Source organism: Porites lutea, chromosome 6, assembly GCF_958299795.1.
Source record: "Porites lutea chromosome 6, jaPorLute2.1, whole genome shotgun sequence".
Lineage (NCBI taxonomy): Eukaryota > Metazoa > Cnidaria > Anthozoa > Scleractinia > Poritidae > Porites > Porites lutea.
In genome coordinates, this window is record NC_133206.1 from 27,936,768 (window position 1) to 28,005,851 (window position 69,084).

Below are 69,084 nucleotides of genomic sequence, written 5' to 3' on the forward strand. Positions count from 1 at the left end.
TGACATTGCCACATTCTCTTCTTGTTGTATCATGGTTCCATTATCGATGTCATGTTGAATTTCTGTTTCTTCATAAATCCTTTTTTGTTTTCACAGTCTTGCTTTGATAGTTGTAAATATTATTAAATTTCCAATCAAATACAAGTCAAGATGGGATATGTACGGATTTTGTAACCCATTTCCCTAATAAGCTTGGTCCAGTCAATGTCATCATATATTTCGGTCTTCTCAGACTTTCTGACACTTGCATTCATTTTTCTCGAGATGAAGGCCTTTTCTTTTGCATCTCTCTTAAGGAAAAAGTCAGTGAGAGCATGCAAGGACTGAATTAATTTTAAGAGCAAACATTGCTGATTTTGATAGATAGGGAGGATAGATAGTTTATTAAGAAATAATTACATAGCAGGCAAAAGCTAAATTGTGCAATTAATGCAACATAAATATACAATAAGAAAATGTAGATACTACACGATCTCTTTTTTTAAAAAAAAATCAACTAACATATTATATAGCTATACAGATTTGGTTCATTAAAAATTTCTCCTATAAAGTAGAAAAGACTGCCTAAAACAATTGGAACATTAAACTGAAAGGTACGTGGTTGCCTGTGGTAATACTTGGGTTGGTGTCTCTGGGTGACAAGGTGGTGAAGCATGAAATTACCCTACAATATTTCCTCAGGAAAGAAATGTCATTTTGAAGGGCAAAAATAAGTAGTCTTTGACAAGTGGCTGGAGTCTAGTTACATGAATTCCGATCCACCCCTCACAGAGGCAAGACATCCATGTTCGTAGCATACGTTTGAGTCACCCTTTTCTCCTGACAGCCATTCCTTATACCTTCAAATCCATTGTCAAGATGTAGTGGCCTTCAATCGAATTTTAAGTAAACTTGTAATTTTCCTTTTGTGCACATTGCTAAAGAACTGACTTAGAACTGGCGCTTACACATTTTTCCATGTACCATTCGTCGAAGAATTCACTCTGATACTCCTCATACCAAAGGTGTGTTGGCAAGGGTGGATATTTCCATGCATGATTTGTCATTATATCTCTTCATAACCCATTTTGCAGTCCTTTGAAATTCCCACTTGATCCTCTGTGTGTCCTCTGAATTTCTGTATTGGTCAAAGAAGCCTTTTCAAACTTTCTGTGATCGCTGTCAAGAACTGTTGTAGAAGGAACTGTTATCGCTCTTCCATTACCAAGACACACATTAAGTAATAGGACATCTTAACACTTGTCAGGTATCTTGCAAACCTTCGCAGGTCTGGTCTCCAACTCATTGCTCTGTGTTTCAGGCAATAGATTTGGACGACCAAACTGCAGCAATTTGGAGCCAATATCGGTAGTTTTAAAAATGTCTGCTTCTATGTAGCCTGTTTCCCACTGTCTTGTTAAAGACTCATTTGATAAGACCAAGTATCCTCTCAAATTTGCCTTCCCTTTAGGGTGTTCTAAACAACTTAAACTTCCACTTTGGTGGGACTATCAATTTCTCTCCCAGAAACATAAGGCCATGTACTTCGTACATCAGATCTGTTCTCTTTCTTGAAAACTGGGATAATATTTGCAGTTTTCCTGTCTTCAGAAACTACACCAGAGTCATATGATATCTTAAATGTGACAGTCAACATTGGAGCAATCGCATTTGCCATTTAACCTCAGGTACTCAGAACTGGAACCTAACAGGGGTTAAACTTAACATTGCTCGCACGAGCACGGTCTTACACTAGCTTTAGAATACTATCATGCTCAGCGTCATCCTTTCCACCAATAATCAGGTAATCAAACACCACATGGACTCCCTCAATATCTCCAAACAACTGGTGAAACCTATAGAAACCTATATTGTCCAAAATAGGTGTTGAAGGTACAAAGGAATGAACTCTCTTCATCCAAGGGGATCTGCCAAAACTCATCCTTCTCATCCAATATAGAGAAGATACTTTTACCAGCCAACTTCACAAGACTATTCACCCAGTCAGTGGGTCTGTCTACACGGGCAATGATACCATTTTTCTCCATACGATTCAGAGTTTCCATTAGTTTACCATGAAGACTGGATAGAACCCTACGGGGAGGGTGCACAAATGGAACTGCATCTTGTGGTATCTCAATTTGATATTCTTGTGGCATACATTCAAGGCCCTCAAACACATCCTTGTACCCATGTAGTACAATTTCCTTTGAACACACAGGCTCCAACATGCTGTCAATTTTCTCAACTAGACCAAACTGAGTGCTTGCTTGCAATCCAAGTACAGGAATAGACGGTATATCAACAACAAAGAAACTCAAACTGCGAGTTTGTGTCTTTATGGTAGAGTTGAATGTCACCTTGCCAACAGGGATAACTTTGTGGTTTCCATATGATATCAGTGCTTAGTAGGTTTTCTTTCTGCAGGCTGCCTCACGGTTTTAAATGGTCAAGAATGTGAAGGGCATTAAATAAACTTCCACTCCGGTGGAAGACGTTTCCTACCATGGTGCCAGAGGAATCAAGTAACTTCTGCTGCCTTTAATTATAGATGCTATACTACTTATAACAATTTAGTTTGCCAGCCACATGAGACCACCTCTGTCCAGCCTCTTTACTGTCGAATGGTTCAGCAGTGAAAACCTCATACCTTGGTTACTTCGGTCCATTGATTGGCCCACTTATTGTAAAAAAGAGGCAGAATCGCTTTCCTTCCTATTTTGCTTCATTGTCAGGTTAGCGACTTGATAGAAGTATCATTACGGTTTACCTTGTTGGATTATCGGTGTACCATTCATGTGGGATTAAATCAGTTGCTAGATCTCCTCCCTTGACAAATTCCAATATTATAAAATGGCAAGGGCACTTTAACATGACCCGTTTCACCTTTGTGCAAGGCTGTTCAAAGCAGCTTGAACATCTCCATCAACACATTTCATTAAGATAAGATGACCTGGGTACATGTTCACCTTTTGCTGTCTCTTTGTAGGCCACCTCAATGACCTTTAAAAAAAGAGCAGGAAGCAACTACCTTATGCCGCCTTAAAAAGTTGTTTTGGTCAATTGTAACTCTGGAGAAAGGTCAAAGTAAGCAGTTACAGTCAATGCCAAAGACTGCATCAACTACTTTACAGTACATCTTTGAAAACAAAATGCTTGTCTATTTTCAGTGGTAAATACAACAGTACAGTGAAGCCCCATTAATACGGTTACCAATGAGCCAAAAAAAATTGGCTGTACTAACGGGTGACCATATTAACGAGGGTTTTTTTTTACTAGAAAGTGTATGATTGTTTTGCCAGGCGGCCAAAAAAAGTGGCCATAATAACGAGATGACCCTATTACCAAGGTGGCTGCAAGGCAGGGTTTCACAGTATTTAATAACCTAATGATTGGCACTTAGAGGAATACCGTCTTAAGACTTTTGCTGAACACACTGTTACATTTCATTGTTACTGTCTGCTTAATGTTACTTTTTGAGACCGGTGTTGGTGGCTTTTCCACCTCTCCTTCTTTAAACTTCCTTGGGTTTGATTCTTTCATAATCTTAGCAATCATTCAAAAATCTGAAAGTGAAATGTGACATTTAATTTAAAGCAGAAAAAAGCTTATCATCACTCGTTGATTCTAATCAAACCACAAGGAAGTACATTTGCTACTTAGATCGCCAGAGAATCAATATGATCACGAAGGAAGAGTTAATCTTATTTCTTGAGTGTCTCCCTCCGATGATTTCCCAAGGCGAAGCCAAGGAAACATTGCAACACAAATGAAACTAGTTCTCACTGATAGCACTTTAGTAGACATTCCTCTTATTGCTTGAGTGAATAATGTCCTGGTCTAGCTCATGAAGTCTTCTTCCACCAAGCTCCTCTTCAGGATGGAAAAGTCCAAATGGAGCTAGGGCTAGTCCAATTCTTATGGATGAATTTTTGACATCTGCCCTATCTTTAACTGGACAGCACCAGACACTATTTGAAATCTCTTCCCGCGATATTAAAATATCGCGGGAATCAAGGTTGTGATCTGGATTCCAGCTCTAAAATCTTGTGAAGGACTAGTCCAATTGTTGCTGATGAGTTTTTGACATCTGCCTTATCTTTAACTGGACAGCACCAGACACTGTTTGAAATCTCTTCCCACTATATTAAAGTAAAGGGAGTGGGAATCATGGTTGTGATCTGGATCCCAGCTCTCTAAACCTGTGAAGGGCTTGTCCAATTCTTGTGGATGAGTTTTTGATATCTGCCTTAACTTTAACTGGACAGCATCAGACACTATTTGAAATCTCTTGCCACTATATTAAAATGAAGTGTATAGAAATCAAGGTTGTGATCTGGATCCCAGCTCTAAAATCTTGTGAGTGGCCTGTCCAATTGATGTTGATGAGTTTTTGACATCTGTCTTATCTTTAACGGGACAGCACCAGGCACTGTTTGAAATCTCTTCGCCCTATATTAAAATAAAGGGAATGGGAATGGAGGTTGTGATCTAGATCCCTGCTCTCTAAACCTGTGAAGGCCTAATCCAATTCATGTGTCTGAGTTTTTGACATCTGCCTTAACTTCGACTGGACAGCACCAGACACTATTTGAAATATCTTCCCACTATATTAGAATAAAGGGAATGGGAATCAAGGTTGTGATCTGGATCCCAGCTCTCTAAACCTGTGAAGGCCTAGTCCGATTGTTGTGGATGAGTTTTTGACAGCTCCCATAACTTTAACTGGACAGCACCAGACACTATTTTAAATCCCCCCTCATTAAATTGTGAAAAAGGGAATGGGAATCAAGGTTGTGATCTGGATCCCAGCTCTCTAAACCTGTGAATTCCGGATGTCCAGCATATAATTTGTTTGATTGTTGTTTATTTTCTTTACAATGGAAGCTAGCCCCTGTGTATTTAAAGAGTTTACAATAATTATACAAACAAAAATAATCCTTGCAAGATTATACCCCTCAATTCAAACGGTTCTTTAATTTGGATAACATGTAACATGTGGTGACGTAATGCTAATTCTGCATTTGAGTCTGTCTACATACATACATACATGTCTACATACCTTTGCAAGCATGTTTTCTTGGACCTGTTCATTTTCGTTGGCGGAGGATCAGGGTTAATGCCACTGCCTTTTCCTTCCTTGTTCTTATTTCGCTTGTACTCTGCTAACAACTTGTTAAAGTGCTCTCTTACACTGCGCTGATACCATGGCATGGCTTTAAAGATATATTCTCTACGGACCACATCAGTATCTCTTTTTTTTGGCCATTTGTATTTTCCTCTTTTGTTTTTCGCCTAAAATCAATTGCAATGTTATCTTCACTATTGAGGGCAGTGATGTTTCTGATAAAAAAATCCTTCATGGTACGATATGGCCACCCACATGCAATCTTTCTCCATTGTGGCCCTGCAATTCACTATACCAGTCTTAACAATCTCAATCTTAAGAGGTGCTCCAAACGTCGATAGAGGTATCATTATCTTGTTCTGGACTCGCTGTACCACTGTCCATGGCAGTTCAAATCAGTTTGGACATCTTCTCCATTAACATACTTGATAAATTGATCAAATGACCAGCGACTGTTTTCTTACCTGGGTCTGAGCTCACTTGCTCCTCACCGATATTATTCCCAAGGTAACATAAGTTAGACTTGCAGACTTAACAAATCTCCTTATTCATCTTCAGTTCAGACCTTGCAATTGTCTCAAGGAATCCCTGACGTCTTGCATCATGGTCTGCTACAGTTCTCCCATGTCATCTTTCTTGGCTGCCACACCTTCCTGATCCTTTAGAGGATTAACCAGTCTTTTTTAGAAGAACTGCTAATTAGAGGTAATTCTAAATCAATATTTGAGGAAACAGAAACGGCATCTCAGAGTGATACATGTTGTCAGCCTTGAACTTTTCAGGTGCAAAAATATCTGCCAATAACCTCTACTTGCATCCAGTTGTGAAAATACTTTGGATCCTGCTAATTTCGGAGCAACAGCTATGGCAGGAAGAGTGCTGCCACCCGTTTAGCTCAGATGGAAGAGTGCTAGTCCACTGGGCAGGAGGCCGTGAGTTGAAACTCTGACCGAACCTCCAACCAAGGTCTTGAGATCATGCTAGCTGTGATTAAAACCTATTCTCAGTTCTGATGATGATTGCATCATTGAACAGAGAGGTTAAACCATTAACCTTTTCTCCTGTCCTCTATACATTAGTTGGAAGAGCACATAAAATTCCTACAACATGAAAAACCACATTTACGTGAGCTTAGTGTCAGCGTAAAGTTGACGTTACACAACTTTACGCCTTTACAGTATCTATACGCATACATATAAGGCTGGCATTGCATTTCCTACAAATTCAGGGAAAAGCTTGAAATCTCAAGAAAACTTGAAATATTTCATTTCACCGTGAGTTATAAACGTGATAAAAATATGTGTAAAATTTAATTCTCAAACTAAACTATTTGACTGCCTCAAAAGTTAAGAAAGAGACATTTTGTGAAATCTATATAGTTATTCAAAAAGAAAATGTTTTGCTGCGACCAGTCTCAAAAATTCTGATGAAGTGGTCCTTCGAAATGCCTTCTTTTTGGTCACAGTGAACAAAGAGAAGCGGCTGTCCTTTAAAAACCTCGGCCATCGCGTTTGGATTCGCTTTCACCGCCATCTTGATCTTTCCCTCACGAGAGCTGGAATGAACTGCTGACGTCACGAACGAACGTGATAATATACTTGGTATTACAATGCATTGTGGGAAGGCAGTCGTTCCTCCTCTGATCCGTTTCAAGAAGAAGAAGAAGAACCTTTATTAATTTATACCGCTCAGGGTAGCCCCTTCAGACGCAAAAAGCTGTCTGTTATCAATGGGAGCCCTGAGCAACAACAAACAAAAACACACTAAACATATAAACATTACACTAATACAGGTAATAATATAATATAATTATCATTAAGATAATTCGTTAAAAAGAGTGCAACCATAATAATAGAAGGATCTTTTTTGCAATTTCAGTTCTCTCAGCAGGCGGATGTAAGAGGTTGCTTTGTCTAGTAGCGCGCGCATGGATTGTATTATTACGTTTAAAATATTGTTTAAAATACTGGGGACATTGACCTTGCAGGCATTTCTTAACGAGTTTAAAAACAGATTGACGTCGGCGCTCCTCCAAGGTGGGCCATTTCAGAACGTCCAATGCCTGCTGGCTGCGCACAGTACAAGCCACTATCCTAGCAGCCCGGTTTTGGAGGGCTTCAAGGTCTTGTTTACGACCTTCCCCGCAACAGCCCCACACACTTACACAGTATTCTAAAATTGGCCTAATTAGACTACAGTACACTACATTTGCACTCTCTCTAGTGAGGCTTCTACGAAGCCTGCCGAGCATTCCTACGCGTTTTCCCGCCTTCGAAATTAGGTACTCTATTTGCTCGTTCCAGCTAAGGCGGTCATCAAAAACTATACCTAGATAAGTGAAGTGAAAAACCCGCTAAATTACATTGTTATTTAAAGTAATAGAAAAAGAGTTAACAGCAGATAATCTAGGGGCGGTTCCGAAAAGCATAGCTTCGGTTTTTGTTACATTAACAAACAGATTATTAAAAGAAAGCCAGTGATCAATCTTAGACAGTTCGGCATTCAGCTTGTCTTGAATGACAGAGGCTTGAGAGGATGAACAGTATAAAACAGTGTCATCAGCGTACATCAGAATATTGCAATCGGACACTACTTCAGGTAAATCATTAATGTGTAGAATAAACAATAATGGTCCGAGGATAGAGCCCTGAGGCACAACAGTAGAGACGGCTTCCGAAGCAGAAGTCACCCCTTGAAACTCTACAACTTGGGTGCGGTTCGACAGGTAATCCGTAAACCAGCCATGCTCTTTATCCAAAATCCCCGAATTGGAAATCTTGTCCAGAAGTACCGCATGATCCACAGTGTCGAAAGCTTTGCGAAGGTCAATAAACACAGCACCAGTTAATTGACCTTTTAGCAACTTTCTTGCCAAAAGAGTCACAAACGTTCTTAGTGTGCTCTTGCCATGAAAGCCGATGATCGATAGTCAGACCAGGGCATTTACAGAGAGGCAGGTGGAGGCCTGCTTGCCCAGTTAAGACTGTCGATTGGCCGTTGCCTGTCTGACTGATGAGTATGCCCTCTCCTTGGCAAAAAAGTTTGCCCTTGCCCTAGGAGTGAGCCTTGCAAGAGCAATATCATCAAGGCTTCTTTTCACTCTTGTAAGTGCTGATCTCTCTCAGGGGATTTTTTTTTCAACAAGGGACCCTGAGAGATGCTGAACTTTATTTTCATCTTCTGACAAGTCTCACTCATCAGAGCTGGTCTACTCGAGTCTTCCAATGGCGCACTCTATTGTTACTTTTCTTTTCTGTGACTATGGCATGTACGTAAGAGTCTTCAGTCTTCTTTCGATTTTCTAAGTGAAAGATGTAAAAAATATTAGACTTTTGAGAACAACACTGTAAAAGGATACATAAAACTTTTTTTGCCACACTTCAATTATTGTCTTAAGCTGTTAAACAGTTGCACGACTAGTCTAGTTCAATTTAACAACGGAAGAACTGGGAAAATTGCAGAAAATCTGTAATGCCTAAAACTTATGCCCAGAAAAACGTGGGGCATTCTTGAAGTACAATACAATACAATAATATTTATTAACTCTCCCAAAGGGCTATTCTGAAGTTAATTTACAAATGCTAAAAAGAAGGGGATAAGAAGAAAAAGCTTAAATTGAGTACAATCTTTGTACAAAACTAAGAGCCTAAACTATGTGCGTACAATTACGTTATCTCTTTGGAGATCTAAACTAAATCAAATATTAACTATTTAACGCATGGGGTCTGCCCCGCAATTCGCGTTTGATGCTCCTCTTAAAGGTACATAGTGACGGGCTATTTGTAGTGTCTGCGGTCAGAGAGTTCCAGGAAATTACATCGCGATAGTAAAATGACCGTTGCGCGGTAACTGTTCTGCATAGAGGGAGATTTAGATTGTCCCTTTTCCTCGTGTTGTAGTGGTGTGTATCTGATCGCTTACTGAGTTTACTACTCAAGTACAACGGAGCGAGGCCATTAACAATTTTGTATACTTGGATAGTATCACGGACTAATAGTTGATCTTTGATGGAGGGCCACCCTAATTCCCGAAGAACAGGCCAGATGTGATCAAAATTTTTAGTATCTGTTAATACATGGGCGGCGAAGTTTTGCACTAATTGTAACTTCTGTAGATTTTGCTTTGAGGTGCCTGTCCAGACAGTGGAACAGTAAAAAAGTTTACTAAAAATAAGAGAATTCAAAATGGTTGACAAGACAGGTTTAGTAAACAGGTGTCTCACCCTACTAATCTGACATAACATGGACAGGAGAGACGATGTTAACGTGTTTACATGATGATTTAAGTTGAGGTATGAGTCCAGTGTAATGCCTAAATCTTTAACTGAGGATACCGGAGTGAGTTCTTGGTCGAGGAAAGGTACTCTGATGTCTAATACCTTGCTTAGGAGCTGCCTTGTCCCGAAAAAAATGAGCTTGGTTTTGCTTGGATTTATCAGTAATTGGTGTGAGCAACACCACCCAGCAATGAGACGTAGGTCTTCCGTCATTTTTACAAGGCAAGAATTCATGTTTTTAGCCGAAAAGGAGCGGTAGATATTAGTATCGTCAACGTAGGAGTCGGTACAGCTGGACTTAACTGCGGAGGGTAGATCATTTATATATAATTTGAACAACATGGGACCTAAGATGGAGCCTTGAGGCATGCCATGTGTTATCGTAAGCTCATCAGATATAGAGGTGCCCAATTGAGTAGACTGCTTGCAGTCCGTGAGGTAACTCTCGAACCATTTAAGAGCCTGACTTGATGTGCCTAGGCTGCGTAGTTTGAGAAGAAGTGTACTGTGGCAAATACTGTTGAAGGCCTTGCTGAGGTCTATAAGGACCATGGCCGTCAATTGCTCTTGGTCTATAGTCCTGAAGATATGATCAGTAACCAAAAGGCTCAGAGTTTCCGTAGAATGGTTCTTGCAGTTCCCGCTCTGATGTTGAGTGAGTTTGTCTTGCTTAGTCTGAAAATCATTAAATTGAATTAAGGCAATCTTCTCGGCCACTTTAGAAAGGACAGGAAGCAACAAGATCGGCTAGTTGTTATTGGGGACCTCATGATCACCGTCTTTTAGGTGGTGTACAATCACAGACTTTTTCCAAGCCCTAGGGAATTCAGAACAGGCAAACGAGGGGAAGTGCCCAGGTTTCAGAAATATCTTGGAAACCAATGAAATGCTACTGCACGGTGCACATGCAGGCCTTGTTTGAAAAGAGTTGGGCTTGTAAGTTGCAGTGTCATGGTCTATTTGACGGAGATCAAATGGGAACTGAATCGGCTGCACGGTGCGTCTTTACATAATGATGTCCAATCTCGCCACTCTGCTCCCTGCAATTTAGCCACTAGCTGCAAGAGAGTGAGAAATGACACTGTTTAATACATTTCTTCTGTGTACAGTCAACTCCCTTCATAGCGGAAACTGTAGGGACCTCGAGTTAATGTCCTCTTTAACGAGAGTCCGTAATAGCGGGAGTTTATTTCAGTCAAGTAATTGATTTTTGCCCGGGATTTAGCGTCTGTCCGTATTATCGGGGTGTCCGCAAGGCGATAGTTGACTTTATATGGCAATGTCGGTTCTGTGATGTCCTCTATGATACCTTCTTCCAAGATGCACGGGAGCCCTGCTTTCACTTCGCAAATTAAAGAAAATGGAGTATTTCTGGTGGTTCTGACACCGTATGGCTCTGCATTTTCAGTAAGCGTAATCGTGAGTGGCCTACAGTTCATTTGACCGATGTCACAAAACGTGACTGGGGTAGTTTCTTGCATCATTTGGCATGCGTCCTGACAGCCGATTAACGGGTTGTCTACACACGTCTGAATGAAGAAAACGTTGAAATGGTACAGATCATGATATTAACTGCCTTTTGATGTACTAAAATTCAACTTCCTAGTAAGGCTTAGAGGACACAACCAAAGATAACTGTAAACGTATTTCTCCGGTTCCTTTTATCAAAGCCTCCCTACAAACTATATGAATTTTCGTTACTAAGAGCGTATTCCTGAATAAAAAATAGTTTAATTCAAATCAATTTTATCCTGGGGACTTTTTGTCGCTAGAGTCCTGGCTGAACTGATAAGGCAATCCTTTGTTCCTCTAATACTGCTAATCAGCCAAATTGGTAATCAAACTCAGTCATTTTCGGAATAGACCTCTTTTGTATTTACCAAATCAGTGAGTAGCAATTTTCGCCCGTTTTGGTTGGCTACCGTAACTCGGAATATCCTGGCAGGCTATTCACTGATTTGCGACCGAAGCCAAGATGGCAGCTCGTTTTGAGAAGTTTTCAGAAGATGGAAATTGAGCAATAAATGAAGCAGTCATACAAACAAATACCAAGAAAACGATGAACTTCTGCTTTTTGGTGTTTACTGGTAGGTAGAAAGTTATTTCCTTGCTGAATTTGCAACAAAATTGCAATAACATACTTGACAAAATCCCCGAAATGTTTGTAAATTGCTACTAAGTGACGTTTTTAATTTACAAAAAAGTTACTTTTTTTCATTTTTATCCAACTGATTTGATAAATACTAAAATAACTATCCCCCTCAGGGTTGGTGAACAGTGCTAGATATATACTTCGACACTTCATGTCTCGGTATACATAAACCACTATTCACCTCCCCTTCGGGGGATAGTTGTGTAGTATCATTTCATATAATAATCGGAGTACTATTTTTGACAGTGTGAAGAAACTGCCATTTATGCAAATGGTAATCGAATCACGGGGCTGCCCCCGATCAAATTGATACCTCAAGACATCCTTAGCCTTAAAAGAATAATCATGAAAGCCAGCTGGCTTCATGCAAAAACCCAGGACTATGTTACCAACAAACAGTTAAAAGCAGATGGGAAGACTTTTCGAATGTAACTAAATTTTGCGAGACTGTTATTTTTGGACCAAATTTCCATTCCTCTGCAAGTTCATAGCTGGATGGGTGACGAGGGTACAGTTCCCTCTCCTTTATTGTTATAATGTTGAATATATAGAAAATTATGAAAGTGACTAGACTTTAATTATCTTTTTTTTTCCTCAGAGCCAGGAGAGAACAGTAATCGACAACAACGCCATTGATATGATAATGGTGAAACAGTGGTATGGTGTCATGGTACAACATGTATGGTTTGCTATGGATCCTGGAAAAATTTGTTGTTGTGAAGATGTCATTGTAGCATTGATATAAAGGCTGAATCTACATGTGGTTCCTGGACATGTACAGGTGTTTGCTTCCATCCTGGTATGTTGATGTATTTGATTAACTGAACATGAATTTATTGGAGAGTTTGGACTTAGGGACAACAGCTTTTGCTGAGGATTCATCGTCAAGCACCCCATGTGATAGGATGTTAACTGTAAACACGTACAGCTCCTGGTGTGGTATGGCATGGTACCCACTATAGAAACTGCAGGGATGCTGGACTAGAGGTCTGTAATGTTACCAAGAATGTGTTTTAACAACAAGCTCCAGGCATATTTAACTAAGCATGGAGAGGCTGGACAAGGGGGCTACTCAAAACCAAAACAGCTAGGTGCTGGATGGCATTGATCATAAGCTGTTGGAATGGTAAAGTTTGGTGTGTATCCTGGCAGTAGCAATAACAAAGATTCCCTGGAGAAGTTGGCTAGGATTGCGTTCAAACCAGCACCAAAAATCAACAAGATGATTGGTTGGATATTGGTCAGGTAGGTCAGATGATGATGAGTTGCATGTGTAACCGAACGGTGACGAGTGACATTAAGGAATAATTTCATTTGTCTTTTGCCCAAATTCTAATAGACTATACCATTTATTTACCTGTTGTAATAGCATTTGCCAGTAGCAGTCCCTAAAGGCATGCATTATGATTTGTTTTGACTTTCTTAAGGTGCAATACATGTAATTAATATATTAAGGGATACCATTTTGAAAATTGGTGATTATTGATCCCTGGCTGCTACTCATATTGGCTTGCCATTTCCTAGTAATTGACACCAGACAGAAGGTGACCCAAAAAACCAACAAAAAGTTGATTCAATTTCCCCCAAAATGACCCAAAACGGAGCTTGATGTTGACTTCGTGTCCTAATTGTAACTGCGAATGAACTTTGAACATAAGGCTTGGCATCCATGGGCCATTTCCGACTCTACTGACGTATGATAGCAGAGACCCGACAAACATGCACTCCCCCGAACTTCACAAGCTTCTGTGATATGCATTTTCTAGTGAAGAAAATTCAATTCCATTTCCCTAAAAATATTGATCCAAAAGGCACTTAGTGCCGACTTTGATCCTAACTGTGCCCCCCCCCCCAAAAAAAATGCCGACATTGTAGAATTCTTCGGAAAATCGCAAAGAAGAACGGTGATTCCATTATCACATCTGGCAAATCATGGTCGTCTTTTGTTTAACCGTGTTGCAAATATGCTCACCTACCCATACCGGCAAGCAGAAACAGTGTATCTTATGGTCCCTATTTGTTCACTTCAAGGGACCCAACAACACCCTGAAAAAGAAAAGAAATAAAACTCAATCTCTTATTATTACATATTGATGGAGTTGCTTAATGTCGTAATATTTATGCTGTTATACCATAATTTCTCAAAAGGAAAGCAAGTTCTCAGAGTATGGCGTTTGCAAGTTGGTGGTCAAGTCAAGAGCATAGTTCCCTTACAGCAGTAAAGGTGAATTTTAAACCCTAAGTTTATCATGTTACTAAATAATCTGGGAAAGGTAGCAGCTACAGGCTCAACCAAATATTCTTAAGTTAACTCCCAGTCAGACAGTGAGTCAATTAGTCAATCAATTAAACAGTCAATCAGTCAATGAATCCTTCAATCAGTCAATCTATCAACCAGGCAGACTTAATTAGTCAGTAAGCTAATGAAATAGTCAATCATTCAAACAGTATCAAAGATCATGCAGTTAGTTTCTTATCAATCATATTAGTTAGTCAGTAAGCACACCAGGTATTCTTGTAAACAGCCATGAGTTAGCCAACCAATCAAACAGACAGTCAGTTAATGAAACTTTCACACTTATTGTCATTTACTCAGTCAAACATAAATCAGTCTGTCAATAAACCTCTCAGTTCCAAGGACGTGCAGTCATGCAGTTAGTCAGTCAGTCAGTCAGTCAGTCAGTCAGTCTGTCTGTCTGTCTGTCTGTTAGTCAGTCAGTCAGTCAATCAATCAAACAATTAGACAGTTTTTGGTTTTGAATCAATTGAGTTGATATACAGTGTAGCTAGCTGATAGTGATGGCTACGACAAGGCAAAGCATGGGATTTAGAGCTATCTTAAGTTAGGTGAAACGTGGTAACAAAAAATATAAAAAGAAGTTTGTTGATGAATGAGAATAGAAAAAAGAAAAGAAATAAAACTCAATCTCTTATTATTACATATTGATGGAGTTGCTTAATGTCGTAATATTTGTGCTGTTATACCATAATTTCTCAAAAGGAAAACAAGTTCTCAGAGTTTGTCGTTTGCAAGTTGGGGTTATGAAACATGGGATCTTTACCACGGAGATCATGACAAGATAACAACAACCGTTTGGTGGTCAAGTCAAGAGCAAAGTTCCCCTACAGCAGTAAAGGTGAATTTTAAACCCTAAGTTTATCATGTTACTAAGTACTCTAAGAAGAATAGCAGCTCCAAGCTCAACTGAATATCCTTATGTTAACTCCCATTCAGCGGTGAGTCAGTTAGTGAATCAATTAAACAATCAATCTGTCAATCAATCCTTCAATCGGTCAATCTATCAACCAGACAGAGTGAATTAGTCAGTAAGCTAATGAAATAGGCAATCATTCAAACAGTATCAAAGATCGTCATACAGTTAGTTTCTTATCAATCATATTAGTCAGTCAGTACAACAGGTATTCTTGTAAACAGTCATGAGTTAGCCAACCAATCAAACAGACAGTCAGTTAATGAAACTTTCACACTTTCATTCACTCAGTCAAACAAAAATCAGTCTGTCAATAAACCTCTCAGATCCAAGGACGTGCAGTCATGCAGTTAGTCAGTCAGTCATTCAGTCTGTCTGTCTGTCTGTTAGTCAGTCAGTCAGTCAGTCAGTCAATCAAACAATCAGACAGTTTTTGGTTTTGAATCAATTGAGTTGATACACAGTGTAGCTAGCTGATAGTTGTGGCGTCAACAAGGTAAAGCATGGGATTTAGAGCTATCTTGAGTTAGGTGAAACATGGTAACAAAAAAGATAAAAAGAAGTTTGTTGATAAATGAGAATACCTTGTTGTTGTTGTTTTTTTTTGTTGGGGGGGGGGGGGAGGGGGTAGATTTAGAGTGCAGATTTGAAAGATAATTGTTTTGGTCCTTGCGGTTTTCTGTCTTCTAGAGTGATCTGTAAGGTTAAAGTGTTTTACAAATGTTTAGCCAATCAATCAATGAAACAGTCAGTCAATCATGATGTTCATTTCATCAATAAAACTGTCAGGGAGATACTCAGCAACGAGAGCAATATTGAATCGGTCAGACTTACAGTTAATCAATTACTCAATCAATCAAACATTCAGCCAGTCAGGAAATCAATCAGTCAATCAAACAGTCAGTCAGTCCATCTATCAATCCATTAATCCAAGAATCAGTTAGTTTATGAGCTATTATAGTGAAAAAGAAACAATTATTTTTGAACACCATGCCTTTAATAAGCACATTGCTAATAATTGTAAGAATTAAGGACGAAAATGATGTAAGCATTACACTATTGAGCCTCTCTATGGGTCTACCTTTCTCCTTTTCCATCAAATCATCAGTTTTTCAATGAAATCAAAACATATCAAGAATAATTATTATTGTTTTGTGAGGTAACTACTAGCAAGCTAGAACTACCACGATATAGATGAGGGAAACGAGAAACTAAGTTGTAAAAATTATGCAACAGCTTTAATAAGCAAACAAAAGCTCCGAATTGATTTTGCCCTTCACAATTAACTTGTGGATTAGCTTAAGTGTTTCCTTGTTACTTAACATTCCATCTTTTGGTACTTTGTAGATCAAAAGCAGTTACCCTGTCGTAAAAATAATGTAAAATGAACTTTTTTCTTGCCAACAGGACGAATCTACAAGACTGAGAGACTCACTTAAGGGTAACATCAATCATCAGGCTGGAGGACATCACGATTTGCCATCGCCGTGCTCAGGTCAGCTCAAGTTGCGAGCCCCTTCTGGCAATCACTTCAGGATAATAACTTACAGTGAATAATGGACAGAATGGCGTGAGGGTAAGCAGGACAAGTGGTTGGAATTCATCTGATTTCCCCCTGGTGCAAGAGTTGGGTCGTGGATAGTGAAGAGGCTTGCATTGCCCGGGTTTGTATTGCATGATATTTTAAATTTTGTAAATTACTGACTAGCATTGATATTTTTATCTTAGTTTTATTACATTGTCTGAATCTTAAAATAATGGTAGTATTCGGTTTTCCTACTCTTTTTTTGACTATAAATTCAGTGATACAAAATTTCTGACCCAGCCCGGGAGGTCTGAATGCGGGGTACAGCTGGCCCGGGGTTTTCCTCCTAGGAGCAAGTGGACGTACGGGGAGGTTTTTCACCCAGCTGTTGTTCCACAACCCCCATTCACTCAACATTTTCCAAATACACAAAATAAACATTGCATGACAAGGAATCATTAAATTACTCAATTGTTGTGTGACTGAAAAACAAACCTTTATCTTATTTTAGGGGTTTCAATGTCTACAAAATCTTTAGGGTGTTTTTCGCAGCTTTTTGGCAGATTCTAAAAGGTCTATGAGATCTTTAGGTGTCTTGGGTGATTTTCTGGGAAACAATGGAAATTGTCAGAAATTAAATCATTTTCCATTTACAATTTTAAGGGTACCTAGAAAAGAGACTAAGATATCCAGAAATTTTGGCTTTGTTAAACGAAAATTTTAGGAGCCTTCATTGAGGGTAGGCAAAAAAAATCTTTTATTAAGTCTATAGTTTTACGTCTAGACACTTTTTCAGTCATATGACAAATTGAAAGTAATGCACTGATTGCCTCAGAGTAATAATAAATATAATTATTCGAGTGTGTGCCACCATTGTACAAACAGAAGTCTTTGGAGAAAAATCAGTTATCAGCTTTTTTACATAGGGCCAAGAGGGCTATTTCAATGGCTGGATCTCTACAATATAAAATTATATGACGGAATGAAGGTTTGGTCTTAAATTGGCAATGCAAACTATTCCAAGCAACTTGTTTGTACAACCAAGGAGTATTTATTTAAGATTTTAAATCTTTTACTACAAGATTTGGACAGTCAGCTTACAGATTTTTTGACAACTGGCCATTAATTTCATCAAATTTGCTTTAAATGTTGGTGATAGAAGTTTAACAGGTCTATCTTATAAGCAGGATTTCGTAAATTTTCTGTTAGGCGTAATGAATTGCTGAAAATATTGATAGGTATATTAGAATAAAGTGAAACAAGCTAAAAAGTCGTGAACTTTCATATCACTTTTTTGAAGGCACAGTGCAAACATTGTCGCCTTAATATTATAGAATTCGATAGTTTCCTCTTTTTTCCACGTGATTGACGAGTTTAGCTGCTAAAGAGTACAAAATTAACCACCATTTGGTACTAGGGTCAACCTAGGAGACGAGACAGCACTCCAGCTATATTACAATTTTAAAGCACATGCTGAAAATTTTATGTGTGAAGTTCCCATCACAAATAGGAAGAGAACTAAGGAAAAGAATTGTGGGGCAATTTTCGATAGGGGTAAATAATCCGCAATTAGCTAATTGGCACCAAGAAGCACAAAACATTGACCATCAAATTATTTTATAAGTTCATTTTATTTGTAACAGTTAATCAAAGTGATAGGTTGGTGGGGGCTACTTTCAGGGTTCCTGCGCTCAGGTTGCTATGGTTACCTCCTTGTCACTTCCTCGTCAGCCAAAGGCCCTCTATCCCCTGTTTCCTAGGTACTAGTTTAATAATTGGTAAGCTGATGGCTGTCAAAAGCACCAGTAACTTTTACTTAAGTTATTCTAATAGTTATGTTTAATATTTGGGATATCTTTCTTTTCCCTGAAAACGTCCAGTAGGACAGGGTTGTAGCTCCTCCATGTAGGAGGGTTTGGGGTTCTGAAATGAAGCAGAAATTTTTGCCAAAGGGTAGGTTTCTTTCCCACATAAATTGAGGGTACCATGTTTTTCAGTGTAAAGTTCGTTTTTTTCAAAGAAAATTTCTGAATGTATCTTTTTATTAGCAAATTTAAAGGATTTTTACACCTCAGTTAGCCTGACAAAACAGCCAACATTTTGTGTCATCGCCACTGGTTTCCCTGTGAAATGACACCTGAGGAACCAGCACAGAAATTCCATACTGATGACGTGTCACTGTCGATGGAAGGAAACTTTCAACCAATCAGAAGCACTAACCAGATCAGAATTTTGACACTTCATTAGTATAGGATTTCTGCACTGGTTTCTCAGAGTCATTTTGCGGGGAACCAATAGTTGTGTTGTAAAATGTCGGATGTTTTCTCAGGCGACACCCTAGTCTGCATCCATTTGAATTAAATTAGAGCATATATTTTTTTAATTAACTTGTTGCTGAAAACTGGTAACCTCATTTTAACTGCTCATTGGAATCTTGTCAAACATAACTCTGGCCGTAACTAGGTGGCAAAAAATGGGATGGTCATTTATTTATATTTTTTATTAGAAAATATTATTACCGATAGATTAATATTATTATATATGGAAATCAACACTTTACTGCCCACATTTCACAGAGCGACAGAGGACCGGCATTGTCTGTCTTGCGTAACGATCTCCTTTTTTTTTCGCTTTAGAGAAGTAACCTGGCTAAAATTCATTTCATTTTTTTTTTTTTTTCACATTTAGGCAGCTTGATGTTGGGTAGCTCATTGTTGTTCCTGTTTTACGTATAAGCAAAGGAGGCCGTTAAAAACTGGCGTGTAACGAAATCTATCCAAAATCTTGTTCAGGGAAAAATCAATTTCAAAATCTAGCACTAAATAAGCAAATCAGCAAATTAATAGTTGCAATTCTTATTTATAAGTTTTAGATTTGAGCCTGAGATGGTGGGAAGAATTCAGGAAATCATATTTTAATTTTGAATTTTTTTGCCTTCAAAAAGGTAATTGGGTGACAGCATAATTGCTAATAATGCTTCCTTTGCTTGTTTTGTCAATTGGCCATTTCCATAATTGCATCATTTGACGGCAAACAACCAGAATCCTGAAGTTTTTCTTGGGTTATTATGGCTTTTTTTCATTTTAAAATATCTGGGATTATTGAAGTATCAGGAAACGTAAGGGGAAAAAACAGGAATTCTGGTGTTATTGTCGTCAAACAAAGCTGTTGTGAAAATGATCCCATTGCAGTTTTACATTATTTACACAAACACCGAACAGCAAGCTCATTAGCACACTTAAGACCTTTAATAAGCACCAACTAGCATAATTAAGCCTTAACTGGGTAAAATCATTCATAATTAGAGACTAATTATTCGTGATTGACATTGATTCACTCCAATGCCAAAAAAAAGGTATTATGTTCATCCCAAAGGAGGAAGGAAGGGGGGGGGGGGGGGGGGTAACAAGGTCTGTTATGGGAGATGTGCACAAACACATTTTTCCATCAACATTGTTCACAGATGAAGGCAGTGAAGGTTTAAGCTCATTTGAACCTCAAATTTATTTGTTTTGGCACCAGTGGGTTTTGCTGACTAAACGCCCAGCATCCAAAAGTGAAAAGGTGTAGCGTTCATTAAGTTTTTCCATAGTATTCAGGCTAGATTTATCACAGACTTAATAATAGTTATTATGGTGATCAATGGTCTGTTTGTTATTTCAAAGTTTTATTCAAATCCAAATGTAGAGACAAAATTTATTAGGGCTCTTTTCAAGTCTTGCTTACTTGTGCAGCAGTGCAGTGGTTCTACCACTAGAAAGACACAAGGAAATTTTAGATGTCATTTAGCTTTCAACAAACACAAGTTTTCACAGACTGTTGATTACCATCACATTCTGTAAATTCTCTTTAGGTTTAATGTGCATGTCTTTATTTCTTGGTGTTACAAAGTCCTTGCTTAAACAATTTAGGGATTTACAGCAAAGAGTTTTTTGACTTTTTTCCCGCTCCATAGGATCTGGTTAGGTTGGCATGTTACAGGAAGTGACATGCCTTTACAACTGGTAACATAAATTAGAATTATCGCTAAGTCTGTAGTTTGTTTTTCTTCTAGGACTTGTTTTGTAACACCAGGAAATTCAGGGCTATTATGTTTTGTTAAGTGCTAATGGGCTTGCAATTACTACTTAAAATGTTAGGTTCTTATTTAATTTCAGATCTTAGGTGGCACACACACATGCAAGATTAGGAGCCCATCACTTGGGAAAAGTCATGTTTAAATCTAGCCAACCTCGTCCCTGCTGGGCTGTGGAAGCTCTGCCTCTGAAAAGGTGTGAATTCGGATGTCCTCTGAGATAATTCAACTGAGAAATCCTGGCAAACTTTATCTGATCCTGTAATTCATGCTGGGAGCTGTTGGACACTTGGAGGATTTGGCCGTTTGTTCTCAAGTGGGGAGGACAGCGTGGAGGAAGGTGAGAGTTTGCTTCTCATGTTCTTAGGGTTTCATTCATTTTGTTATAATACCACACCTTTTCCCAAAAAATAATTAATAACCATTTCGATCGAAAAAGTTGCTTGTCTGCAAACAATATGTCTGGGAATGTTTCACTGTTGAGGATGAAAAACGGGGGTGCAAGAACGTGCTCCCCGGCTCACGTAGTAGGTGTGTCGACGGATGATTCGAGGGCAGAGAACCGAGCACTGAATCGCATTGGTCTGGCTTGGGTGGATTTTCACAAATGACATCAAATTGAGCTAATAGTCAATAAGAATCTTTCTAATGGGGGACAACTGGTTAAGGATGTCTCTTCTAAACCTAAAGCTTTTCATTTCCTAACAGTCAATAGCTTTCCAAAATACTGCACAAAAACAAAAATAGCATATAAATCATTTCCATAATTGCCAAATTTTGTACTGATATTTTTTTGAATAGCTGAATATTTAACCAAAACCATAAACCAAAATAACGCTTATAAATAGGTCCAAATTTATTTCATTTCCATCTTTTTCCTACCTGACTAGCTGAAAATTTAACTAAAACCCTAAAAACAGAAACATCGCTCATAAATAGGTCCAAATTTATTTCATTTCAATCTTTTTGCTACCTAACTAGCTGAAAATTTAACTAAAACCTTAAAAACAGAAACATCGCTCATAAATAGGTCCAAATTTATTTCATTTTCATCTTTTTCCTACGTCAGATTATAACAAATTTATCAAAACTAAGTTTAGGTTACATCAACATCTTTTTTTTTTTACCTGTTGTTTTTTGGTCAACTGAAAACAATAGGCAAACAAACATAGCTGTTGATGTTAGACTAATAATATCAGCTTTAGATACTAAACCATTTTCGAAATAAGGAAATACTTGATTTAATCAGACAGCTGTGGTAATCTGTTCTTTTTCCTTATTTTTAAGAAGGACATAGAATAGATTTCCTTGGCCTGTGTGAAAAATCAGGTTAGCTTGACGTAAATTTCGGAGAGCCTTAGGTAAACAACTAGAATAAACATTTTTGCTAAGTCTTAACTTTTCACGCTGTACGACAATTTCTCGGCAGTGACTTCAATTGATGCTTCAGTTAGGGTTTCAGATAAAGGTCGGGAACCATATACCTAAGATCATTTTTTTGTATTAAAAATTATATATTCGGCTAGTTCCAGTCATTTATCCGAATCCCGATTTTACGTATCCATTCCAGTCACTACCGTATTTCCACGCTATTTGGGCTATTGCCACGATCGTCACGCAATGCTGGTAAAGTCGGCTAGCGTGACCATCGTGACTAAAGCTTCAAATCTCCTGGGAACTTAAAGATAGGACAATTTAAATAATTATTATACAGAAAAACATAAAGACTTGCTATTGAATCCAAAATATTTTTAGGAACTGAAACATTAAATTTTACTAGCTTCACATTACTTTCGCGCAATTTTCTGAAGGCAAAAATAAACCTTTATTTCAATGAGAGAATTAATCGAAGTATTTCTACGGGAAGCAAAACAAGGAAAAATTTAAATCATCTGCAAGTTCGCTTTAATCCTTTCTGTTTGGCGAAATTTGACGGCGAACCTACGCGGCACTGATTTAAACGATTCAACATTAGATTATAAGGGCAGCCAATTTTAAGATATAAAACGAAATATTTAAAGCACAAATTACGTGGCACTGTAGCAGTACTGCGTAAATTTTGCTTCTTAATGTTTCGCTTTATTACTTTCAGATAATTTCGAATCTTTAGAATAACAGCAATAATAAACGACGCTTAAACAATCCGAGTAATTTTCACTTCCAAATTTGCTTAAATGTAGGTCTAAACACTAAACAATAACTAGGACGAGAGAAATCCAATATCAGTAGCTTCGCAGAAGAGAGATTGTTATTGACTTGTGCTCTTTGGTGAAGTTTGTGTGATGAAGGTCGGTCAGACCAGCGCTATGCTTTGTCCAGTTTTCTGGGCATCGATGACGGAGACCCACTGAAGACTGAGTTTCACTGTCTTGCGCCCTCTTTTTTCTTGTCCACGACTCTGGATATTTTTCACGATATATTGACTTTGTAGACACGCACTTCAGAACAAAATTATAATTTTCACTGCAAATTATTTTGGCTAATTTTAATTCCAAATTAATCTGGTGTGGTATTGTGACAAACTTGAATGAGACCCTGAGAGCATGAGGAGCAGACTCTCACTTTTCTTCACGCTGCCCTCCCCACTTGGGAACAAACGGCTGAATTTTTCAAGTGTCCAACTGCCCCCAGCTTGAATGAAGGGATCAGATAAAACAGACCAGGGTTTTAAAGTTGGAATATCAAATGAGGACAGAAGAATGAACACCGACTCGGAACAGAGTAGAAGCAGCTCGGCAGGGACGGGGGAGGCTAGATTACTTTTTTTTCATTTTTTTTTTTATTGTAATAAATGGACAACAGAGACAAGCTTTATTACTTCAATAAAATACTGTTATCTTCAGTACCTGTGCTGTTTACTTTGTAATCCAACCACTCGAGTGAACCAGATAAACCGGGCATAGTAAAACACTACGCGCAGTAAAGACTGGTGTTTGCCAGCGACATCAACACAACCACAAGTTTAGTTCGGACATCAACAGCACAAGTAAACACAGGAAAATGTTAACACTTCATTTCTATCCTCACCACGAATTAACGCAACCAAAGTACAAGTTCAAGAAAAACAAACGGTTTCGTTTTATTTTTCTTAAATTTGTCCTCAAATTACGTGAATTAGTGACGTGAACAAAATCAGAATGTGTGTTTCTTGATCCTATGTTTCCGCTTATGCTTATGTTGTTAATGACCTCACTAAACTCACTTGTACCGGTACTGCTTGTGTTTATGTCGCTAGCATAAACCGATCTTTAACATACGCCGTTTTTCTAGCCCTCGTTTGTTACGTACAGTGTTGTAAAAGGAAGATCAAATTTTACATAATCTTTTCTTTACACATCGCACGCAACAATACCAACGCTAGAAACTCGGCGTAATTTTACTGCGCGCAATGTTTCACAATGCCCGAGCCAAAATTGACAAAACCACAAGTACTTAAACATTAAAGCACAAGTTTCGACGCGAACTTGGAAAATAAACACGAATGTCGCAAAACCACGAAATTACAAAAAATTTGAATAGGCAAAAGGACTTCTCCAAAGGACCTGCTAAAAGCGAGAACGAATTATGCACATCTGTAAATTATCCATTTTGTTTCAAGTTGATTTAAAGCAATAACAGCGAGTATTTGTTTCACTCTTTCGTCCTCTTTGTATAAAGAGGACAACGAAAATTGTGCACCAAAAACACGCGCTCAAATCGCCTTGGATCGACTCATTTTCTCTAAAATTTTTCGTATTTTTACCTCTATCAAAAGTCCTTTTGGTCATGCAAATTCTTATAATTACACTCATATGCAACATTTAAATTCATTTTCAAACTCGCACCAGCGCTTGTATTTTTAAGTACTTGCTGGTTTAAATAGAGAGCTAAGTTCTGCTTTTAATAATCTCCTGATAAAGCTTGTGATTTAAGTCAAGACTACTCTTTATCAAACGGCTTTCATTTCGACGCAAAGAACGCCACATACAAAACAAAAAAATAGCCAGAGAAATATTTTCACGTGCCAAAACCTTTTAAAATGTTTGCAGTCTTATTTGAAGTTGCTCTCGGATCGTCTCAAGGACAACTGCAAACGAGACTACGATTTTGCAGCGAATTTTACTTTAAAACTTTCATAACGCACAAATATGTGGCTTATATTGCGTTAAAACGAACCTTTTTAATAAAGTCAGTCTATAATTATTACACAAAGCGATATCAAAGGCCTTTGTCACCCCCTGAAAAGATAGTCTTGGAGTATGGATTCCACGCCGTGGAATTCGGATTCCAAACACTGGATTCCGGATTCTTTGTAAGTGGAAAGCGTTTGAGGGATTCCGGATTCCACCGGCAAAAATTTCCCAGATTCAGGAATCTGGAGTCCCTCAAAACAGGCGACATTTTGGTTGATACTGTGAACTTTTTCAATCCAACAGTGATGGATATGTCAATTCTCCTTGCTATTTCTAACAGTTCTGTTTATAATACCAAACTACTTAATCGTAACTTGGTGTTTCTTATTCCAGCCACCCTTCTAGCTCGAAAGGTTTGTATTGAAATCACAAGGAGAAATAGCAAGTAAAAAGTGCATTTCTCAAATCTCTCCAAAGGCTGAAAATTTCTAAGCGTAAACTGATCGAAAAAAAATTTTGTAAAACCGTCAAGGTTATGTAACACTACAATGGAATTGTTGTCTGTGGCTTTCCAATGGCAGTATAGGTATTTTAGAATCCACTATATCTTTTTGAGAAAGGATTAATGCAAAAAAATCCATAGCCTTTTGTACAAAATAAATCGATTTGCCGGAACTGTTTCCTAAGAATTTTAGGTTATTGTTTTGGAGGAATTTTCCTATAATGTAAGGCGAACGATGATGATTTGACATTTCACCAAGTGCTTTAGTGGGAGTTGGACGGCTTTTTTGTGTTGGTAAACAAATTAAACAAACAAAACCATTTGCGTCGTGAATCAATTCTGAGATAATTTTGAGATAATAAGTCTTTTTTACCTGCATGAAGAAATCAGTCTATGAATATCACAATGTGTGACAAATTAACAGTATAATTTAGTGCACAATTCTTGTCTTCTGTTCTTCAGGAAAAATAACGAGAGAAGTGAAAATCGATCTTGGTGTTACTACGGTGTTCAGTGTGGGTTTTACACGAAGAAAACCAAACGCAAGGGTTTATAACCCAACTCATGGTAGTTGCTGATTGCCTTGGATACCATTGTTAAATAAAAACTAACGCTTGTCCACTAAAACGATCCCAGAAGTCTTTGCGCTGAAAGCTTGTACCCATTCTCCCTGCGGCTTATGGAATTGCACCTAAGAAGGAGAGATTTGAGAACTTCACCGTAAAGTTCACAGCAAATAAAGAAATCAACTAGCAGAAACATGCAATCTAGCCAGACTGTAGAGTCAAGTCAAGTCGTTCATTCAGTAAAGTAAAAACCAAGCCTACGTCAGTAAGCCAGTCAGTTATTTAGTCAATACGTCAATATGCCAATCAAGCAGTAACTGGTCCGTCAGTATTTCACACAGTCAGTAAGCAATAGTAATATACAGTCGATCCTCCAACAAGGGCCACCTCTCTACAACGGCCACCACTCTATGAAGGCCACTTTTTTTGTCCCAGCGGACAGTCCATACATTGCTTCTTGTTTCAACCTCTCTACAACGGCAACGCCCACTAGAGCGTGTCCCTAACTGCCAAAAAAACATTCTGACACCGACCAGTTTTTTCATCAGCGTCTGATCAAAAAGTCAAGAATGGTCATGAAATTTGATGTGTATGGCGCTTAATCGCGGCGTGCAATCGTATTTTCATTGTGTTCCATTCATATTGCTGCAGTAAGCAAAGATCACGATACTTTCATTATTTTCAGTGAGGCTATGCATTGGCCAGTAAGCCTCAGCAACTTTAAGGTCAGAGTTGCATCACTCAATCAGTTTCTTATCCCTCATGTAGTAGAGTCAGTCATATACTATTTCAGTAAGTCTATGCATTACCCAGTAAACCCAAAGTCAATCAGTGAGTCAGTCAACCAGCCATAAATCATTCAGTCAGATGGTCAGTCCTAGGACAAATCAATCAGCCATAAATCTTTCAGTCAGTTGGTCAGTACCCGGAAAGTTAAATTAGCCATAAGTGACTGTGCAATAATTACCTGGAGGCGGGGGGTTTGAAAATTAGGGGGGGCATAGGAGAAAATGACAACAAGAGAGAGGGGGCGATGGAAGTAAGATTTAATACATACAGAGGGGGGCATTATTTTTTCATTCCTTTTGAAAACTGGAAAAGTAGTGGAAGAGTTATCAGAGTTCAAATATAAATACTAACATTGGAGTAAAACTGACAAATTTATCAACTCTAAGGTGTTCAGACCTATGAACTGTTGTTTTCCTATCTATCATGCAGTAGGAAAGGAATGCCTTTGTTATATATGTTAAAACAGTGCTACTTTATTTGCTCTAGGATTTAATAAAACAGGAAACGTTAATTAAAATTTGCAAAAGGAGCATTATAATGTTATTCAATGAAAACGAAAGATGCCAATGTTAGCACACATGGCGTCATAATTTAGCAGAACGAAAAACCCAACTGTTTAAATTTTAATAGCAATACAAATTTAAAGTATGGAAAATAAAACACGGTATGATTAAATTGCGCTTAAAAAAAGCTCAATCAGACAGGAATTCCTGAATAGTAAATTACGTATGAGGGAATTATGTGAGGGGGGGGGTTGAAATTAATTTTTGCTTAATGAGAGAGGGGATATGACTTAGTTTTGGGGCATAATTCACCCATTTCCCAGCCCCCTCTCCAGGTCATTATTGCACAGTCCCTAAATCATTCAGTCAGTTTCCCAGTCCCTCGACAATTCAATTAGCCAAAAATCTTTCAGTTAGTTGGCCAGTCCCAGACAATTCAATTAGCCGTAAATCACTCAGTCAATTAGCAAGTCCCCGGACAGTAGAGTTAGTTAGTCAGTCAATAATTGGCCATGAATCTCTTAGTCAGTTGGTCAGTCCCCGAACAGTAAAGTCAGTTTGTCAGTCAAGTAATCAGCCTTAAATCATTCAGTCACTTGGTCAGTCCGTAGACAGTAGAGTCAGTCATACGGTATTTCAAGGAGTCAATGCATTACCCATAGAAGACCTTAAGTCAATCAATGAGTCAGTCAACCAGCTATAAATCATTCAGTCAGATGGTCAGTTCCTGGACAGTTCAATTAGGCTGAAACCATTCAGTCAGTTGGCCAGTCCCTGGACAATTAAATTAGCCATAAATCATTCAGTCAGTTGGCAAGTAGCCAGACAGTAGAGTTAGTTAGTCAGTCAATCAATCAGCCATAAATCTTTCAGTCAGTTAGTCAGTCCTGGACAATTCAATTAGCAATAAATCATTCAGTTAGTTGGCCAGTCCCTAGACAATTCAATTTGCCATAAATCATTCAGTCAATTGGCCAGTACCCAGACAGTAGAGTTAGTTAGTCAGTCAATAAATCAGCCATAAATCATTCAGTCAGTTGGTTGCTAAATTCATTTTCACATGAACGCACTAACTTTCCCTTGGGAGATTGTAGAGATATTGATTGCCATGTGATTGGCCTTTTATTGCTTCTTAGCCAATAAGAAACTTCTGTAAGCCTGGCTGTGGACTATTCAAAATACCCAAGAACTGCAACAGGCAGGACTTCAAATTGACTTGTATACCCACCCTTCTTGCGGCTCCGCTGCGAAAACAACACACCACTCCCACGCTAATCCCGCCATCTACACAGGCTAAATTTGCCATAAATTATTCAGTCAGTCAATTTTTATTGTTTTGTCGCCATTTCAGCTGTCTTTTTTATGTCACTGTTTCATGGCCATGTTGAATGTCAGAATTTCACCCTAACAGGGGGCAATATATTTTCATGAATTTGCCCCATAGTGAGGCAGCAAGATGTCAGCTGACCTACTCATTACTGTCTAAGAAAAATCACCAGTCATTCTATAATGTCAGTTACTCACTTGCACATAAGCTAGTCAGTCAGTCAGTCATAACTCAGCAAGCTAGATTGCATGCCTGATCTTAACTACAGTCAGTTTCACATCTATTTTCACAGCCATGTTGCAAAGTTGTAACATTTCGAACAATAAGAAATATACGTTTGTATATTTCTTGTTCCAAATGTCTCAAGTTATTTTTTTGAGTGCAGCCAACCTTCCAAGTAAAAATGAGAGCTTTGAACAAAACAATACCTCAACCATAGTGCTAACAAAATTTGTACCTTAAGCCAGAATTAAATTGAATGTTGTTATATTGAACCGCAAAATTATTTTGAATCCAGAGTTTGGTAATCAGCCAAAAATGATAAAAAAGTTAAGTTATTTAGTTGGGTGGAATGTTGCATTCACCTCTTTAAAAACTTAATCTCATATTTTGACAACTAAAACAAAACATTCTTTTGTTTTTGAGGCAGTGGGTGATTTGAGTTGCACTGTACTGTAAAAAGTTCCATATCATGGCACCAACCAACTATGTAAACTAAGGACTCGGTCAAAGAAAGTTCAGATTGACCTTCCTTAACTTCCACATTTTTGAGCTGCTGAGTTAAAGTTTGGAGTTGTTGTTTCAGCACACACCATCTAAAGTCTTCTTAGAATGTACAGCACTACAATCGGTCAAGTACTATAAGTTTTGTTGAAATTTTTCAGTGACTCAATTTGATGACAATTTGAAACTCTGTTATTAATTTTTTATTATCAGTAAGTTGGCAATTCGTTGCAGAAGCCTTGAAAACTTTTCCTCCTCAGTCAAACTTTCAACAAATTTAATTAAAGTTATTGGCACAGTGGTTGGGAACTTCATTTGAAAGTTTACTTTGGTTTGTTGACATTTACGATGTTTTGACTTTGCAATGTAACTGGAAAACAAAAATGATGTAAAACTGCTGTAACTACAGCTTTGCAGACCTTAGCTCAATATCTATCCATAGCAGCATGTGCTGTGATTGAACAAAAGCAAAATAATCCAGAACATCATCCTGGATTAGATTAATTGTCTTTTGAACAAGCCAGCCACATAATTCTTATTGTTTATCTGGTTCACTCGAGAGCTGGATTACAAAGTACTTACAGCACTTACGGTACTGAAGATAAATGCTAAATTCCTTTCCATGTTGACATCTTGATCTGGAGTCTGTCATCTGACCTGAAGACAAAATAATCACATATCACATAAGAAACGGTCCATGTTCAAAGAATTAAAGATTCATTAACATTACTATTGCTATTTTGTTTACCACTTTTAAGAACCATTCTTTTAGCATAGAGTAAAATTAATGTACATCGTAGACTACAACCACCAGTTACCTAAGGGGAAAACTTCTAACAATTCCAGGAATTTCTCCTCCTTTTCAAAGATGTCATTGCATTTTTAATAAACACTTATATCACCGATGTGTCTCAAGCTGACAACTGGTTTATTCAAGTGCATTCATTGTAAATCTCAATTTAACTGGCAGAGGACTGGCCAAATAAAATGACAATCAATTACAAAGGCATGCTGTTCCATGTTGAGATATTATTTCCTATGCTTGTCTATCAAATCACCTCACCAAGTATGTTTGGGCTGTGTTAATTAACTATTAAAAACTGTTTAATTTACAAAATTATTCCCAATAAGGTAGAGAGATCCTAGAAATTATAATGGCTGTGAGGGTGTACATATTGTAGAGAGCTCAACATAAGCTTGTGAGCAGTTTCACTTTAGGCCCTGTTAACACTACATAAAATTTTGTCAACAGGAAGCCATTTCTAGTGCCAACAATTTTTTCCACCTACAAAAATTTTCTCTTTTAAGTGTCAACAAACTTCAAAGATGCCATCAATAAAGTTTGGAAGCCAACAGTTTTTGTCAGGCAACAAAATCCTTTGTTCTTTGTCACAGCTATCTCTTGTCCAGGTCACCTTATTTTGTGAACATGACCAATTATTTTTGGTAACATGAAATCTTTCATGTGCCTCCAGTGTGACCAAGGTTACAAAAATGGAAAGTTGATAACTACAACATTTCCAAATACTTTTCTGCAAACACCAAGCTATATTTTTTGTCGTAGTGTGAACAGGGCCTATCTAATTTCATCAATTTCCTTAATGTCGAATGAATAACTTACTTTGCAAGCATGTCTTCCAGTACTTCTCCTGTTCATCTTTTTCTCTTCTCTTTGATTGACTTGTGGCGTTGCTGAAACATCTGACAGCTGTTACAGAAATTTAAATGACAAAGAAATGTAAAATTCTGTTTAATTAGACCAGGTTTCTATCCTAATTAGATAATTTATTACATTTAGATCTTTTGTGTCTTTCTTTTGTCAACTATAAATGAGCTCCCTGATTCTTGCTTCAAGAATCCTTTTTTTCCACATACATGTAACATTCTGCAGCAACACTCCTCCTTATTGTCAAAATGGAGAATGTTTTTTCTCACATTGAAAATTAATGTTCAATTTACTAAATTACTACTACTGTTATTATTATAATCATAACTATAACAAAATTCTCAAATGTGATCGGCTAACAACTGCCCTGATTTGAGTCTTAATAGGATAATTTAATAGGACAGTACTCGTCATGCCTAAGTAATTTTACTGCTTGCAAAAAAAATTGGAATTTCTTCTGTTTTGATTTTAAAAAAGAGCCTTACATATCACAAATTTTGTTTAAGTTATGATTAATTGGTAACAGAACCTCATGTTGTCCGATTGGTCTGTAATCATACTCGGACTCCTGCTACGAGGCCGTCCGATTTTGTTAATCACTTGTATGATTACAGGCTGAATTGAACTCTAATCAGTCCTGTTAACATTACTTATTTACTTATTATTTAATTATTATTCTCGATTTTTGCTAATAAAAAGCAGTTAGCAGTATTATTAGCATTAATTTTTGCTTTGCATCGAGCAAGTAGTGATTCCTTGGCCACAGATCTTGTTGCTTACACTCCTGCCACCGCCCCCCCCCCCCCCCTCCGCTGACCCCCTATAGCTGCAAGTGTTCCTTTCTCCTCATTCCTTGTGCACGTTTTTCTACACCCAATCCCAAGTTCAAAATGTTTATCTCCTTACTGAACATTGCACAGTTTCTTAAAGATTGCCTGAAGAATCTGATTTGATTTATTCAAGCAGTCATCCTTTACAACTTCTCATGATCAGTCAGTCACCCTACCCCTACCCCCTACCCAGTGTGTGTCGTTTTGTCAGTCAACCAGTCTGTAAGTCAGCTGATAGTGCTCATTAACTTCTCTGTCGATAAATAGGCGAGTGCCACCATCCTTTCCCTACCCACTACCCAGTGTGTGTCCCTCTGTCAGTCAACCAGTCTGTAAGTCAGCTGATGGTGCTCACCAACTTCTCAGTCAGTAACTGAGTGAGTGCTGCCACCCTACCCCTACCCCCTACCCAGTGTGTGTCGTTTTGTCAGTCAACCAGTCAGTAAGACAATTGATAGTGGGCACCAGCTTCTCAGCTGGTAAATGAGTGATGAGTGCTGCCACCCTACCCCCTACCCAGTGTGTCCTTTTGTCAGTCAACCAGTTAGTAAGTCAGCTGATAGTGCTCACCAACTTCTCAGTCAGTGAATGAGTGAGTGCTGCCACCCTACCCCTACCCCCTACCCAGTGTGTGTCCTTCTGTCAGTCAACCAGTCAGTAAGACAATTGATAGTGGGCACCAGCTTCTCAGCTGGTAAATGAGTGATGAGAGCTGCCACCCTACCCCCTACCCAGTGTGTGTCCTTTTGTCAGTCAACCAGTTGGTAAGTCAGCTGATAGTGCTCACCAACTTCTCAGTCAGTAACTGAGTGAGTGCTGCCACCCTACCCCTAGCCCCTACCCAGTGTGTGTCGTTTTGTCAGTCAACCAGTCTGTAAGTCAGCTGATAGTGCTCACCAACTTCTCTGTCAGTAAATGTGTGATGAGTGCTGTCACCCTACCCCCTACCCAGTGTGTGTCCTTTTGTCAGTCAACCGGGCTGTAAGTCAATTGATAGTGCTCACCAACTTTTCTGTCAAAAAATGAGTGAGTGCTGGCACCCTACCCCTACCCCCTGACCAGTGTGTGTCATTTTGTCAGTCGAACAGTCGGTAAGACAACTTATAGTGGGCACCAGCTTCTCAGTCAGTAAATAAGTGAGTGCTACCACCCTACCCCTACCAATGCCCCTACCCATGTGTGTCCTTTTGTTAGTCAACCAGTCTGTAAGTCAATTGATAGTGCTACCAATTTGATTGTCAGTAAATGAGTGAGTGCTGCCACTGTACCCCTAACCCCTACTCTCTGTGTGTCCTTTTGTCCATCAACCAGGTTTTAAGTCAATGGATACAGCTACATTGTGTACAGTTGTTATCATGAATTAACATAAATAAACTTTGAAGAAGTACTAGTCAACATGTCATTTAGTCTACCCAGTTCACTCAAGAGTTTGATGACAAAGTACATTTGTAAAAAATCCACAGCACTTACAGTACTGAAGATAAACTCTAATTCTTGGTTGTTGAAGTCTTGAACCATTCCAGTCGGAATCTGATCTGAAAAGATAATTGATTCTAATTAGTCATGAGTTTGAAATTACTAGAAAACTGTAGTATAAGGCTGACTGCATCTTGTTCTAATAGTACAGATCTTTACTTGTACTGTTGACCAGCAAAGAACAAGTTTGATTACATCTTGCTATAGCTTGGCATTCTAAAGGGGGAACAGGGGGGTCTAACCCTCTTGCCTCTCATACCTTGTATTGCCTGCTCTAGCCCCTTTTTCCTAGTTATTCCCTTTAGTCCTCTTTAGACTGCAAAATATTATGTATCGTTACATAATTTCCACCTATTTCTCCCACTTCTCACCCTTATATAACTCCCACCGCTTGCCCTTTCCTCTCTCGCCTCTCATACCCCTCCCACCTCTTATTCTCATAGAGCAGGCCTGTGGAGAATAGGTCTACTCTTGTACCTGATCATTACAGAGCACTACCTTTGTATCAGCCCTCCAGGGAGAAGTTGGTTAGTCACGCAATCGGGCCTTCCCAACATGGGGAAGTAAAGCACGCCAAAGCCCTAAGATCGTCATCATCGTCGGCTTGGGACGCTACCTTTGAATGGCTTTCCAAGTGGATCGATTAGCAATTACATTCAAACTGAAGGAATTAAATTACTTGCAGTATAATTTACCTTAGTTCTCCACCATTAACTGGTTTCTGTCATTTAGTTCCAAGAAATGTCTGGTTCTGCTGAAGTGTTGCAATTCTTTGTCAGACTTGTTCTCACTGGTTTCTGATTGGGAGTAATCAGTATTTAAATCAATTGGGAAGTTCTCAAGGTTTTTAATATTTTGTGTGTTAATTACTCTCTTGTGGCATTGAAGATACTGGAAATGGATGAAGGAAATTAACCATACCCCATTATGAATGGTCACTAGGAATTCTAAGGGCTAGCCTGTTTAACAGGCGCCAGGAGGTAGTGGGTGAAAGAGAGAACGGGTGCGCGCAAGGGAGACACTCCCCTCGCATGTCTCCGTCTTGCGCACCCTTTTATTTCTTGTGCCCACTACTTCCAAGCACCTGCTACGCAGGCTATCTATGGGTGCATCAACAAACTCTACGTACAAATTAATGTTTCTGCATGCATTGCATTGTTATTTGTAACATCTAAAAATTCCCTTGAAAATAAAGTGAGAAGATGCATGAATTCAAAGCATTCCAGTGGTCAAAAAAACACAAGTTACAAGAGATTTGCTAGAAAATTTCTGCATATTGTTCAATTACATCATAATGTAGCCAGCCTTAATAGTCAGACATTTTCTTGGTCAATCAGAAGTGATCAGTGCAGCATGGTTACTATACTAACTTAGCAGTTCTGTTAGTTCATTAAAATGATGATCAGAGTTTTTTTCGTATTTAATGGGGTAGTTATTTACACACTAAGGAGGTCAGACAGTCAGTACTCAATAGTAGCTTTTCAGTCCATTAATCAGACAGTCAGTCAGGTGGTCAGTAAGACACTCAGTAAGTCAGCCCACCAATTTTTCGGTCAGACAGTCAGGAAGTCACTGAGCCATTCTCATCAGGGTTGCTCAAACTTGTAGTAAGCGGGGTTTACACCAATTAGTCAGTTAATCAAAAGTGCCTCTTGCATGGTTGGGAGCAAATCAGTAGACCAGCAAGTAAGTCAACAAAATTAATGTTGGTTAATCAGTCAGTCAGCCACCCCTTGAATCAGTGGGCCAGTCAGTAAGTATAAACCATTGTTGTTCAGTCAGTCTTCCAGCTCTTGAATCAGCACACCAGTCAGTGATTCAACACAAATTGATCAATCAGACAGTCAGACAGCCCTTGAATCAGTCAGGAGGTCACTTAGACACTGCGACACTCAGTCGGCAGGTACAGTGTAAGCCGCTAAATCAGTCAGTCAGACAGTCACTGTGCCACTTGTACCAGGCCAAGATTCCATCCAACACACAGCCACCAATTAGTCAGCCAATCACAAACGCCCCTTGCAAAATGCCGCTAGTGGTGAGGACCGAAGAGAGACAGATATGCAGGCTATCAGATCATTGCCTTTTGATTCAGAAAGTGTAATATGACTACCTGGGTGAGAGTGTAGGCGAGTAAATGAGTAATCACAGTCATGTTAGTCTATCACTCAACCAGTAACTCAACTGTCATCAGCAGGCCAGTCAATGAGTAATAGCATGTTAGTCAATCAGTCAGCCAGTAACTCAACTGTCATCAGGAGGCCAGTCAATGAGTAATCACATGTTAGTCTATCAGTCAACCAGTAACTCAACTGTCATCAGGAGGCTAGTCAATGAGTAATAGCATGTTAGTCTATCAGTCAGCCAGTAACTCAACTGTCATCAGGAGGCCAGTCAATGAGTAATCACAAGTTAGTTTATCAGTCAGCCAGTAACTCAACTGTCATCAGGCGACCCATCAATGAATAATCACATTTTAGTCTATCGGTCAGCCAGTAACTCAACTGTCATCAGAAGCTAGTCAATGAGTAATAGCATGTTAGTCTATCAGTCAACCAGTAACTCAAATGTCATTAGGAGGCCAGTCAATGAGTAATAGCATGTCAGTCTATCAGTCAACCAGTAACTCAACTGTCATCAGCAGGCCAGTCAATGGGTAATCACATGTTAGTCTATCAGTCAACCAGTAACTCAACTGTCATCAGGAGGCTAGTCAATGAGTAATAGCATGTTAGTCTATCAGTCAACCAGTTACTCAACTGTCATCAGGAGGCCAGTCAATGAGTAATCACATGTTAATCTATCAGTCAACCAGTAACTCAACTGTCATCAGCAGGCCAGTCAATGAGTAATCACATGTTAGTCTATCAGTCAGCCAGTAACTCAACTGTCATCAGGAGGCTAGTCAATGAGTAATAGCATGTTAGTCTATCAGTCAACCAGTAACTCAAATGTCATCAGCAGGCCAGTCAATGAGTAATCACATGTTAGTCTATCAGTCAGCCAGTAACTCAACTGTCATCAGGAGACCCATCAATGAATAATCACATGTTAGTCTATCAGTCAACCAGTAACTCAACTGTCATCAGGAGGCCAGTCAATGAGTAATCACATGTTAGTCTATCACTCAACCAGTAACTCAACTGTCATCAGGAGGCTAGTCAATGAGTAATAGCATGTTAGTCTATCAGTCAACCAGTAACTCAACTGTCATCAGGAGGCCAGTCAATGAGTAATCACATGTTAGTCTATCAGTCAACCAGTAACTCAACTGTCATCAGCAGGCCAGTCAATGAGTAATCACATGTTAGTCTATCAGTCAGCCAGTAACTCAACTGTCATCAGGAGGCTAGTCAATGAGTAATAGCATGTTAGTCTATCAGTCAACCAGTAACTCAACTGTCATCAGCAGGCCAGTCAATGAGTAATCACATGTTAGTCTATCAGTCAGCCAGTAACTCAACTGTCATCAGGAGACCCATCAATGAATAATCACATGTTAGTCTATCAGTCAACCAGTAACTCAACTGTCATCAGGAGGCCAGTCAATGAGTAATCACATGTTAGTCTATCACTCAACCAGTAACTCAACTGTCATCAGGAGGCTAGTTAATGAGTAATAGCATGTTAGTCTATCAGACAACCAGTAACTCAACTGTCATCAGGAGGCTAGTCAATGAGTAATTGCATGTTAGTCTATCAGTCAACCAGTAACTCAACTGTCATCAGGAGGCCAGGCAATGAGTCATTGCATGTTAGTCTATCAGTCAGCTAGTTCTCAGGGTTCTCAAATGAAACTAGAACCCATAACACTTGTCACAGGCGTCACAAAATAAAAAGTTTTATGGTTGTCCAGGTGCTTTAACCGGGAGATCAATAAAAGGAAAAGGTTTGTGAGTAAATCACTATGTAAAGTATTGACTGTTAGTTGCTTTTGCAATGTACATGTACCTATCTTTGGTTTTAGTTGACGAAATGAACAGCCTGTTAGGAGGCCACAGATTGACCGAACAATCACTTAATGCTCTGCAACGTTTCTGATACGTTGAAATATAGCCATCATATTGAATAACTTTGTGCATTCTAACCTTAACCTCTCACAGATGTCATCTTTCTACATGCAAAAACATGACCGCTGCAAAGGCTTCTTTCTGAGCATCTTAAATCAAGGGTAGCATGCAATGTGTTACACCTATAAGGAGCCAAGCAGTGGCTGTACAAAATTCTATAGAGAACCCTGAGCTCTTGAATCAGAAGGTCAGTCAGTGTGTTAAAAAATTGGTCAATCGGTCATCCAGCATTTGAATTAGTATAATATCAGTATACCAGTCAGTGAGTCAGCACAGGTTGGTCAATCAGTCAGTCAGCCAGCCCTTGAATCAGATTAGGCCAGTCATTGACTCACCACTTAGTCAATCAGTCAGTCACTTAGTTAGACAACCCTTGAATCAATAGGCCAGTCAGTGAGTCACCACATGTTAATCAATCAGCCTGTTAGTAAGTTATACAACCCTTAAATCAGTAGGCCAGTCAGTGAGTCACCACATGTTAGTCAATCCGTCAGTCATAAAGTTATACAACCCTTGAATCAGTAGGCCAGTCAGTGAGTCACCACATGTTAGTCAATCTGTCAGTCATAAAATTATACAACCCTTCAATCAGTAGGCCAGTCAGTGAGTGACCACATGTTAGTCAATCAGCCTGTCACTAAGTTATACAACCCTAAAATCAGTAGGTCAGTCAGTGAGTCACCACATGTTAATCAATCTGTCAGGCCACTTAGTGAGTCACCACATGTTAGTCAATCTGTCAGTCATAAACTTATACAACCCTTGAATCACTTGGCCAGTCAGTGAGTCACCACATGTTAGTCAATCAGTTAGTCACTAAGTTATACAACTCTTGAATCAATAGGCCATTCATTGAATGAGTCGCCACATGTTAGTCAATCAGTTAGTCACTAAGTTATACAACCCTTGAATCAGTAGGCCAGTCAGTGAGTCACTGCATGTTAGTCAATCAGTCAGTCACTAAGTTAGACATGCCTTGAATCAGAAAGGCAGTCAGTGAGTCATATAAATTGTTAGTCAATCAGTCAGTCAATCAATCAGACAACCCTTGAATCAGTATGCTAGTCAGTGAGTCACCACATGTTGGTCAGTGACATTCAGTCAGACAACCCTTGAATCAGTAGGGCAGTCAGTGAGTCCACAGTTGTTGTTCAAGCAGTCAGTCAGAAGTCAGACAACCCTTGAATTAGCAGATATAGGCCAGTCAGCAGTCAACAGTGAAAAATTGGACGAGGTTGACAGCTTCAAGTATCTGGGTGAGGTGGTCACAGATCAGGGTTCCAAGCCTGAAGTACTGTCCAGAATTACAGAGACAACAGCAGCACTAGCGAGACTGAAGACCATCTGGAGTGATATGCATATATGTCTCTAAGCTCAAAGATCAGATTAATGCGTGCCCTAGTTATCTCAGTACTATTGTACGCCTGCGAAACCTGGACATTGACAGCAGATATCCTAAAGAGCTGCAGGTCACTGAGATGAGAAGCTTTAAGAGACTACTTGGCATCTCATACAGAGATCACATCACTAATGATGCAGTCAGAGACAGAATCAGGCGAGCCATTGGGCCCCATGATGATATCTTAACCACAGTAAAGGAACTTAAATTAAAGTGGTTTGGGTATGTATCAAGATCATCAGGGTTTGCCAAGACAATTTAACAAGGAATAGTGCAAGGAGGGAGAAGAAGGGGCCGACAGAAGAAGCGTTGGGAGAACAATATCGCTGAATGGACAGGGTTGAAGTTTTGCGATGCTGTAAGAGAAGCTGAAAACAAAATAAACTGGAGGGGGAGGGTTGCAACGTCGTGGCGCCCCAACAGTCGTTGACTACGGAATAGGTGCAGGTGCAGGTGCAGGTGCAGGCCAGTCAGTGAGTCACCACATGACATTGTCAGTCGGTCAGTCAGTCTTTGAATCAGTAGACCAGTCAGTGAATCACCACATGTTAGTCAATCAATAAGACCATCAGTTAAGCCTGGATAGTTTACCAGTCAGTGAGTCATCACAAGTCAGTCAGTCAGTTAACTCAATCAATCAATCAGTCAGTAAGTCAGTCAGTCAACCCTCCAATCAGTGGACCAGTGAGTTTGTCACCTATTTCTAACTCATGATTCAGAATAATCGAGGCCAGGAAACAAGGAAAGTTGAGAATTAACTTGGGTTAAAAGTCATTTTTGTCTTGAATTAATTTTGACCTATAACATAACACTTAATAGTTGATAATTTGTAATTAAATAAACAAAAACTGTTACTTTTATAACTATTATTTTGGTCAAGTTAATCCATTTGCTTCTTAGCAGGGCTAAAATGTAGGTTACAAGCCAAAGAACACAAGTCATAGGTCACAGTCACAACAATTTGGTGACATGTACCGAAATCACTTGAGGCTTATACAAAATCTAGCCAAAGTATTGAAACCGTGCCTAGCCCCCTTAAGGACGGACCATGTGGGGGAGGGGGGGGTGAAGTAAAAATGGGAATTAAATGAAACAAGTAATCCTAAAAAAATTCATGCACTTGCCAAAAAATTTCAAACATAGGAAATGTTTAGGAAAAAAATCAGGCGGCTCGAAAATTCCCACCGCTCTGTAGCACCACACTGAACTTTTCTATTAAATGAACTGTCCCTTACCCTGATGTTGGACCCTTCTCCCTTCCCAGGTTGCAGGGTCATTCAGTAGAAATAAAAGAAACCTAGACCTTCGAATTGTAGTCCTTGAAATTGAAATAGAAACACTTAGAAACTTACCAAGTTTGGAATAAAAACGTCCTGGAAAGTACGTGTATGTTTCCGTTTGGAATCTGTGGAATCATCGATCAGCAATCGGCGATGAGTGATAAAGCACTCTCGTGCCCTAAAAAATAGAATAATGTACCTCTTAAAAAGAAAGTAAGCCTCATTTGGTATCATTTGCTCTTAGAAACAAACCTTGGAAAGACGAAAACCTTAAGTTTCCTTAGCACGCCAAGTCAGCAATCGCCGCCATATTTGAATTTAGTGTTAGTTCCCAATTCCCTCACAACTGCGCGGTCGCCGCATATGTGAAAGCGGAACTCTCACGTTCTAAAGATGATTTACTGAAGTACACGAAATGCAATGAGAGAACAGAAGCAAAAAATTGAAATTTCTCTACTTGATCTAAGAAAATTTGAGGGAGTCGATCGCTTCCTTATCCTAGACACTGTTTTGGCAACAAAAACACTTATAATAGGAAAACCACTGTGTCGTATCCCGGGCTACACTACTTTTCATCCGAGTCTGTTCAAGGCGTTCAGATGGTGGGGAGCATCGTTTTTCCCTCATCAGTTTTTCGCCCGCATACTACTACATGAACCCCTGGAAAAGGCTACTTTTCAGCGTTCCTCTACTATAAGACGACAAGACTTTTGTAGCCTGTGAACAGGCTCTCTGTTTGAGGAAAGAGTGAAACCCTTTGCCTTCCCTCTCCTCGCGATTTTTTCACCCTTTTCCCAAACAGAGAGTCTGTTCAGAAGCTAAGACTTTTGGGCCAAGTAACTCTCAAGCTAACCTCCTTTCCAGTCCCTCCTTTGTTTTTAAAGTGATAAAGGGTGTCTACATACGACAATTTTTTCCTTTATTAAAAATCTGACTCAGTTTTTTATAGTATCGGGTTTAATTTTCTTACTACTTATTTCCGTGCGCAAAATAGAATTAATCAGGGTCACGAAATGAATCTTGTCTTACAAAGGGTAGAGAACTGAAGGGCGTTTGTCCTAAACACAGTTTGAAAGCCTCGGTGGAAGAACCTTCGGCAGTCCTTCCTTAAGCGTCCGCCAGGTTCTTGGCAGCTAACAAGTCAGTTGCAGCTTCGGTCAATAACTATAAGCTACCGTCCCTGATATAAGGAGCACTTCTCATTTCTACTCGAGGCCTCTCAGTACCCCTTACATTCAACCCAGTCGTGAAACTGCGACCCCATCCAGCATCACAGCCCCATTAGCAAGCAAGTCCCTTCCCTAGCTACTCTGATTTACTTATTAGAGTGTCTCTGCCCTTAAATCATCACATTGCTTCTCTGAACTGTCCGAGCACTCCCTATAGAGGCATTAGTGTGGGCATAAAGTTACCCCTTTTGCACAAACTTTTTTACTAATGCCATGCTTCCCGGCAGGCGCGGATCTACACCGGTTTCCACCGTTTTACGGAAATCGGTCAGATTCTTCTTATAATAAATATATTTTTGATTTAAAAAAAAAATTTCAAGATGAAATCTGGAAAATGGTTTGGACAGTCAGTGAATATCTTGTCTGAATTACTCAGAAACCCAGGAAAAGGGACTTTAGGGAGTCAAAATTCCAAAAAATTTCCCAAGGGAAATAGGTCAGTGTTTATCCTAGATCCGCTCCTGGCTTCGCGGTTTGCGTGTAGACATGTCCATTTTAAATAAAACGAATTAGGAAAAAGCACAAAACACAAATATTCTGCCAAGCCACCTAACGTTTATTACTCTTATAGCGAGAAAAATACAAGCCATGCTTATCTAATTTGCTGCTGACTCTTGTCTTTCGATTCCGACTGTAGAGTCGTGATTTAATTTATGGTTATACCATACAATATGTATGTACGTAAACTAACGTAAAATTATTTAAATGCCCCTCGAAATATTTTCCCCTCCCCATTATTCCAAACGCCTGGCTGAAGACCCCCTAACCCCACCCGCCCCTCCCAACAATTCACAATGTATAGGTGCGATAGTCTCAGATCAAAGAGGTGCTCCTAAATGTACGCAAAAGTCGCTGTCGTAACAGGGCCAGAGTTAACGTTGGTCTGAGTGTTGGAGTCAGCGTACTGTGAGTGTTTCGTCTAACAAAGTTTGCGATGTAGTTGCTTCTACTAAAGACGTTGTTTAGAAGTCAGTTTCGTCTTGCATGTACGCTGTCAGGAGAGTCGCAAACTAGTTGCGTCGGGTAGTAAGAAGACTTGTCTAGATATGTCTAGTGATATAACGTCCCTTTTGTAAACTTCCCCTTAAGTAATGCCACGTAATTTGCGCGTGTACTTACTTGTTTTCTTCTACGGTATGGAGATCCCCTAACAAAACGAAAGTCAACCAAACGTTGCACGACTTGTAAGAGCCGTACCACTTGACAGGAACACCTCTTGACAACTTTGCTCACAAATTCTAACTGTCGCTAATGAGATGCTGTTTCACAAGTTGTACGACTCGAGAGAGTCGCACCACTTGACAGGACCCAATCTCGATCCCAGAGCTCTTCTGCGCATGACGGCCAGGGAGGGAAGAGCTCTGGGGAACAGTGTTGAGTATGTGACTGATTCGAGAAATCCTGAAGCCCGGACATCCGCCAGATTCCCAGGGGATACTCAACAAAATTTTATACGGGGAGTCTCCGACCGAGGTCCAACACCTTCCCTTTTATATACCACTCTCTCTACCACCTCTCTCGCATACCTTTAATTAAGAAATGGTTACCAATTCACACACTAGTTTAATGCACTGAATCCCTTTTAGCTGCTCTAAATGCACTTTTTTAAACATGAATATAGCACTAAACCTGCCAGGAAGTTTTCTTGTCTTTTTCACTGCCATAAAATGCGCTTGTTAGACCTTTTAGGTACAGACCACAATGAACAATTTCCCGTTTATGTCCATCGTCAACTGGTGAAATGCTTACCCTTTTGTATTCAGTCAACTCTCGACTTGCGGACATCCCGCTATAACGGACACTCCGATAATACGGACAGCAGCTAAATCCCGGTCAAAAATAAATTACAGACGTTTGACTGAAATAAACTCTTGATATTACCGACTCTCCCTGATGAGGACACTAACTCAAGATCCCTACAGTATCCGCTATTAAGTGCGGAGCTTCCGCTGTATAGGCCATTATAGAAAAATCCCTCCCCCCCCAGCCCCACCCCACCCCCCCTCCCCACCAGAAGAATTAAAAGTGAAAAAATATATTGTATTCGGTCGCAGAAAAAATGTAACGTTTAACCTTAACCGAAGCCCTGATTTAACAAAAGCAAAATAATTACTTATAAAAATAGCATGGACGTGTATAATTTTCTGAGTTCCCAAATGATTCACTTCAATGCAGTGAAGTCAATCTCTTAATAAGGTGCGGGAGCACCGACTACATATTAGATCTTCCGTTTGCGTTTCTTGGTTTGCCTGTTTCCCATTGGCTGATTGCGGCAATAGATTAAAGGCTTTTAGCTCAAGGGATGTCCGCTTCTTCAGAAACTCTTCACTCAGGGTCCACCAGCTCTTGTGTGACACGATTCCATTGATCATGCGTGGTAAGCGCAGGAACCGCTGTCGAACAGATAGTGTGTGACGGACAGAATTCTGTGGAGAGGCAAAAACAGTATTAAACGTCGTCATGCTTGACAATATAGGCTTAGAATCGTGTCACAAATACTCGTGGGTATAGGTAGAATCTTTGTAAAAAAAAATAGGAAATAAGTGTAAAAATAGCTAATTGTATGCATGCATATTCATAGTCTACTTTTGCTGCAGGAACTGAATCACCTTCAGCGATGATAACTTATAACAGCGCCCCTCTCCCACCCCCGCAAAACAGACAAACAAATAAACAAACCAAAACTGACTTTTTCCCGCTTTTCGAAAATTCATCGTTTATATACGCGATCTAAGCTGGAAAATGCTCCGTCGTATTTGCGCAATGAAGGCAAAGAGTTTGATAGTAACTGTTTTGCTGATTGGTCCTTATTAACCTACGGGGGGAGGGGGGTACTCCTCCGAAAGGGGTACCTTTTTCAGGCCTCAGGTATAAACAAGGGTGGGGAAATCGGTCACTTCAGTCATAAAAGGAACAAAAAGGGCTAACAGATGCATTCTATGGCTGTGAAAAAGTCGAGAAAACGTTCTGGTTTTGTGATTTATTCGAAGTTCTGAACTACAATCCTCGTCAAAACGTTTGGGACAGTTTGTGTTTCAGGTGAGGAGAACGTAATTCAAGTTGACTCCCTCCCCTCCTGAACAGTGTTGGGCCGGGTTACAAGTTAAACACCTTTTACATGTCTTGCACACGTTAAGAACCTCAACTTTGTTCAGGGTGGTGGGGCAAAAATCTTGTTAAGGCCGTGTTTACGTTTATGAGCGTGTATCGCAGGCTAGCAGCAAATTCCACACAAAAAAACGTGAAAAAGGGGAAGTATCCCAAAACCTTTTGGCCAGGATTGTAGATATGTGAAACGGGTGGCATTTGTTCAATAGAAGCAGTGCCAGATCCAGACCTTGAGATAAGGGAGGTGGGGGTGGGGGTGGAGGTGGGGGGTGTTGGTGGGGAGCGGTCTCTCAAAATTTTTTCTCAGTTTGGTCCAAAAGTAAGGGGGGGCCGGGCCCCCAGTCTCCTCCCCTGGATCCCCCACTGACTGAAGGTATACGAAAGAGGTCCTTTTTCTGTCAAAAAGGTAAATGAAAGGGCAAAGGATTGGACCTCGGGGCGGTGCCTACCTGGATAAAAATTTTTTGAGTATCCCTCCGAGTTAACCTATCGCTTTCTTAACGTTTTTGTTTTCGTCTGCTTCGTGGTTACTTAAGCTAACGATAACGATACCACTCAAAAACGATTCTTAATCTACAAGCGCAGGGGCGGATCTAGGGGGAGGGTGCAGGGGGTGCGCACCCCCCCTGAGATGACCTGCGGTTTTCTAATACAACTGGTATTCTGCAAAAAAAAAAACTATGTGATTTATTGGTGTTGAAGTAGAGCAAGAGACGAGTGCACCTCCTCCTAAAAAAAATCCTGGATCCGCCCCTGAAGCGACGATTTCGTTGAGAAGTGATTTTGAAAACACGCGACGAAATCGACGTCCGCAGGTACCCATACGGAGGATTAAGAACACACAGTGTCATCTCTAAAAGTATCATTAAAAATGCCTGTCTTGCATAATAAAGGATTAAATGAACTGCAAAGACCGTGGACGAAGATTCTGCTAGTTGTAAACGTTGGATCTCTAGAAAAGGGATCAAATCAGCCAAAATATAAAGAACCAAGAACGAGAAGTCCAAAGACTACTGCAAAGCTGATTTAAAACAACGTGTATTGTTTTTTATAACAATATTTTGGCTTGCCATACCAGCTTTCTTCAGGTTTACAGATGGTTCTGTCTTGCATAATCGGAACAGTGACTTACCTTCCATCCACTTGAAGTCAGCTCGCCTCCTTTTTCTCTGAAATATGGAACATTGTGGGTAATCCAGCGATAAATCTCATCCAGCGTCATTTTCCTTTCTGGGGCCGACGCGAGTGCCATTGTAATGAGATCTGAGTAAGAACCTTTACCCCAGGGCTGGCTTTCTTCCTTGCAGCGTGGCAAGTGGCGGTGTTTCGTCCCTGGTCGGTTATTTCCTTCAAAGGTTGATGAACCATTCTGAAAAAAAATAGAAAAAGTTGAATATGTACTCAGGGGGACCAAAACGACTTTTTTGGGGGAAATAACTGTTCGAACGAACAAATATATATTGCCCAGAAATTTCTATAGCTCGAGAAAAGTTAAAAATGTCTGGGGAGCAGTTCCATTGGGATATTTTTTTTTACTTTTTGTTACCAAGACATTGCGATTACTGAAAAAAAAAAATCTTCTGAAAAGTTCTGTATTAAGACAAACGCCCCCTAGAATCTTCTAATCAAAGGAAAGTACGGCTATTCTATGTTCTCGAACCCGGGACCCATATCGTACCCCGTCATATATCAGGGTAAAAGTTTCGGATGAGTCAAAAAAGCCTCCTAAAAATGTCTAGACGACCATAGTACCCTTAACACATCCGAAAAGGCACTTAAGACGTATTTGGAAACATTCGGACGTTGGGTGCGCGCCCTGATGTAGTTCACTAATCTAGAGTCATTCTGGCTATAAGCCATATTGCCATATAGCTTGAAATTTTTTCCCAGCTCCGTTCGCTCTCATTGGTTACTTCGAGGTCACATGACATCTAACAATAAAACTGTTTCCCGCCAAAATCTCTGTGCGGGCAACATTGCAAAAACGTCAGAGGGTAACAGTGCACTATCACCCGCGAATGTTGATCGACGACCGCCGTTGCAGCGAGGTTTAATGAATTTCCAGCTATATAAAAAATCAGTTAAAGACTGATCCCTCGGGAAACAGTTAATTTTGTTTCCTTCGGGACTATTCATTAAGTGTTCAATGGTTGAGTCTCTACGCACTTGAAAAAGTGAGGACCTATATTGTGTTATATTTTACAACGCTGCAGTTAAATCACCGGAAGGAGCTGTTACTACTATGATGAAGTAATACCTAAATAATGGATTTGTAATTAAAGTATTTCTGGCCTGCCAAGACAAGCAGTAGCTTGTACCTATGTGGAGCACATCACAAGCTGCTTGAACGCAGCAAAACCCAAGAAGCGGGAGGTTAAAAAAGGGAGGGGAGGGGGGTATAACCTTGACCTCCTATACCATGTCGTATTACTTAGTTCTTGATACTATTAATAACTGACCTTTTGCAATTGGTTCATTAGTCCATTCCCTTCCACTGGCTCGACAATTGCGGCTGGTTTACTTTCATACAAGCCATTCTCTTCTCTCCGATAATCCAGCTTGTGTCCATTTCTCATTTCCTTGATACCCTGGCACTCGTCCTTAAAATGGTAGGTTTCTTTTGGAGATTCCTGAGTCAGCCGCTCTTGCAGGCTGACTTTCGCATATTTCTGAGTCTATACAGGGAAAACGCAAAATTGGACAGTCATTGTACAATAGCAAACATCTGTCTTTTAATTGCGAATATTTATGAATCAAATTTCGACCAGCTAGTAATAAGCAATTTCGGTCCATGTCGTATCGAATTGAACTGTGGGATTGTTTGCGGGACAAATTTTGGTCCTCTCTCCCAAGGAAATGCTAAATAGCCGGTGGATAAAGCCACAGTATCCCCAAAACAGCTCCATAGGAAATTCGACATAACCCTGGCAGTCTCAGGCCAAACTGGCCTACATTATGTCAACAACAACACCCTTTCTGGGTATTTGAGAAATAACAATTAGTCAACGAGTCATAGGCAATGTAGGCTGTTCACAGCCCCCTATTTTTTACGGCCATCTTGGTTTCTAATGTATCGAGGGAGCGGGCGTCGGGGTTTATATCGGTGGGTAGAGGAACCCGTTCCCCACCTCCTTAAAAGATCTGACACTCATCCAAGATGGTCGCCGGTAACGCAAATCGCTCGATATCGAGGATCTTACGGAAAAATAGCAGATTGTGAACAGTCTATAAGCAGTGCTGTTCAGATAATTTTATTTTCATTTTTGTTTAGAAAAATCAGTATAAATAATAACGTTGCGTTCTGTTTAATTTATCGGTTTACCCGAGAAATGAGTCTAAGATAAGGGGATTTGTCACCACTTTTTACAGATTTATAGATAAAGTAACACTTTAGCATCGGGGTAAACTTTATTGCGGGTGACAAGAGGAGCCCGCAATCCTAATCTCCAGGATGTTATTACGCATGCACCGCATGTATGTAGCCTGCATTCGTTTGGACTTCCACTAAGAACAGGAGCCGATTGCTAAGAAAGAATGGAATGTGCAAAACGCAATTTGATCACGCGCGTTTGGACTTTCTATCACTCGTAATCTGATCACGCGTGTTTTGACTATTTCTCGCGTGAAACTTAGGCAAACCACGGCGATGGAGCAAAAGTTTTTTGACCTTCGATCGTTGTCGCCCGCACTCCGTATCCGTTCGTTATTACTAGTTTACCTGGTAGAGAGCTATCCCAAGCAAAGAATTTCCTAGTCAGATAGCGGGTTAACTCTACAAGGCACTATAGGGTTATCCGAGCGCTCGAATTGAGTAACGCTTGTAGTTAGAGTTACTCTCCTTCATCTAAACACAAAAACGCAACTGTGAGGATATTACAAGTACAGGTAAACATATACCCCCTCTGAATTATATTCAGATTGGTCCATCTTTTCTTGCTTTATCAATTGTTCTTTCCCTTGTGCATGCTGTCTTTTCTCCGGGCTCTTGTGTTGGTATGCACCGTTTTGAGTGTGTGAATCAAACTGCCATGTCCTCTCAGGTGGCGCAAATTGCGTGCGAATTTCCTGTTTAAAGAAATATAAAGCGAATAATAACCAGTATTTAGGTAGTAAAGATGTCTATGTTTTGCTGTGAGATTGGAATAGCTAAGCGTTTAATTAATTATAGATACTTACTTATGCCCATAACAATGTAAAAGTTAAAAGTTACAACGAGTTTCAAGTCGCTTTACCTAGTTCCAGTCCAAGATTCAAAAACTTGAATTAATTAACCCTCCTCACACTCTCGCCCTTAAAGAGACGTCCCAGGGGTAGGAATCGGCCGAAGGGACCGCAGCCATCCCTTTTCTCCGTGGAAATTGTATTATTTCAAGCTGTCAAGTGCCCCTCCTCTTTCGGAAATATCTGGATCTGCCCTTGCTCCCCATGCCAGTTGAAGCCCAACACCAAACCTTTGAGAAGAGTAACCAATAACTGTCCCAACGCATCCCCCCACCATTTCTCTAGCCTTCGGTTTACCATGCAAATGGTGGTCATCTCACTTGGAATGAGTTTTCAGCGCCAAATAGAAATTACTGAAAGAATCACTTTGTAAGGAGAAAAAGTGCAGTAACAATATTAATGGACAAAACATCAAACCTGGCTGAAGTCACATTTTTGAGACTTTTTTGGATGATGATCTTTTTGCTCTTCTCTTTCCACACCCTCGACATGGGGTTCGCTGTTTCGTGATCGGGTGTTAGAGGACCATTTTCTTTTTCCCTGAAGAGGAGAGTGGGTTTCCTGTGCCAAGGAGAGAGAGGAAAGGAAGGCAACTATTTCTTCCACCTTTGTTGTCATACAACCAGACCGGGCTGTTTTTTTCCCTTTTTTTTTTTTCTTTGGCTTCCCGGGACCGGGGAGGGGGTGGGGGGGAGGGGAAGGGGGCCAGAGGCTCACCTCTATAACTCCAAAACTGCGTGTAATATGCCCACCAAAGTTACAGAGAATAATGTACTCATCATTTTCAACATCTTGGCATAGCTTGATTGACACCCGTGACGCAATCTGTACACCTATCACGGGGAAATGAGTAATGGGAGGAAACCGCGACTGACAGGACAATAGGAATTCCGATTTTTGAAAGTGTTCGACGTAAAACGCCACCAGGGGAGGTAGGAGGGGCAAAACTTCTAAGTCACTTCCTTTGAACCCCGTTGAATTGGCCAAGGAAGGGTAAAACCGTAAAATTCTCAATGGGGGCCGCGATGTATCATGCTACTAGCGCGCAGGCTCGGCTGACATGACAGAATTCAAAGTAGTTTTATATTTCCCGCGTTACGGGCAAGTTATACATGCAGTGAGAATAGCTTTTATAAAGATTCTTGAAGATTACGGATAGACGTTATTAGTAAGTGAAGGATAGCACTTAGTATCGAAAGGCGAGTCAACAATTCTGAATTTTAGTCTTTCCTTCCCTGTTTTAATTGATCAATGGACATTTTTTTATGATACACAATTATATAACTGAAAATGGTTCATTGATATTCTTATAACAAGAAGACATAAATTGGAATGATATACGTACTTCCTTGTTGCTTTCCGTGTTACCGTTAAATCTGTCAGTTTTGTGCCTCTTCGTGTCGAATTTCACATGAGCCATATTGTCCAAACTCTCAGGGTCGTTACCGCCATTTAGGACCTGCTAATCGAAAAGCCCTATCTTTATATTTTGTCAGGCTTGTAAGAGAATTCTCGATTTGATCTGAGTAGGAGAAATGTCCTGTTCAAAAAACGTTTCTGAAGCTGTGTACAAGTTAAAGTATCAGTTATATTTAGTACATACTAAATCAGTGACCTTATCTGCTTTTAGATGCACTTTGAGTGATTTGACATCATGAGCATGAAAACAATATAAGTAGCGTAACCGCCAAATCTTTCGTTTCGTCTTCCAAAATTAAGGGGCTGTTTCCATGCTGGGAGGACGATCCCTGCACAGAAAAAGATCCTAAAGGGCGGATCATCTTAGGGCCATATGTTTTCTGTATTCGGTTTACATGAAAGGGTTGCACCTGTCCCTAGCGCTAGGATCTTCCTACTAGAATCTTCCTAGCTGAGGAGGATCCTACTACTAGAAAGATCCTTGCACCATGCACGTAAACTGCTTTCGTTAAGAAGATCCTAGTACTTATTTAAGAGACAAACCAGTCAAAAATGGCGGTGGGTCGTTCAGAAGGTAATCACAGCAGTAAAGGCCGACCACTTCGTTTGGCGTTACCAAGAGCTGATCATAATTGTGATTATTATACATTGTACTCACTTCCTGTCCTCTCATTGGCTAAGGCCAGGTTCAGACGCCGTCCTTTTCATGTGCCGAACCTAACTGAATAAGTTCGACTTTGGAGCGACACTGGCGCGACATGTGATTCAGACGGCGTACCGTGTTTAACGCTTTTGCCCCAACAAACTAAAACTGCCATACCAAATTGATTCAGACGCCGCTCTTTTGCCGTACTTAATTCATCAGTTAGGTTCGGCACATGAGTGGAGCGGCGTCTGAACCGGGCCTAAGTGCCTACAGTTAATTTTGGAAATCAGCGCAACTTACAGATAAGTCAGTTATCGGCTAGCCGATAGCTGACTAACTTGTAGGTTGCGCGCGCAATGCATGATTTCCAACTAAAGCGTAAAGTGTGTTCCGTGCGACGGTTTGGTTTTCGTTATTTTCTTAAAAAAAAATTATGATAAAACTGTTATTAGATTCGGTTTTTGTAATATCCTAATTAATCAAGGTCTCGGAAAGTGTTGTCAGCCTCGGCTTTCGGCTCGGCGACCTTGATTATTCCGGATATCACAAAAACCTCATCCAATAATCATTTAATTATTCTACTGAAAGGTAGTTATTAACTCCAGTAAAGAGAGCACAGCGGCCCAAGTTGCATTTCTGTTTTTTTTCGCCCACCATCTTGAAAAATGGAAACGGTGCACCTTGAAAATACGGACTGACGTTGTCCCTTTTTCTGCGGTACTCAATCTTCCTGCAAAAGTAAAGCTGCTTCTTTGAAAAAGAAAATAATGCTTTTTCAAAAATTCATTTTTGACTCCTTTATGAACTATTTTGGTTGAAGCAAGCTTCTTACGATCGTATACGCTTGTTTTGCGCAAGCGCGAAACGTTGCATTTTGAAGAAGAAAATAACACCATATGAAGGAATTCTTGACGGTCAAGCGTAATTCTATCCCGGGGGGGGGGGGGGACTCCCACATGAAAGGAATGGGGATGATGTAAACTTAGGATTCTGGACTCACTTAGGGTGTTCTGTTCAAAACGCCATTATATTTAGCCGTAATGGTCTCTTTTAGGCTTGCACGGGAACAAATATAATAAAAAAGTTATATATTTTTAATTCGTTTTATTTACTCGATTCATGTAATCAAAGTTTAAAATGGTCTCTTTTAGGGGTCAAAAAAAAAGGTTGGGCCACGCCCTTTTAGGGATTCAATTCAAAATTCCTGAGGAGCATCCCCGTCCCTTTCATATGGAAGTGTCCCCCAGGAATTCTACATCCTTGTATCGAACACCCTCTCCCCAACGCAAAAAAGAAACAATCTAACAAACAAGCAAACAAACAAATTGAAGAAAGCGATTACATTCTTTGAAATATAGATTTCTTAAAAGAGATAGTCATTAAATGTAACAGCTTTGGCCTGCGAATACGAACTTTCTGTTGTTGATATTAGTACCCTTAACATATTCATCGTTTTGTTTCCCGTTCATATTAACGTCACCTTGTTATAGTATACCTCGAGGTTTCTTTTAAGCTGATGGCGAACCTCTCGGGGCATTGCTTTGGAAAGCCACAGGTCAGTCGGCCTCATTCCGTCACCCGCCATAACAGGACACATCGTGGGGTTGATGTTTTTGAAGTACGCCCACTGATAGAAGGGGTCGATCATGCGAAAGCCACTGGCCGGGGTACAGTCATGCTGCAAAATTACAGGGATGAATTGTCTTAATTCGTTTTGATTCGGAAACTCGAACAAAGAAAGATTTATTAAGTATGTTAGTAGGGTTCAAAATCATCTGGTCTATTTTCATCAATTAATAAGGTCCCATCGTCTTTTTCTGAAATTAAGCGCCGGATTAGCTACCTGGAATTCCCCAGTGAAACGTAAAGGCCAAAGCTCCGTCTCTCTTGAAACACTTAGACAAACATTCATTAGGGAGGGTCGGCCAGGGGGTAGTGAAATACCAAAACACTCGATATAAATAAAATAAATAAATACACCAAAAATTATACTAAAAATCGTGTACAACTAATTTAAGAAAACCACCACCACAACCCCAAATTAGTCGTGAGTGAATACTGTATACCCAATTTTGAGCATAAAAATACTGTATACCTGAAATTAAATACCCCAATATACTGTATACCCAAAATCCCTGGTCGACCCTGAAAAGGGGAGAGATTAAAAGGAAAACCCGTATTATTTTTGCGAGAGATCAGTCGCACTATACTTTTAATATAAGATAACAATTGAGAGATTAAGAGTCAGGTTTACGCCAAACGGCAAACGTGAATTTTTTCCACGTGACCAAGAAGTTTTTCCCTTTATTGTCGTTTACTGTTTATTACCTGTACCTAAAAGTAAGTAGTTTCACGCCAGTGTTATCCTTAAGAAATTGTTCTGGACAGTTTTTATCTGCTTATTTTCTATCCTGAGAAATTCTCAACTTGAATCTGATGTTTGCCGTTAGTCGTATACGTGGCTCTTAATCTCTCTAATTTCAGAATTGGAGTAACCTACCATGCTGGGATGCCTGTGAGAAAAGGAACTTTCGTCAGCCTTGATCCATTTCTGGAGACCCGCTGGAATCTCTTTGCTTAATGGTTCTACCATGTTAAATTCCTTCGAGATGGTGGAATACATTCCAGGTACTGTAGTGTACCTCCTGTGGAATGGACAATGATGGGCGATATCTTTATCCTCTAATGGTCCTGTAATACTGCTGTCCCCTTCTTTCGCTACAATCGGACTAGACAACAAGCAAGGGAAGCGAATTTTTGAGTATTTACGCTCGTAGTTTTTAACTCTGCTCTCATCAACAGGAGATAAATCTGGACTGCAAGAGAAACGTTTTGCCAGGAAGCTTTGATCACAAGACTTTATATTACTTAGCTCAGAGCCATAGAGGTAGTTTTTACGGTGAGAAATGCCATCTTCTGTTTCAGTCATGTCTTCAACGCTTGATCTGGTCTTCATCTCGTCGCTTTCATCCAGGGATTCCAGTGTATGAAGATGATTATAGTTTCCATGGCAGTACACCACACGGCTAGCAGTTGGCATGTCAAATATCTTTCTAGTTTCCTTTTCCTGTAGTATCCCTTGTGAGTTCAGTTCATAATTGCTTGTTTTGGCTTCTCTGTTCTTCCAATCGCTTCCCTTTTCTAGCTCTGTGCACTTGTTTGTCTTCTTGCGTTCATTGCATTTGTTTAACCAGTTGTGGTACCTTTTGTTCTTTGGACTGGATCCTCTGCTTATCAAGCCTTTTGACTCTGACACGTTCTCATTCTGTTCCACCCATGTTTTTTCGCTATTAATAAGAGAGCTTCGCTTTGGTGTTCCCTTCCTGGAGCGCTTTTCTGACGCTGTTTTTGATGCATTTGTTAGATCAGAGTGTAGCAATAATAACCCCCTCCTATCTCGGGAATCTTCTATTTGTGAGTTCGTCACATCTGTATCGAACTCGCTTTCTTTGACATCTTCACAAAATTCTTCACCTGCTTGCTTTCCTGATTCCTTGTTATCATCTAAAGTAAATTCTTGCTCTTTTTGAGACAATCTAGTTCGCTCAGTTTTCCATTCTTTGTTTTTATGACCAAACATAAAGTCTCGAGTTGCCAATCCTAGAAAGGAAGAATTATATTTGAAATGTGTAGCTTGAGCTAAAATAAAACACAGAATGAAAATCATGCAGCCCTCGTCTTTCCTGCGACTTTAAGAAAGTAGTCTACGAGAAATGTTTTGCTCTGTTTTCTGCGGAAATATCTCCTAAACTGCGGAGGAATACATTTAATGCCAATGACGTCATAGCCTTTGTCTTTATCTCGTGAATAAAATGTGGTGGAATCTCTTCAAAATAACGTCTTTATAATTATTTACCTTTTGGTGCTTTAACCTTTTAGACAAGTTTAAGATCGATGAATATCTTGCTTTTTGATTGGTTGGCTAAAAACTAAGAAAAGTAGTCATTGGTTGACTCATATTGTCGAAAAAATAAGCGCTGGGAGTTACGTGTCTAAATAAAGGATTTGATTTGATTTGACTATGTTCTCATTATATAGGATAGCTTTTGCGCCCCTAAGGAAATTATACCGGATAGGGCTTCTGTACAGACACAAGAACCGTTGTGGCAGCGCGATTTGTGTGACGGAGTGAAGCTGCGCAGTGCCGATCTCTTAAGTGTAGAGTCACATACCGGAAAGCTTTTCTTGTCGCCACCTCCTGAAAAGCTATTCGGTAATAAGTAAGGCCTTAAAATCACAGAGTCGTAGTTCTATGTCCTGTCGCTTTTATAGACAGGAGAAAGTCGCTACGTCACGTTGCCATGGTAGCAAAATTTTTGGATGACAACAAACCGAAAATTCACTTAAAAAGTAAATTCACACTGTTTCAAACTTCATCGATCTTATTCAATTTCATTTAATTTCTCAAATTTTGGGGAAATTTTCTGGATTGAAGCCGAAAGGACTGTATCTGAGTTTAGAAAAAGAACTTTTTTGCGTTGTGTTCACCTACTCCGTAAACTGGGCGTGAAAGTTTCATGTCGCAGTCGTATAACGACGGCTTAAAAAATGTGCAAAAATGCGTGATGCAAGTGCAAAGTTGTTGTTTTACTAATATAAACTTATTGCTTTTTTGCCGTTCTCGTTACCGTCGCCGTCTCAAAAATTGGGCTACCATGGTAACGTGACGTCACACTTCTCCTCTCTATTGCAAATTGTTCCAGATCCGGTTCACCGATTTTTGTGCGCAAATCGTGCAAATTAATGAACACAAAGGCGAACCAGTTCGTTTTGCACTAAACACAATTTCCTTACCTCTCTCCCTTTCCCGATCCTCCACAATTCAATTATTTCCCTCCTTCTCAATTTTTTCATTTTCCCTCCACCACCACCACCACATTTCTATTGTTTTCCGCCCTGACCACCACATTAAGGGGAATGGGTACACACTTTCGATGCAACAACTTCAGGGATCGTTTGGGAGGACAAGCGTTACTTATGATTGGCTTATGATTGCCTTAAATACCATCGACCAATCATAACTAACGCTTGTCCACGCAAACACTCCCAGAAATCTCTGCACCCATATTTGGTACTCATTCTCCCTAGAGTTTCTGAAGTGGTGAATTGTTTCTCAATTCAGGTTTGCAACCACGTGACAAGGTGGCCATGTTGGGGGTGAAAAGAACAGAACTTTTCCTGGAAGAATTTACATGAAAATGGAGTTTAGTTCCCAGAGGAGAGAAATGCTTTTGTTCTTGACCACCAACATGGGCGCAGTGACGTCATGTGCAAACCAGCTATATATTTTACGAAAACTCGATCAACTATCAACCTTCCATCACCAAACTCACAGTCAGGCGATAAATAAGCTCCTCTCTTGACTGTATATCTCGCGTTAATTTTGGTACCCTCGTATTTTAGATCAAAATGTTACCTATTTTACTTTTTCTCTCTATATAATCATTTTTATTTCGCTAATAGAAAAATAATCTCTGTATGTAGGTTTCTGCAATTGAAGAGGGAAAAACTCACCAAAAATTCCTATTTGGGTAGAAATAGATGATGTGAAAAATTTGCCTTCATAACGGCTTAAGTCTCTCGGTCACACCTTAGAGTTTGAGTTAACTTTTAAACGTCTTTTCAACATATTAACCACAGTATGTTACTTCTAGGTAACACCAGTAAAACCAGTTAGACAAAACTTTCAGCTAATGGCCTGAGGAACTTCCCACTGAGGTTGATTTAATGACGCACAGAGTAACGATGCACATAGTATGCGTGGCAACCCGTATGCTCGCTATCATTTTCCTGGTTAAACCTTTTCAATCCCTAGTCAACATCCCTCTAAACCAATAGCAATATGACCTTCAAATCGAGGCTAATTTTTCATCCTTAGCAGTTAATATGGCAACGGCTTGATTGCCGGTCGGCCGATCGCCACAAACTAATTTCAATTCCACAAGCAATGATGTCCGTTAATCAGATCGGTTCACAAAATGGCAATTTCAAGTAAAGTACATACACGTGCATAGTCTATTCGTCTCCTTAGTTTACCTTTCATTCATCAGATTCATAAACATTAATCCCTGGTGTAGGTTGTAAAAATTATAGCTTCAAAGCATCCCTCATCTGCAACGTTGCTTTCGTATACTACTAACAAAAAGTATTTCGTCTGACCACGTACACTAGCTGTGCAAAATGCAAAACTGTATCCTAATAAATAACGAGAGTATCGCTAATGAAATTTTCATGCACCTATGAGTTCAGCAAAACTCCGTTTGAACTTTTTGCCGCCTTTCAATTTTGCATATACACCAAGGACAAACTTTAGACCCTCTTCGTCTTCTTCCTCGTCGTTTATAGAACCTTTGATGATGCCCCTTGTTTACTGTGGCTCATTGATTGACTCAACAAACTGACAACGACAGAATGACTGATAACCAACAATTTGACTGAAAATAAATGACTGTTCAACTCAGACATAAAGACGGATCGAAGCACACTAATAACATTTAAGAGTCTTCATAGCCAATAACATCACAGCTTAACTGACAGAGGACCAACAATATCGCGACTTAATTGACCAATCAGGTCAATAACCAGAGTTTAATACCATCAATTGACGTGATACAACTCACTTTGACTCTGAAGATGACTACCTCACATGTTGTCGAAACGTCAGTCAATCAACTATAGTCCTATTCGGGACTAGGATCACCTGGACGATCATGCTTCACCCACTCAAACCTTTCATAGTAAAAATATTTTGGGGGGTTGAGTCGATTTAAAACTCTTCGTCTTCGCACATAGAATGTGCACCCAAATTGTGTCGATTTTGTCCGAGGTGAGCGTGTTACAAATATAAATACAAATATCGCTGATGAAAATAGCAATATTGATATCGGCGCTATATAAGTATTATTATTATTATTATTATTATTATTATTATTATTATTATTATTATTATTATTATTATTATTATTATTAATATACCAATTAAGTTACCTCTGTTTTCTGGCAAACGCCATTGTCTTTTTCCTTCATCTGTAATTGGACGTTTCCTTTCCGGTGACAGGAGGCTCTTCCCCTTTGAAGTTTCCGGCTCATCGGTGCGAATTCGTTTAAGTCCTGTAGAAATCCCACCACATGCACATAGAGTTAGAACGACAGAGGAAAAATTTAAACATTGCGTCTACCGAATTTAACCAAATTTCCATTGCGCCTCGTTTAAGGGAATACGGATTTCGGAATCGGGAGAAGTTTTCCTTGTGGAATCTGGGATTCAGATCAAGGAATGCGGAATCCAAATTCCACTGAGAGGGAATTAGAAATCCAAGTTCAAATTGCAAGGAATCCAGAAACCAAGACCTGTAATCAGGAATCAACAGCGAGGAATCCAGAATCCATAACCGTCTTGGATTACTTTACGTGGGACGAACCACAACAATATCAAAATGGCATCTTAACCTTAAGTTACTAAACTAACTTTTGATTAAACTTCGGCCTTTACTTACACACCCAATACTTCAATACCTTTGGCACTACAATTTTGAAAATAGTCTTCAAGTCTTTGATTTAGTCCCAAGGCCCTGAAACCTCTTTATCGCTTGGGTTAAATTTTGACATTGAAATGTTAACGTGTATTTCTCATATTTGTCCCTAACTATTTTTCCACAGTTAAAGTATGTTTATAGACGTGAATAAATCCTTTGATAAATATCTTTATTTGCCTTGCTCCTTATAAGATAATTCCTCGAAAAGAGTCGTTCGTAATTTCGCAACAAATGAATTGAATTTGAACATTTTAAATACACTAAACCTCTCACACCAATACCCGGAAGCATTTGCTACGATTTCTGCTGTATTATCTTATTAAGACGAAATATCAATCGTTTGAAATACCTTTTATAAGAGTGAAAACCCTTTTCTTTTCTGTCATAAAGGGAGTATTTTTAAATGTAGAGAAATAAATTGAAACGATGAAATTCTGCGAACTACATATGAAAGCAAGTAGCTAAACCATAGGATTCTATGACACGCATATTTAACTACAAATCTGACTAAAACAATTAAAGATACCTTTTCCTTCTGTCGCACGCCATTGCCACCTTTCCTCGACAGTTTTTTGGCACTTCTTTTCAGTGGGAATAAGAAAATTTTCCTGCCTACTTTCTCTTTCGTTTTTGCCAATCTCTTGCTTTAAACCTTCAAAAACAATACAAAAAACAAAAAATACCCAACAGAGGCGTGAAATTGAAATATGAATAATTTTTTTATTGATTGCCATTAAAATTACCTCTAACATGCCGTCGCAGTGAGGTATAGTACAGCTAATGTAAAATGAGCATCAAATGATGTTAGGCAATGAGGTTCAAAAAATTAGTCCATGCCAGCAAGTCAAAACCAAAAAAAAGTTAATTATTTAAACAAGTTCATCCAGTTGGAGTTCCATATTCCTATAGTTTCTCTAAAAGTTGTAAGCCTTGTTTTTGCCTTTGGAGTAATACGAACTTTGTTCTTTGACAAATCTTCCAATCCTGAATAACTGTTATTGACACAATTAATTGTTAATAGGACTTCGTGTCGTACAATTCAGGGTAATTGGGTTCGTTATTTCGAATCGTCCTCGCGCTACAAGCTCGGCTGATTTAAAATGACTCGTCCGATTGTCATTAATTATAGTATTAGTTCCCTTTTGAGATGAATTCGTTTAACTAACTGCGAAACATCGCTTTCAACCAAAGCTGCACGAGCTCTTAATCTTAGTGCTTGTTTCAACCTTGCCTAGTCCTTGTACGGCGCCTCCCCAGGCCTTCTCGGTCAATGCATTTCGATGACATATCTGGGACGAACGCCCACGTGACCCGAAACGCATCGACTGCCCACAATAATGAGGCCTCTTTTTTTAGGTGCTAGACAAGTTTCAACCACTTTGCTCCTGTTGCTTATAGCTTTAGATGGAGCCCACGTTTAATGACGTAAAGGTAACATTGGCAACGCCTCGTTACAACAATTTTTTTTTCGGCTATATTTGCGCAAATTTTGGCCACAAAGGTTTTTTTGGCAACATAATTTTCTCTTTCTTAATCAAGATGTCGTTAAACAGTTTCTCCAGTTAGGTGAGTCCTTTCCAAGTTGATCTGAGTCCAAGACGTAGCCATTTCAATTTTTTTTTGGAATTTCCGTACATATGTAGATTTTGATTTCAAAGATTTACTCAAGAGCAAAGAAAAATTAAGCAAATCTTGCAATGCAAAGCCTTATGTTGAACAAACTGTGTCGCTTGGTCGATAAAAAGACCTATTCACTTGGATGATGTTTTCTTTCGGCCAGACTCGAGGCGGTATAGAAACATATCTTTTGATATGGAAATTTCACGCCTCCTCAAAAACAAGCCGCCTTTAAAATCATTCAAATTTCTCTCGCTGTAATGATGTCGAACGGTGAAAAGAATTGCTGCACGTTTTCTTGATATTCTTGTGTAATGTAATTGTTGTTTTCAAGAAATACAGCTCTAAAATGTGATTTCAACTGAGACTAGGACTGTCAAGGGTTAAGGAGATACGCGATCAATTAATGAATTAAGGTTCTCCTTCTCGATCAGATCACTAACTCTTAGCATTAACTCTGCAAAATAAGGCAATTTATCAAAAATGTCGACGATTTGCAAAAACCGCCTTCTTAAGCTTGTGCTCTCTGCTTTTTTTGTCGAATTCTTCCATTTTTTAATAAACGAAACAGAAAACTCCTTAATCGACTTTTTAACGAAAGGAAAAGCGGAAAAAAGGGGCGGAAAGGACTGTAACAACGTTCGCTTTATTTGGTGTCTTGAGTAATTTAGTTTCAAGCAAATCCCCCATGACACGGCCATCAAGAGCTATCAACAGCCATCGAAGAAGGCAATACAGTGGACTCCTGATAACTCGAACCTTCTAGGGAAACCGAAAAATGTTCGAGTTATCGGGTCGTTATCGGGAGCTCGAAGTAGATAACCTGAAATAAGGAAATAAGCAAATGGGTGGGGAGGGAATGCAAGCATCATACACACTTTACTTAAATGGGGCAGAGAGAGATATTTGAGAGAGAAATTAATCAACAAATTTTGATTAATATATAAGACTTGACACTGTACTTAAACTTGACTGACAAAAAGAGACAAAGAATACAGGGTTGTTTATAGATAAATTCAATGTTTCGGACTGCATCACACTGTTTTATTTTTCGACTTGTCATGCGCTTAAAACGGCATGGTCCCAGTTATCAAAGGTAAAATTATATAGAAATGATCTGAAGGGAAACAAAAATTACTTCGATTTATAGCGGGGAAGGATCGAGTTAGCCAGGGTTCGATCGAGTTATCCGAAGTCAACTGCATGTATCGCTTTTAACCAAAAGAGCTGCTTGCCTCAAATCTAGACTGTTTTTCTCATGAAGTAAAAGAGGGCAGCCTTTTTACAACTTCTGGTTAAGCGGGATTTGTTTTCGTTAACATTAGACAATTTTCCGAAACATTTTTTTCCTCCAAAAACTTAAATCATTTTAATCATAATAATGTTAACTACTTTGTCCAAATGACAAGTCCTTTACGAGTTTATTCGAGCTCAAAAAGTAATAATTTTGACCCATTATTCCGGGAAAGATTTTTCCAAGTAGATTTATATTTCAAGGTTGAACGAAAACAGAGAAATAACTAATAAAACAAAAAAAATGAGTGAAGACTTTTCATTGAAACACGGCCGACACTGTAGTCATCTGGCAGATACCACGAACATTTTCTGTAGCGTAACTAAATTTAATTTCACTTTGCTGATGAAGTTCTAGTAATTCGAATGAAATTCTCGGTTTGTTTTAAATTTTTGCTCTGAGCTTGGAAATAGTTATTTCTGGAAAGTTTACGCCAGAGCACAGGACCATTCTTTTCGACAACATTTCTTCTCAGCTGTTTTTCGGTAAAAAGACAGCAAGCGGCTTTCGCATTACATATCTGGCGCTAGGTGGTGGCGGGCGGAAAGTACTTGGGCGAATTATTCACAACGATGCCGAGATGCGAATAGAAAATCTGAAATCTGTTACTGGAAACTGGCTGCAAGTTATCAAACATACCTTCGCTTTCTGTCGGACGCCTTTGCTGTACTCCTTCTTCAGTTTTTTGGTATTTCTTTGAAATAGATAAAATGGCATTTCCCTGGTTACTCGACGTTTCGTTTTCGCAAATTCCGTGGTTTAAACCTAAAAAAGAAAAAAAAAGAAAGAACACACACACCAATTATGATGTATAACAAAATTGAAAAAGTGAATCATGTTCACCGATCACTTTGAATTCTTTTCAGCAATTATACATACCTGCACGATAACGTAGTTTGTCATTGCCAAGGGATGTAGGCTCCGAATGTTCAAACATTTTCTACCCGTTTCTATTCTCCTTGTCAAGAGCCTGTATACTAAAAGTTTGGTCTTCAAAATGAGTTCCAGTGTACGAATATTTAGAAAAATAAAGTATCTCTATGTTGTCCTAACTACTCTGGCTCTTCTTTATCACGGCCCACCTTCTCCTTTGATTACTTTTGAAATGTTTGCGTTTGTTGCATACACTCGACTAAACAGTTTCTTATCCCTTTCTTGATAAACCGGTTTGCCTAACTGCAAAACACTTTTTTCAACCAATAGCTGTAAGAGCGAATCGTTTGTATTACCGAAGATAAGACCACACTTTGGAATGTTTGCCTTTTTTGGCGTCTATACATATGACAACCGTCAAACAACTTCCCTAGCTACAGCCAATAGTCATCAAAGTAGAAAGTATTCCTTTTAACCACTAGTAATTCTTTCTTCTTGACAAATCGAGGCTGAATATCATGACGCGCAAGACAACCATGGTAACGCCTGGTTAATAGTCAGAGTCCTTCTCCCTTATAATAATCACTTATAATAATAACTTGCCCTAATTTAGGCAAATAAAATTTCCTTCATGTCCCCTGACCTTAACAAAAATAAGATATCGTTAAACAGTTTCTTCACATAAAAAGTTTTTTTCGGGTTAATTAGATATGATAACATAAATTAATTTCAGTTTTGCAGAAAAGAGTTCTCACTTTTAAAAGATTTTTGTTTTTAATTTATTCAAAGCAAAGAAAAGAACGAAAGAGAAATGCTACGATTTTCATCTCAAACAATTCATGACATCATGTTTCCCGACGGCCGATTTAGACAAACTTTTTTATTTTCAATTTTTTTTAGTCGGCTTTCAAGTACAAAATTTACCAGGCTGCTGTTATTTAAAAGATGGATAGCGCTATCTACCGGATAAAAAGCTATCCAGTTGACAAGTATTAGGAAAACCAATTACAATATCCGTTGGTTAGCGATTTATCCGGTGGATTCCGCTATCCACCATTTGAACAACTGCAAGGGACCAGATGTACCTTTTGATTCCAAAGGTTTAAACAAAATTAAAGCGGGAAAAATCTAAAAAAAAAACTGAATGCAAAGCTTCATCTCAAGCAAACTGTGTTCCTTGGTCGATGAAAAGAGGTTTTCTCTTGGATGGCTGTAAAAAAAAGAAACTTTTCAATTTGACATGGAAATTTCTCGCGTTCTCGAAATCAGCCACCTTGCTTAATCTATTCTTTCACCCACTGCCTCAACCAAGAGAAAGCTTTATCCTCTTTTGCTTAAACTCATTCCTGTAACTTGGGCTGCATTTCTAATGATGTATAACGGTGAAAAGAAAACCCCGAAATGATTCAGTAGTAACTAGATCAGATGAAGTTCATATATTTTACTTAATGATTTTTTTAAATTATTTTGATGTTATTCAACTGAAATAAGTATAGTCAAAGGCTTAAAAGTCAGACCATGTTAAAAGATGAAAAAATTTGCCCTCCTCCGTCAAAAAGCGCCATATTGACTTTGCAAAACCAGGGCAATTTATTTAAAACTGACCTCTGCTTGTTCTCTCTGCTTTTTTTCCTTCCTTTTTTAATAAAAAGAAAATTGAAAAGAGAAACTGACCCTGACCAACCGATTGTTTTTTTTTTCTATTAACCTGAAAAGCAACATAATCGAGAGGGGGAACGTGAGATCTTATTTGGCTTCTCTTGCTTTAAAATGCAAATCTTTCAACAAAGAAACCATAGCCGGTAATACTTTCCTCCTTCTTGTCCTTAATTATCGCTAGCAATCGGATCATCCTGAGACCAAGCTCCGTAGTAGGGGTGAGGGTGTCAAAGCTCGCTCCGTTCAGCGATCTTTTTTTCCCTCCCCTCTCCTTTTTACGCCTCAGTTTTCCCCCACTGGGATCCTGGTCCTAGGGTGCGACCAGAGTCTCCACACGATACTAAATGGGGACGAGGGATTGGACCTGACCCACTCTTGGGAATACGTAATGACCTGTCTGTTAGGTAAGTTATTGTTTTTTTTGTTATTGTTTTATTATCATTTTGCCCTTTACGTTAAATTTAAACACAGAATTTAGAAAGACGAGGCAAGGGAGCCCATGGAAGCTAATAAGGCTTATAAAAACAACCACCTTTAAAAATACATGACTTAATTACTTTTCAAACACAACCTGGTCACCGGTTTCATCGATAAGTTTAGGTTAAACAGACAAATCTATACTTGTAAAAACCGAATTGCGCCGCCTTCTGAACAGCTTCTTCATTTATTTGTGAAATTTCTTCGTTTGTTACGGTAGCAAACTTTTACGCGAGTTTGGCGTTGCTCGGAGTCGAATAACAATGGATATCCCGAGTTTGAGTAGCCAATCAGACCGCGCGCCCAAAACACTATCCACTGTTTAAGTATATACTAATATAAGATATCTTTGCATTGGCCAAAATTTATGTCAATTTATAGGACTATAACGTACCGCACGAGTGTTTTTTTTTGTGATTTTCAAAACATCAAAATGCATTGAGTTGGGTAGCTAATTAAATCATCCCATTTGTTCTTTTTGTTACTCTTGTCTCCTGCGCAGCTGTCTTACAAATTAGGTCAATGCTTACAGCTTGTTATTAAGAAATAGTTAAGAGATTTGAGCGAATCAAAAATGGAGAAATATTTTGAATGATCACCTTTCGCTCCTACATTGTCTTGGTTTAGACTCAGCGATAGGCTGGACAATAGAGAGTTTTTAAAAGCTTCACGTATACGGCAAACGGAAGATTCAATTAAGCTGAGAATGTCTCAAAATAGAAAATGAGCAGATAAAAAACAGCTCAAAACAATTTGTAAAACTACTAACGTATGTGTAGAAATAATAACAAGTAAACTACAAGTAATGGAAAACTTGGTCACGTGGTACAAATTCGCGTTTGCCGTTTGACGTAAACGTGATGCTTAACCTCTGTTATGTTCATGTTTTGATTATCTGTCCAACAATGTACAGCAAATGTAACCCCCAGAGCAGAGCCTCCTTTTCCTCTTCTTCTTGATCGAGGTGGAGAAAAGGAAGCCCTGCAGCCCCATGGAACTTGTCAATCTTGTCTTCTATTGTCAAACTGGTTTGTCAAGCAAGAGCGTCCGCATTCGCATGAACGGATTATGAAAACTGAGCCCGCTCGGTACCAAGCGCACGACTACTACAGGGGCGGATGGAGGGTTTTGTGTTAGAGGGGGCCTAATGATATGGGGGCGATAGCGCCCATCAGGACTGCGAACGACGCACTTTTCTAGAGAGTTTCGGGCGCATGCTCGTCCGCGAAAATTTTTGAGATTAAAGTTGTTTGAGGTGTAATCTAGTGCATTCTGGACCCTTGAATTTAGCAAGTGCCTGGATTCCATATTGAACATGTAATGCTGAAATATTTAATAAACCACAGGTGTGATTGTGGTCAAAGAAGTAATTAACACTTTATGATGCTAGCTGTGGCCGAAGTAACTGCGGCGAGAGCACAAGCTCCCGGTAAAGACAACGTTTGATAAATTTTCTCATTAACAATGTTCATTAAAGAAAATACATTTAAGTAACAAAGCCCGAAGTACCATCCGACGCACGTTACAAAAGAAAAATTTCCCGGACAAAAGGGGGGCCACCCCTAAATCCGCCCTGGGTTCGCCTCTGAATTCTAGCAAGGATCTGACACGATTCATACAAAGTCTTTCCCGAGTACTCCAAACTGGAGCAAGCGAAAGGCTCAAATTTGTGTGCATTTGAACGCGAGCTAAAGACGATCCATGTGCGGTGTGTAGATTTTTTTTTTAATTTGCAACCTCACAAGTAAACTGGGGAATAAATCTGAGCAAAGGTGGTAAATGCCGAATTTGCATACCTATTTACACCCCGGTGTAAAAGGTATGCAAAATCAGCATTTACCACCTTAGCTCAGATTTATTCCCCAGTTTGCACAAATTTGCATCATATTTGCGCTGAGCAAATTTGAAGCAAATCCATTTTTTCGTCCGGTGATACAGTGTATCTGTCATAGCGGTTTTTGTATACTTATTACAACCCAAGCCTGTGTGTACAACCCGCCGTATTGACCAGCTGTGTGTTAATGCATTATTGTTTAATCAAAATAGGCTTTAACTGTATTCCTGGTAAATAGCAAAACAGCAGCAGCTAAAACAAGAAAAGTGGCTTTTGTATGAAAAGTCACAAGGTTTTTAAATTATATTGTTGTTTCAAATTCTGGCAAGATTTCCGTATAGCCCCTACATATAATTATGCATACACCTATCGTTCAAAGAAATTAAAACAGAAGTCAGAACAATACTAAGCCTTTGGGATTTCAATTATTATTTTAAAGATTTTAATTTTTTTTAACACCCCAAATCTGGCTCTTTCTGTACGAAATAGGAACGTTTTGGAAGAAATTTGGAACTATTTTCGCTTTTCTAAACTTAACTTTAAAAATGACCCCGAAAATAGTGATAAACGATATAAAATATATTAAGTAGCTTTGAGCATTAAATGCGCTAAACTATCCATCGATCCTAACACGAGGTTACACAACTTGAAATAAAAGTCTACCTTTCAAAAGTAGGTTGAGTTTGATCGTCCGGGTGAACGTAGTCCTGAATAGGACTGTTGTTGTTGACAGTGACTGACGTTTCCACAACCTGTGCGGTAGTCATCTTCAGAGTCAAAGAGAGTTGTATCACGTCAGTTGATGGTATTATACTCTGGTTATTGATCTGATTGGTCAATTACGTCGCGATGTTATTGGTCGTCTGTCAGTTAAGCCGTGATGTTATTGGCAATGAAGACTCGTAATCAGTAATTGGTGCGTTTCGATCCGTCTATTGTCACAGTTAAACAGTCGTCTATTGTTAGTCAAGTTGTCAGTTCTCCAGTCGTTCTGTCGTAGTTAGTTTTGCCTGATCTCGTCAGTAAGTCGTTTGTACGGCGCTGGTAACTGTTGGCTACGATTCAGTGGCGTTTGTTCTAAGTTAGTAAACCAGCTTTCTAAAGTAAGACTTTGATAGTAGTCTGAAGACTACGTCATACGTGTCGCAGAGTCCCAGTCAATTTGATGTTTCGTCTTTAAATGGTGTTCAGCAATGTGATTGTTGACGTCACCATTCCTCGTCGCTCGTTTGTGTTCGGTCAGTCGCGTACTTAGGTTTCTGCCGGTTTCACCAATGCAGTCGCAGCATTTGATCTTGTATACTGCTCCTTGTCTGTCCTCCGGTTTGTCTTTGTCCTTGACATTAGTAAACAGTCTACCTTGTTAGCTGTGTTCGTCAGAGTTGTCTTTTTATCCTGAACTATTTTTTCAAATTTCCGCCGCCTCCTCCTACGTCTGATCTGTCTGTTTTATTTAGCCCTTTATGCGTCGTTCCTGACGTCATAAAGTTCGGCGGTATGCTTTAATATATGTTTCCATAGAGAAGCTCACCGTTTAACCCTCTGACGTACAAAGGATTGGTGGGCAGTTGCTATGGTTACGAGATATAACGTCATAAGTAGCAGGTGGTCAAGCCAATTTTGTGTGAAAATGCATGTTTTTTGAACTTCTTTCAACAATAAAAGTAAATCTTGTGGCTAAAATCATGCAAAGTGTTTATTTATGTGTTATAAGCACAAAAAATTACCATTTCTCGCGGTTTTAACCTGATTTCCAATTCTTGGTAAAATCCAAGATGGCGGCCAAGATGGCGACCATGGTTAGAGAAGTCACAATAAAATATACCTCATCTTGTTAAGAAGATCAAAGGCTTTCCACTAAAGGTAAAATCGTTTCGAAGTACTGCAACATATCAAAAACTCCGGGAAGGGATTCCATCGACCCCCAACTCCCCCCCCCCCTTGTACCACGGTGGGGGTATGAAATTTGCTTGTACGTCCGAGAGTTAAAACTCCTGATAGGAGGTTGATTTCGAATCCTGAGTTTTTTGCAGCCTCTTTCCCAGTCGTCCTCGGAGATTTCAGATGTGACGTCACCTGTCAAGCTTGTCGGGAAAAATCCCACCATCGCGCTATCGCACTCGGTTGCAAGCCTCCTCTGGTAACTCGGATAGCGTGAACTGGCCTGGGTACGAGGCTGAGTTTTTTGGGATGTCTCTGTATGTACGGGGCAAACCTTACCTCACTGCCACCACCATCTTTTTTAGATGCCCCGCGTGTCGGCACCTGTGTCTGAGTGTACGAAGTTTAGGCTGTTCGTCGCCCTCCTCTTGTAGACTTTCATAAGATCTCCATTCTTCGCTCATTACGCCGGTAAGTGTACCCAAAAGAGTTTCGTTATTCCTGCTCTACTGGGACAACAACCAGGGTATTTTGCAGAACGCCGAACGACCCTGAAGTTTAGAGATTAGGGTTAGGAAACTGAGTGAATTAGGTTCAATTTAAGTCCGCTGCCAAAGCTCTCGCACATTTCACAGACTTTGATCATCCAAAGAATACGTAGCGTAAAGCATTTAAAAAGAAAATACCGAACAGGGCTGAAATTCGATTTAGAGCTAAAACCATTGTGACGTCATTGTCACGTGACATTTCCGATCGCCTCCAAAATAAAACCATAATAAAGTTAGTTTTAGTGTAATCCATGTGTCACAATGGTTTTCCAAAAAAGATCGATTTGTTTAAGTGTAGGAGATTCAGAGATGGGGTGTAACCTATTAAAATACTGGGTCAGCGGTCAGTGGACCAAGATGGCGTAATTACTTTAGTTAAAGCCTTCTTTTATTCATGTAAATTCTTCACGTTTTTTTGCTGACCTTAGGCCATTAAGTCCCCGGCTTTGGTTGTTCTCATGTATTTTTCCGAGTGTGTGATATGTGATAAAGTTACACTCAAAGAACGCGAGCTACACTTGGGTGATTCCGCACAAACCCACAGCACGCGCTATTCAAAGACTTTTTGGACCAAAAAAGAGGGAAAATATAACGCTTATAGAAAACTAACTACTGCAAATTATGGATGTTTTTAATAGACCTTTTTACCGATACGGCGGCCATATTGAATTAATTCGATTCAAGGAGTATCATAGGATGCCCAGGGGGCATGAGCACATTTCGTTTGTATTTTCGAGCGCTTTTCGGGACATTTTTTCCTAAAGTTTTCTTAGAATAAGATTGTAATGGGAAAAAAGATCCTTGTGCTGTGTTTGGATGTAATAATGATCGCCTTTTTTCCGAGAAATATACAGTCAAAGACCATATTTATAATACTAAACTAGAAAAAGGCGATCATTATTACATCCAAACACGGCACAAGGATCTTTTTCCCTATTACAATCTTATTCTAGAAAAACTTTAAGAAAAATGTCCCGAAAAGCGCTCGAAAACACAAACGATATATGCTCATGCCCCCTGGGCATCCTATAATACTCCTTAAATCGAATTTATTCAGTATGGCCGCCGTATCGGTAAAAGGTCTATTACACTCAGCTAAGATTAATTTTTAGCCCTTTGATACTATTTACAAACAAATTTGAACGTGTAAACAAAT

General features: G+C 39.4%; 1 long non-coding RNA gene across 1 annotated transcript; it reads right to left on the bottom strand.

The window, feature by feature from the left end:
- Positions 1-30,506: 30,506 nt before the first annotated feature.
- Positions 30,507-39,851, bottom strand: LOC140940750 (uncharacterized). Its single transcript, XR_012166370.1, has 4 exons — positions 39,660-39,851; positions 33,537-33,638; positions 32,836-32,900; positions 30,507-30,577 (listed from the first exon to the last, which is right to left on the bottom strand). It is a non-coding gene; the product is annotated as an uncharacterized lncRNA (long non-coding RNA).
- Positions 39,852-69,084: the final 29,233 nt, after the last annotated feature.